At 36.8% G+C, this 60509-nt stretch overlaps 1 protein-coding gene across 1 annotated transcript; it reads left to right on the top strand.

Annotated features, from left to right (window-relative positions):
* Positions 1-29766: 29766 nt before the first annotated feature.
* On the top strand, positions 29767-50714 carry LOC139740943 (uncharacterized). Its single transcript, XM_071651528.1, has 5 exons — positions 29767-29850; positions 30088-30131; positions 31065-31130; positions 32143-32203; positions 49629-50714. The coding sequence occupies exons 1-5, from the start codon at positions 29770-29772 to the stop codon at positions 50712-50714; spliced, it is 1338 nt and encodes a 445-aa protein (XP_071507629.1). The 5' UTR covers positions 29767-29769.
* The last annotated feature ends 9795 nt before the right edge of the window (positions 50715-60509 follow it).

Here is a 60509-nt window from a genome sequence, read left to right as displayed (position 1 = left end):
TTGCAAAACCTTGTTTCAGAATACGTCCCTGGCAGAAATCTCCGTTCATGTAATAGTAAACAATTAACAGTTAAAAGAACAATCTCGACTCTCGGAGAAAAAGCCTTTGTTTCTGCAGCCCCATCTCTCTGGAACGCTCTTCCACTGAGGATCCGATCAGCAGAGACCATTGAAACATTTAAAAAGCTTTTGAAATCACATATGTTCGCATCTTGTTTCGATTGAATTTTCAACGAATTGTTCATTGGTGTGTATATCTCTACCTATCTCTTTCTTCTTTTTCAACCTTCTTATGTACAATTATGACTATGATGTATGCTATTCTTTTCATAATCACGTCCCTCTGCGCCTCAGAATAGGATACTAGATCGAAGGCGCATTACAAATGCTGTACTTATTATTATTATTATTATTGATTGAGATTGTGGGATTGCAGTGAAAATATATATGAAACAATGCGAGAATCAACTATGGATAATCATTTTCCCGTATGAGCATGGCATAATGGCAGTCACAAAACATGTTATGCCAGTGGAAAAAGGAACATGGAGGTACTGAAGGTAATTGCAAGACAATGATTCATTGAAATGAATAGATTGAATTTTGTCCGCAGCATGTCCTGACTTTGCGAAGATATGAATATAAAACTTCAAAATTACGAATTTCGTATTGCACTCACTGGTATTTATAGTCATTGCCTATAGGGAGAACTTAGTTATACTCACATTTTTTTTTATTTCATTTTTTCAATTAATTCCATCATTGTTTCGTTTTGCTGTTGTTAATTCATTATAGTCAAATAACATTAATTTCATCAAAGAGCATTCAGATGAAAAAAAAAATCAAAAAAACCCCCCACAATCTGTTCAGAATTATCAGAAACTTGTTCAAAGTGAAAGATTTGGTAAATAGAATATGGAAACACAAATCCGCTGCACCAATTATAAAGGAAACACAGTATGAACTGTGTTTATATTCTGCTACAGTTTTTTGTATTATAGTTATAATTTGTGCTTGACAATACCGCATTATTTGCGGTATAACAAATAAATACCGATTTATTTGTTTTATATTAGTATTGTCTGGGGCAAAGTATTTGATGTATAGGGACCCATTTTTTCTCTCTTTCTCTTCTTCCTTAAAAACAACAACAGCAATACCGCAGAAATATCTATACGTAAAGTAAAAACTAAAATCGTATACTATACATTCTGTCTGACAACCTATTAGTCTGACGTGTCTTATTTACAGGCAATAGCTCAATAGCATTCTACTTTTTGAAAAAAAAAACCAAGAAGAAGTTATGCATGTTTTGATGTAGTGCGTACAAATGAACATAATTCTCAAACAATGGTCTAGGGCAATTACCACCTGGGCAATTACCCCAGACCCTTCCCGTGACCCTAACCCTAATCCTAATCCTAATCCTGAACCTAATCCTAACCCCCTTACCCAAACTCTTACCCTAAACCTAACCCTAATCTTTACTCTAACCTTATCTCTATAAACGAGTATTTAGCCGGGGGCAATATAGTCGGGGGAGGGGGGGGGGGGGGGGGGTAATTGCCCTGTTACGCTCAAACATCAATTTCGGTCATCTCATCTTTGTGTTTTTCTCATCAAAATGTAATTTGAGATAATGTAATCACGATGAATTCATTCATCACTATGATACCAGGTCTGTCATTACCTAACCACAACTTCTGAATGAAACTGTAATTGTGATCTTAGAAATCCCGAATTTCGTGCAGTGAAAAACGTCCACTAACCTATCAAAATGTAAAATGTCGAAGAAAGTTTGCCAGAGAAAACTTGTCATCATCTTATTAAAATTGGAAGCTTTTAATTTTAAATGAAATTGGTTAAAATCAGAAAAATCTGTAGAAGATAACCCCCCCCCCCCAGAAAAAGAAGAAGAAAAGAACTCGGCCACATTTTGCAAATTTGAAAGAAAAGTAGAAACTTTATCATATTCTGTATTGCTTTGACAATTTGAAATGTCAAACTCGAAGCTTCGAAAATGGTACAACCAAAGCACAAGCGAGTATTTGAACGAAAGAGAGCTCAAATAGAGGAAAACTTTGCTTATTCGGTTACAGTTCGTTATTCCGAAGATTGAATTCTTTAATCCAAAAATGAAAAGAGTTTCTTTATTTCGAAGGTTCGTTAGTACAAAAATGAAGTTCGTTATTCTTAAGGTGAGTAACTCGTTAATGCGGAAAAGAAATAAGGTTAATAGTAATTGCGAAGATTTGTTGTAACGAACCTCTTTTCATTTTTGGATGAATGAATATCTGCGTATAATGATATAATCTGTGTGTTTCGGAATGACAAACCTACGGGGTTACAAACCTTATTTTATTTTCGGATTAACGAATAAATAATGAACAGTAACCGTTTATCCCTATATACTTTTAGATTTATGATGAATTTCAAAAATAATGAAAGAAAGAAACAGCACCAAACCGCAAATATGTTGTGTCTTGGTTGGTTGAAGAGATCAAATAGTTATACATAGCGTCTATTGCAAATCATGCACTGAATGTTATGATAGGAGGTCTAGACTGAATATTTTCTGGTGCACATGCAGATTAACAATTTTGGTAAGGGCTGTCCTGAATACGAATATTGTATGTGATTATGATACTCTGTGCTTGGGAATGCCTCATTAAAGGGGAAATCCAGTCCAAATATTTGTTTGATATCAGTCTGATAAAAAAATAAAGAGTAAAATCTATACGATCTCAATGGTAAAAAATTGACTGAAATCGGATGAAAGATAAGGAAGTTATGACATCTTGAAGTTTTGCTGATTTCTGTAAGACAATTCTTGTGCAGTGGATATGAATAATTTATGCAAATGAGTGAGCTAACCATGTCACCTACCTTCACAATTTTGCATTGATCGTGTACAAAAAAGACGAAAATTCAGTGTTTCTCCCATTGAAGTTTAAAACATGATGTTATTCCTAGTTGAATAACTTCAGAATAGTGATCAATTAGATACACGAGGACTTGAGCCTCGGGCATAATTGCGTTTGAATGAAAAACTTGAAATGTTAAAATTTAATGTACAAACTATCATGGCAAGTTCTGAGGGGATGACATGCTCACTTTGCTATTTGCATATGACCGTTCAAGAACTGTTTTCTGAAAATATAGCGAAACTTCAAAATGTCATAACTTCCTTATTTTTCATCCGATTTCGATCAAAGTTTAAATAGTGGTGTACTGTATTGCTGGAATGTAATTAACCTGTATATGAGTACTTTTTTGTGAACATGACATCTTTGTTCCACTTTTTCTTATTTTTATTTGCTCTATTTTTGTATTTTTGGAGGTCCCTTATTCTTTGAGTAAACCCAGGATTCCAGCTTTATAGCTTTTAGTACATTCTACTGGAAATTAATAAACAAAAATGTACTGTTTAATCGAATATAGACACATCGAATAATATGGTTTTATATACCCTCCTCCCCCCTGTCTTACCCGTATGGGTGCACGTCACAACATCAAAGCTATATTCACCACAAAGTTACACATTTCTTGGTCCATTGTTTCTTTTGATGTTGTTGTTTTTTCACCATTACCATGATTTCTATTAATTGTCTTCTTTTTGTTGTTGTTGTTGTTGTTTCAATGTAGCTTGTGCTCTGTATAGCTCTGTATATTATGTGGTAGGTTATGAGATGTGGAAAATGTTTATGGAAATTAATGACCTCCCCGTCCCACTTATGAAGAACATTAAAAAAGAAAAATGGGGGAGGGGAATGAAACAAAGAGCATATATTAATGACGGTGCTGATCCAAGGCCAACGCATGGTTTAGCCTCCCTTTCGTTGCCCTTTGTCCCCAGTTTGAGCGCATGCGCAGTGGGCATTGTTCTCAAATCCTAACCCTGACCTTTGTTACCCATTGAGTAGGCCTACTCAAAATACGAGATAAACGCCGATCATGCCGAATGCGTTATGTGAAATTTTGACGTTGCATTGAGGATCTCGAACGGGGTCAGATATTTTTAGCTAAAAATAATGTGTTCTGCACTCTGTCAATTTGAACGACAGTTACCAACCTTTTTATGAATAATATGCTGGCAGCTATTACACATTATATTATACACACACTCAAGGGCACATGCTTACGCTTGCACTTACATAGGGTTTAACTGCGTCTTACAGCTACTGTCTTAGCTATGGATAAATTGAAAAATATATATATTCCTGTATTCAATTTCAATTTCAATTTCAATTTCAATTTCAATTTATTTTCATACTTCTCAATGAAGGAATGTACAGCAAATATAATAAAAACATAGTGAATCATAATATCCGGCTTGGATGTACAGTAAATTAATGTAAGAATATAAAACATATAGTGGTCAATCATCGTACGTTTGGTTCTATGTATAACGCTAAAGAAATATGACGGAACCTACTTAAAAGCGAGCTTGTTAAGCGTAGGTCCCAAATTCTGAACAGAGTGTAAAGATGAGGAGCACGGATGCAACGTAGGACCAAAATAAAGAGAAACAAAAATGAAAGGCAAAAATACCTGGTGCACTAACAGAATCTTCTCAATACATTACTAGTGATATACAGACAACCACATTCTGCAGATGTAAGGACAGTTGATTTAACAATGTTGACAATAGTGTAGTAGTATGATTTGAATAACGGTGAAAAGAGAACAACTCGACATGCGAGTCCTCGGAGGAGATACGGGAAACCTAAAGAGTGAACATACAAGTACTAACATTCAAAGAAAATTTGGAATTAATCAGAATTACCAGCCAGTATAGCACTAAGGGGAATACAACAAGCCAGCTGTTCACGCGTTCCGAAGTCTTAGGGTATCAAAAGGGGTACTGGTGTGAAGGAATTTAAGAGCGCAAACAGAGAGGCTTAGCTGATTTGAATAACAACAACCAACACAGCAGGTAAAGGCACATAAACAAGAAAGAAGGAAATTTCAATGGACTTACGCAATGTAATTATTCAATAAATTATGTCTTAATTTGTATTTGAAGGTCGACAAAGACAAACAACCTGCGAGTTCTATTAGTCCATGGGCCAAGACCGGAAAAATGGGTTGTTGGTACCATCTGAGGTGGCACAACCTTTTTGGTGTCAGTTTGTTTGTCGGGCATAGATATGCTTATCAAGCTATGATAGCATTTCCAAATGAGTAGCTTAGTCATAATAAATGAATTTTTAATCAATTTGGTCTCGTTTTTATATCCCTATACTTCTGAATCGAAACTAAATCGCTATACAAAGAAGAGCACTGCCTTCTGTATGTCCACAGGTGTTCTGTTGTAAACGCGGTGTGCTTAGTCTTTAGTCAAGGCAGCGAAGGGAATATCCAAAGGGTTATGATGTCCACAGCTGTTACGCGGTGTGCTTAGTCTTTATCTAGACCAATGTACCGTAATCATATCTAAAGTTCTTCATAAAGGGGATTATCTATGCTGTTTTTATACTACCCCATCAACAAATACATCAGATTGAAACAAAAATCACTCTATTCATTTACAATATCATTCATTATAATGTATCGTAGTGTACCGGTACATTGTTTTTGCATTATCTTATATTGTTGGAGGGAAATAAAGCGACATTGGCGTGGTATCAGCGTTTTCACCGTAGCGTTTTCGCCGGAAAATGATAAATAATTGAAAGATACGGTAAAATTCACGAGGAATTGCTTTTGTTGTTGTCGTTGTTTTTAGATAAAAGGATACACACTGTATCATACGCTTTGGATATTCCCTTCGCCGTCTAGAATAAAGACTAAGCGCTGTGGACATCATAACCTTTGGATATTCCCTTCGCTGCCTTGAATAAAGACTAAGCGCACCGCGTTTACAACAGAACACCTGTGAACATACCATAGAGCTGCATTTTACAGCTCTATGGAACATACAGAAGACAGTGCTCTTCTTTGTATAGCGGTTAGTTTCGATTCAGAAGTATAGGGATATAACAACGAGACCAAATTGGTTAAAAATTCATTTACTATGACTAAGCTACTCATTTGGAAATGCTATCATAGATTTATAAGCATATCTATGCCCAACAAACAAAATGACACCAAAAAGGTTTTGCCACCTCAGATGGTACCAATATCTGGCCTGGCCCATGGACTATATGGGGAGATCGTTCCAGTACTTCGGCCCTGCATACATAATTGTTTTTTTTTTCGCAAAAATGGTTCGGGTACGTGGTAGGTGATAATCGTCACGTTGACGGGTGGGATAGTTATGAATAGAGTAATTTCTTTTAAACATATGCAAAAAAATATCAGGAAGATCATTTTTGGATAATTTGTACATGAATATCCCTAAATTGTAATAAAACAAATCTGACAATTTCAAAATTTTGTTCTTATGGAAAAATTCATCTGTATGAGATAGATACCCAGTCTTATTAATTATTCTAATAGCGCGCTTTTGTAAGAGAAAGAGCGAGTCAAGCAAAGACTGGGTCGTGTTACCCCATGCCAATATTCCGTAGTTGAGGTAAGGGGAAATCATAGTCGAGTATATAATTTGCAATATATTGGTGGGGAAGTAATCTTTCAGTTTATTTAGAATTCCTGCATTCCTAGATAAAACTTTGGTTAAAAAGTTGATGTGATATTCGATAGCTATGCTGATATTGATCAGTGATAGATGATCTCCATGCGCTTTGGTATTCACAATTCTATTGTTTAGGCCAAGCTTTGTATCGCTAACCCGTCGTGTCTGAGCAAATGCAAAGCGCCGAGGAAAAACACTGTGAGACAGGTTAATACATGTATTGCTAATGGACGATGATGATTATTATTTTTTAATGAGTATGCAGTTGTTCTGCAGAAATTCATGACACCAAATCGATTGATTCACGACTATTGCGCATGCCGTCTAAAGCCCGAGCTGTTCAGAGCTCAGATTGCTGATGCATTCAAAGGTTTATTGGTTTGGTTTGTGTGTATAATGTATGTCTGTGTGTACATTGTGTGTGTGTGTGGGGGGGGGGGGGGGGGGGGCTGTTCTAGGCCAGTTTACTGATGTATTACAATATTCATCGACATTACTCTTCTCTTATCTGGACGGAGTAATAAGCCGTTCAATCCATCAGTAAACACTAAACGATTTCAATATTTGCATATTCAAAATGCCAACTGTAAGTAACGTCCAGTAATGTGTACTACATCATAAATCGATGTTTTGTTTTTTGTTTTTTGTTTTTTGTGGTTTTTGTTTTTGTTTTTTTTTTCTCGTGGTCACTTTCTGCTTGTCTCTGGTCGAAACGAACCAAAATTATCAACGATTATATTGTTTCTGCAGCAATAATGCCACTAATGATTGATTAGTCGATATTTTTACAATAATTGTATTCATTGGCATTGATTTTATTCCATAACTTGAACATTTGAACATCCGTGCAAACAAAATAATCTGATTCCATGTATCCGTATATTTATGACAGTGTTTGCAGGTCAACTATATTTATATGAAATCAAATGAGAAAAAAACAAGGACGAAAAATTTTTTTTTCGTTATTGCTTAAGGATTTTGTGGAACTTAGTACGAAATTTTATGTCCATAAAATGATTAACCTGAAAACATGGAGGTCTGGTGGCCCGAGGCCACTAAAAATGTATGTAGGGCCACTACGTTTCTTTTTTTGGACCACCAAAATTTCAGATTTAACCAGAGGAAAAAAGTAGCGTAGAGCCCAACGTACACAATATATACATATATATATATATATATATATATATATATATATATATATATATATATATATATATACATAGGCGTACCTGTGTTTTCGTGCCTTGTCTGCTACCGGCGGTTTCACGCTGTGGCGATCCTCAGGCAGACTGACAAAGTGGTGTGTTTCTGTGCTCATGTGGCGCGGTGGATCGGTTTGACGCATGGATGATTTTTCTTCTTTTCCGGTGTCTGCATTTGGATATAAGCTCTGACCTTTTATTGAGTGCGTTTTTGTTTCGGATGATGATGGCCTTCTCATCGAGGCAGAGGTTGCACAGGCCACTCCTTCTTAGAGTTAAGTTTGACTTTTTTTGGATGTCCCATGTCAGTGTGAACTTCACGCGTTTTTCTTTCAGGCTCCAGATGTATTTTGAGAGTTGGGTTTCGTTTTTGTATTTCTCATTCTTGATGGATTTAACATGATTCCTATATCTGTCTTTGAAGGTACCCCCCGCCAGCCCGTAGTAGCACTTTTCCTCGTTGTCATGCTTGACGGTTGCCTTATACACAAGAGCCGTTTCCATGCATCTTCCTCTCAACGGGCATTGATCTTTTTGGCGGCAGTTGCATTTGGGTTTGGGTTCGGTGTCACGTGACTTGGATTGTTTGATGACTCTTTGGTTGTGGGATTTTATGACTGCATCCATGTTTTTCATGCAGCTGTAGCTCACTTTTACCGTATTCTTATTGAATATTGGGTTCAGCTTGTGCCCTTTGGGAAAGTGTTTGTTGATGAGCTTCAGAAATCTACCCCCCACGTTTGTCTTGGTCGCTGCATTGTAAGGTGGGTTGAACCATGTGATATTCCTGCTCCTGTTTTTCCTTTTTCTTCTCTTTCCCTCTTCACTCGTTTTGGAGTACTTGATGTTTTTCTCGTAGCCGCTTTTTTTCAGGGCTTCGTTGTACAGTGGCGCTGCGTTGTGGAATATGTCTTCGTTTGAAGATAATGTCGATATGCGTTTTTCAACTGCTAAGGGTATTTGTGTTAGTGTAGGGGGCGGGTGGTTGGAGTCCCTATTGACGTAGAGGGGGGTGTCGTTTGGTTTCCTGTACGGTTGGAAGGTGCCAGTGTCTAGGTTAAGTGTGACATCTAGGTAGTCCACTACCTTGAGGTTGGTTTGGACGGTGATGCGCAGACCTAGCTCATCAAAGACTTTAATGAGGTCTTTTCGCGCCCTATCGGCTCTACTCCCAGAGGCTCTCCTGAGCACTGCAAGGCCATCGTCCCTGTATAATCCTACGCTGTATGTGTTCAGTTTTTTGTTCAAGAGTGAGAGTGCATGTAATCCAACTAGTTCGCATATCTCGGCTCCATCAAAAGCCCCCATAGAAACATCGAACTGTTTTCGTCCCTTTTGTTTTTCCCATGCTTTGTTGTTGTTGTCAAACAGGAGTGTCCTCCTCGCGTGCATTATGGTTTCTATCTCATCCTCTTCTATGGTGGTGAATTTCTTGGCCCAGTTCAGGCCTGTGGACAACAGTTCAATTGAGATGGAGGGGTAGAAGTCCACTATGTCAAATACAATGAAGGTCAGGGACTCTTTGTCCGGGAGTTTGTTGAACCAATTGAGCACGTCGGTTGTGTTGGTCCACTGGTTTGGGTTGATTTTGTCTCTTATTTGTTTGTTAATGCGATCGAGCATTATTTTGCTAACGCGGCCTAATTCTGGCTTTGTGGGGTTGATTAGTCTGGCCTGGGGCTTGTTGTTGAAATTGTCCGTGTGGTCTTTCAGTGTAACAAAGGCGGGTTTTTCCATAGTGCCGTCCATCCTGTCACTGATGTGTAACTTTTTTGCGATTAACTCAGATTCCTTTTCAATGTCTGCTATTACTTCTTCCTGTGCAACCTTATATTTTCCGGTTATATTCTCATTCAGAAGTTTCTCATAACTGTTGGGGTTCATCGCATACACATTCCTGGTTTTATCGGCGTGGACAAGCACTTTTTCCGAATTGTTTATGCGTTTCACGTCGTCGTGGAGTTTTCTTTGGAATTTGTCATTTACCTGCCTGAATTCCAAGTCATCTACAATGGCCAGCAGGTCATTTTCGAAGACTGTCATCTCTTCTATTTGGGGTGGTGAGCGTTTGGATTGGAATCCAAATTTCTCCCTGGTTTCAAATTGATCATTTTCACTTTCACTTTGACCCGCGCAATCGCTCGCTCCGAGGAAAAAAAGGGCTCATGTGGATTATTCCGGGAAAAACATACCAATCCCACCGAGGACAGATTACATCAAATGCCTAATTGAGAAAATTGAAAGTGTCATAAAAAGTCAACCCAAACCAGTGGACCAACACAACCGACGTGCTCAATTGGTTCAACAAACTCCCGGACAAAGAGTCCCTGACCTTCATTGTATTTGACATAGTGGACTTCTACCCCTCCATCTCAATTGAGCTGTTGTCCACATGCCTGAACTGGGCCAAGAAATTCACCACCATAGAAGAGGATGAGATAGAAACCATAATGCACGCGAGGAGGACACTCCTGTTTGACAACAACAACAAAGCATGGGAAAAACAAAAGGGACGAAAACAGTTCGATGTTTCTATGGGGGCTTTTGATGGAGCCGAGATATGCGAACTAGTTGGATTACATGCACTCTCACTCTTGAACAAAAAACTGAACACATACAGCGTAGGATTATACAGGGACGATGGCCTTGCAGTGCTCAGGAGAGCCTCTGGGAGTAGAGCCGATAGGGCGCGAAAAGACCTCATTAAAGTCTTTGATGAGCTAGGTCTGCGCATCACCGTCCAAACCAACCTCAAGGTAGTGGACTACCTAGATGTCACACTTAACCTAGACACTGGCACCTTCCAACCGTACAGGAAACCAAACGACACCCCCCTCTACGTCAATAGGGACTCCAACCACCCGCCCCCTACACTAACACAAATACCCTTAGCAGTTGAAAACGCATATCGACATTGTCTTCAAACGAAGACATATTCCACAACGCAGCGCCACTGTACAACGAAGCCCTGAAAAAAAGCGGCTACGAGAAAAACATCAAGTACTCCAAAACGAGTGAAGAGGGAAAGAGAAGAAAAAGGAAAAACAGGAGCAGGAATATCACATGGTTCAACCCACCTTACAATGCAGCGACCAAGACAAACGTGGGGGTAGATTTCTGAAGCTCATCAACAAACACTTTCCCAAAGGGCACAAGCTGAACCCAATATTCAATAAGAATACGGTAAAAGTGAGCTACAGCTGCATGAAAAACATGGATGCAGTCATAAAATCCCACAACCAAAGAGTCATCAAACAATCCAAGTCACGTGACACCGAACCCAAACCCAAATGCAACTGCCGCCAAAAAGATCAATGCCCGTTGAGAGGAAGATGCATGGAAACGGCTCTTGTGTATAAGGCAACCGTCAAGCATTACAACGAGGAAAAGTGCTACTACGGGCTGGCGGGGGGTACCTTCAAAGACAGATATAGGAATCATGTTAAATCCATCAAGAATGAGAAATACAAAAACGAAACCCAACTCTCAAAATACATCTGGAGCCTGAAAGAAAAACGCGTGAAGTTCACACTGACATGGGACATCCAAAAAAAGTCAAACTTAACTCTAAGAAGGAGTGGCCTGTGCAACCTCTGCCTCGATGAGAAGGCCATCATCATCCGAAACAAAAACGCACTCAATAAAAGGTCAGAGCTTATATCCAAATGCAGACACCGGAAAAGAAGAAAAATCATCCATGCGTCAAACCGATCCACCGCGCCACATGAGCACAGAAACACACCATTTTGTCAGTCTGCCTGAGGATCGCGACAGCGTGAAACCGCCGGTAGCAGACAAGGCACCAAAACACAGGTACGCCTAATATGCTCTGCTTTACAGCATTGAGCACGTTTCAATCCTCAACAAACTACATATTCCCGACGGATATATACCAAACGGATATATATATATATATATATATATATATATATATATATATATATAGAGAGAGAGAGAGAGAGAGAGAGAGAGAGAGAGAGAGAGAGAGAGATAGTGAGAGATTGCGAGAAGGGATCCAGATCGTGTACAGAACCAGTGTAGCTCCTATATAATATATATATATATATATATACATATATATGTTACAATCTTACGACATTTTTCATTTCATCCAAAACTTCATAATATCATATTGTTGCTTTTCAAAGTAGCTATGAATAGGTCTTCAGAACAGCAATGGTTTTGGAGCTTACAGAAAAACACAAACACACAACCAATAATAAATTTGTGAGCTCTTCTCTTTTGACTCAGTGCACTTACATTATTCATAACCTGACATTGTATTGATAGCTACTTTTCTCATTTTATGGATTTCAGCATTGTTGACAAGAGTAGAGAAAAATCTTTATGTGTGCTTGCTCGCGTGATTTTGTCTCCTTTTCGGTAAGTCGTTTCGTCGATTCGTTTGCGCAATTTATGTAGAAGGAATACTTCTGATCAGTCGATGTCTTTCACGAAGCTCCCTGCAATTGAGCAATGAGGGACTGTTACAGCTGTTGTCTGCAGACTCCCGAATTCCAAGAATGTAACAAATTTTGATGAATCTTCGTCTAGACATTTTTCAAAGGAGCTTTTATTCCCCTGTAGATTTATTCATTCATAACAACAAACCCTTCTACTGCACAGCACATGTGTTTTTGGAAACTAGCTCCGCGTATATACGCTATACTTGTAGCTCATTCTTTCCAGAGTTGCTTCGGCAAATACACAATTGTTTCATTGTTTGCCACGTTCAGCATCATTTAACCTCTTGTGATGGTTCATGTGCAAAGAACAATGTGGTGAGACAAACATGGATTCTTTCTTTCTTTGGATTGTTCAGTGCATAAGAGTTTCCTACTGGAGACTTAAAACCGTCTGTCTCGTAGTTTCTTTCTTTGATATGTTGCAAAGTCATAAAGAAAAAAATTATATCGCAGCAGAAAAGAAAAATGAAATGAATCCTGACTCAATGCAGCAACGTTGTCACGCCTTCTTTCAGTATTGAATAAAATAGTTCATCTTATAGGGATTCAGGTTTTAACTTTTTTGCGAGAAAATGGAAATCGTGTATATGAAATATTTATTACAGATCATGCAATTCTAAGAGGAAATAAAAGTTAATTTGATGAAAATCGGATTTAAAATGGCTGAGATATTATCCAAAAACAAAGTAAAACAAAGTGATTCTATATAGAGGGTGGACATTACTTATTTTTAAGACAACTTTGTTTTTAGATATCTCACTAAGCCATTTTCAGATCTATTTTAAAAACCGAATTATAAGTTTGTTAATTTTGATGAAAATCGGTTTAAAATGGCTTAGTGAGATATCCAAAAACAAAGTTGTCCTAATGATAGGTAGTTTCCATTTTTCATTAGGGCCACTTTCTTTTATTGTTGTTGTTGCTTTGTTTTTTGTTTTTTTTTTTCGATTTCTCTGCCTCTTAACAACGATTGTCCTCAATAAACTTAAAACTTCTAATTCCGCTTAGAACCGTATGTTCTTCAATATTTCATATGCATGGTTTCTATTATCTCGCAAAAAAGTTAAAACCTGATCCCCCATCTCAACCAAAACTCTACCATCCCTTTAAGGTTTTTTTGTAGTGGACCAGTGGTCAACACAGGCACACACACGCATGTAATTATTATGATTCATATCTAATGTTTACATGAGTCTACTCTTTGTAAATCTAAATAAATGCATTTAAGCATGATTGTGTGCCAGGGGTAAAACACTAAGCTTGTTTCCAAAGATTTTTACCCCAAACATTTCTGAAACATGTCTGCATGAAGACAGGGAACCGCGGCAAGATTACAATTTATCCTTCTTGACGTTTGGATCATTGCACATTATGCGGATATGGTAAGTGCAGTGGAATTTGCGTGCAGGAATCTCAATGAAATTTAATTTTCCAAATGTGCTTTCGATTCGATCATCCTGATCCACATTTCAAAAGAGCAGCGATTTAACTCCCTGCGTGCAACTTTCCTTTCATGTCCATAGTTTGTGTGTGAAGTTTGTACACATTTCACTCATTGGCACAGAAACGGTTAAGAATAGAAAAATAAAATAAAATAAATGAAATGAAATGAAATGAAATGAAGTGAAAGTCTTTCCTTGCCCTGAATACAACCCGAACTTAGGTAGAGGCCCTATGTCACCTGCACTGCAATGTCAAGATAACTTCTAAATAGGGGACCTACACATTATGAAAATTGTGGGAGTGTGTGTGTGTGTGTGTGTCTGTCTGTCTGTCTGTCTGTCTGTCGCTGTCTGTGATAATCGTATTCCATTGCTTTTCATTCATTCATTTCTTTTATTTCATTTCCAACAATGCAAAACATTGCTTTTGTTCAGGTGCACGATCATTCGATCGATGTGAACATTGAGTTCTTCCATGAAAACATATGATCAATGTGAAGACTGGCATCTACTAGTATTCCATTGTATATTACTATGACAAATAATGTGTAATCTGTCATTCAACATAACATAATATGGCCCACATGCACGTAAGGAGAAATATAAATAGTTACGTTCAGCATGCTTCGTTCAGCCTTGTTTCACAGCGGTCGAGACCGAGATGAATGAAGCTGTGCTTGAGCGAATTATGCATTGGGAGTACATGTAATTCAATGCAATTCATTCGAGACCGTGCGCGATTTATGCTTGTATATTAAACTGTCGTACTTTCAGCAGTATTCTTTTCACCTTTTTCGTATAATGGACAGTGGCGTATCGTGGGTCAAGACATTGGGGGGGGGGGGGCACCTCGTGGAAAAGTAATTTTGAGGGTGTGAATGCGTGTGCGTGCGTGCGCGTGTATGTGTGTGTGCGCGCGTCAGCCTGCAAACTTAATGGAGACTGCAATAAATAACGGAATGTGATACATTCCACAGTGCAGTCATTGAGCAACATCGCCGGCAATTACTGGCAACAACATCAGGAGAATTGCATAACAATTAAATCCGAGCAAGCTTGAACATTTTGACATTTTAAAGTCCCAAAACTGCCGTTTGTAGCTATATATATATATTTTTTTCGCTTTGGAAATTAAGGGGGGAGATCCGGGCGCCCCTCCCTCAGATCCGCTGCTGGTAGTCAAGGGTGTCGGTTCATGTTCATGATTGGGGGAGGTATGACCAGTGAGGGGGCGTCGAAGTGACAAGCGGGGGAAGGATGTTCACAATCTGCACTTAAGAGCATCCCCTAATTGTTTGTGTTTGTGTGTGTGTGTGTGTGTGTGTGTGTGTGTGTGTGTGTGTGTTTTTTATATACATGGAAAAGTTAGGAAATAGCAAGTCTTATCATTGGCAATGCAAGGCATTTTAATATAGACTAGTATATTAATATGTAAAGCAACAATGCAAAATCAATGATTGCTTTGATATAACGAAGCGTAAGGTACATTCTACATCACATTGCGCAACATTGCAGCGACTCTCTGTGCCGTTCGGATGTTCTGAGTACACTGCGCACATCCTGCTTATATTCAGAATGCCAACCAGGAATCACGCTGAATCACAATCTTTTGTCGGCTCCGGGCTTTTTGAACAATGTTTCACACGATATACCTCTTTAATTATTGTTTAAAAAAAAATCTTAGAAAAATATCTTATTTCTTGATCACCCTTTCATGTCGATGTCAAAAGCTGTTGAATAACCCTTGAATTACCATTTTAGTAAGTTTTTTTTTTTTAACCCAGCGGATTGAGGGGGGGGGGGGCACGTGCCCCCCGTGCCCCCCCCCCCCCCCCGTAGTTACGCCACTGATAATGGACACATCAAAATGAATTCAGCTGTTACTATTCGAAACGCTTGTCACACTGCCTGTGTCTCTTCTCTCTCTCCCCCACAAATCCATGTCTTAGAAATTTAGGAAATGTGTAGTGTGATTACAAGTCAATCATTATGATCTGTTCAAATTAATGTCTGCCCATGCCCAATAAATGTTGCACACCGGAGTATATTTCACAAACAGTTGTGAAGAATGGCAGAATTTCATTCCCATTCGGACATGAAAATTTAAAAAAAAAAGTTATGCAATTCAACGATCCCACACGAAATAGTGATCTCATTATTTTGTGCAAGCGTGGATGTAAGTTTAATTAGGCGATGACAATATATCATCGACTCTTGTCTTCCTACAGTTTGCTCATGAAAAGTACCACAGAAATCATGCATGTGGTCGATTATAGCTATAGTCAAACGAATGCTCCAAAACTTTCTCTTTGCTATTTTATTACATGTCCATTTTCAAGAATACTGATATCTATTTGTTTTATACTAATTCCAAAAGTGAAATGAATTATTTTGATGACTGGTGAACACATCATTGAAAAACTTGTTAGCCCGTGATGTAAAGGTATGTAATTTTGACCAATGTTTGAGTAAAAGCAAGAAGCGTTTGTGTCCGAATATAATTAAGCTTATAGTTATTGCTCTATCTATTTGATTGTCGGATTTCCTACGTGTACGTAACCTTGAACACAGAGCGTTGTTGATCTTTAGATCAAGCGATTACATTATGGGAAAGTACACAAAGTATTATATTCTGAGATAGGTATTAAAGAAAAAAATCCAAGAATAAGCACCGAATTAATCTGTGTTAAATAGAAGCCATGATAAATCATTAATATAATCATATCATTTATATAATAACACTGCTAAAAGTCCGGTGTTAAATAGCGAACACCAAGGTGGTGTTAAATTTTCGGTGCTCATTTATGGTGTTAAATTAACACCTACGGGTGTCATTTCCAAATTTTAAACTGTTTTTTGAAGAGTTTCTTAGTAACTGCACTTCTTGTTGATTTTTAATTTAAACAAGACGATCAAGAATTTTACATTAAAATACTACATTTTTGAAAAAGTGAGAAAATGAATTTACACCAAAGTAATACCAGCTGGTGTGGTCCCTTATTGAAGCTGGACGGGTGTTAAATCATTGATATTAACACCAGCAAATATCAAATCAACACCATGTGGTGTTACTTTTGAATTAACACCAGTACAATGTCAAAATAACACCAGGTACAGTGTCAAATTAACACCACGAAGTGTCAGGTGAACACTTTTCAACACCATCACAGTGCATTTTTAACACCTGTGGGTGTGGTCCTTTATTGAAGTTTGATCAGTGTTAGATTTAACACCCGTGGTGTTAAATCTAACACCGATGTTTTTACAGTGAATGATTATCATTTTTTTTAATTTGATTTTCTTATGATTACATATGGCAATGATTCTGGGTCTCTGCCACGTATATTCATGTAAATCAAAATGACAGCTATAATCGATGCGTAAAAACAAATATAAAACAAAAGCAAAACATAAACATAAATAGACAGGAGAAATTACTGCCTGGCATTTAATCATCTCAGGCGTTGCATTGATCTAGAAATGAAGTTTTGTAAAACAAATGGTTATTGCTAAACGAGGCGCAACAGTTACCAAAGAAAAAAAAAGATGTTAAAATCAACAACTGTATGATGATGGCATCGTCGCCTAATCTTATGCATGTATGTTTGGCTGATTCCAACACATTTTTTACAAACGTGAGAAATTAAACTTCGATACTAATCGTCTCTTCTCATTTACATTGATTTAAATAAGTTCTCGCTCTTCTTTTACTTTGTAATGTCTCTTATCAAAAAAGAAAGAAAGAAGAAACCCGTCTTAATTGAACATGAATCCTTGGCTTTTTTCCCCTTGTGATGTCATAACATATTCATAGCCATTCATTTATCTGTTCTGATGATTTACTTTCTCATTTTCAGATTGATGAAAATTGAGAATCAAAATGTAATTCAGAATATTGCTTAAACTTATATCCCATTTCGAAAGAACGCTGCAGGTTTATCCGAAATTAGACCGTCCTCTTCAAAAGTCACTGATCAAAATATACATGAATCAATCAATCAATCAACATATTGAGGATTATATACCGGTATATATACATATATACATATATATATATATATATATATATATATATATATAATTACTATTATTGATATTACTATTATCATTATCATTATCCTTTGAAAATCACAAGCTCAACAGAAATGAGCTTTTAGTAAGACGTCATTTCCCTGTGTCTCTTTGATCATGATGCCGATGTGGATGATTGTGTATTCGGAATGTCGATCTGTTTGTAAACGATATAAGTTATTAAAAAAAACACTATCTCTGTTATCCCCTCTCCTGGGACTCATCTTTGCCGAACGCATGAAGTATCGCGTCATTTCATCCTGATCACGTTAAGAATACATTTCTTGGCCGAGGTCATCTTCTTTTTACTGCTGGGATGCACTTATTGGTCATAAAGACAACAAACGCAATGAAAGAAATGCACTGTATGAGAATCACATCTATTCGTGTGGCAGAGAATGGTTGTCGACACTCTTTTTCGAAAATTCGGAAAGCTAGCATGCCAATGTCGATTCCTTTTTGGTCATTGCGGAGTAAATTTCCAGGAATTCGCCAACGAGTCTGCTCGTTACCGGGAAATGACAGATTTGCGCAGACGGTTGATCGTGATGTCTTTGGCGGGGGATCGCTTCTGGCGGGAATCCCCTATACTATTTCGTTATGTTTGGAGCCGTGACAAGCTCACTTTATGTACATGTCTTCAGCACGGTCAATCATTTGTAATGCGTGAGCATGAAAACAAATTCATAATTCATTATTCATAATTGCTATGTGAATATATCAATGATAAAAGAAGGAATACACCTACGCCATTGATAATTAGGTGTCTATACCTTTTGGGTATTTTTTTTAAAGATGAGGAACAAATTAGCCAAGGAAAAGATTGTGTAGAATATGTATATATAATACATATATTATATATATATACATATATATATATATACGTTCATACTTTCCGCAACCAGCAATCTCTCATCGTCAAAAAAAAAATGAGAATCTAAAAACTCACTTTCTTCATTAATGATCCAATAATACAGCGCATTTCAACATGTACGTCTATGCAAAATGTGCTATATAAATATATTACTATTATATTATGTAAAAATGTATGTTTTTATATGATTATGTCCCATAATCTGGGTGCGGGTATTAAAAAGAACTTAAAAAATTACACAGAACTTTATATAGGTGAAAAATCAATGAAGCACAATTTTCATCCAAATTCGCTTAATTTTCATTCCTTCGTTTGAAAGGACGAAGAGTTTTATCCGACTGGGAAATGTTGCTCATTATCGTCAATGTTACATTTACAACGGGTCATAATAATATGTTTGTATGTATATCACATAGGTATATTGTATACAATTAGGCTCGATATTGGTTGTGGTCTCCATCGAGGGGTCGGGACCACCAAAAATAGAAGTCGGGCCACCTGAAATTTGTGAGCCTGTACATTGTTTTAATGTGTTATTGTTATCCAGAAAAAATAGTCTCAGTGTTACATACCTGCGTGTATTTCAGCTAGCTGCCCCGACCGCGGTACAAGAATACAGTCTTCACGGCCGAGCTCAGCATATTTTACGGCCAAATTCGGACAAACCATTTTCTTGCTGTCTTTCCTCTAAATCTTATTTATCCGATAACAGAAGTAGGTATAACCATTTTACTATAATACAGATCTTTTATGAATATACGGAGTCATTGAAATTTGTGTTTATGTCTCTATTGAATATCAAATATGAACGTAGTTATCACAACGTGGCATTTTGAAGCCCTTAACCTGGAGGGTGCCAGGTAAAAATGTCAGAGGTAGAAATGTCAGAAGTAAAAATGTCAGAAGTAAAAATGTCAGAGGTAAAAATGTCTGAGGTAAAAATATCAGAGGTACAAATGTCAGAGGTAAAAATGTCAGAGGTAAAAATGTCAGTGGCAAAAATGTCAGAGGCAAAAATGTCAGAAGTAAAAATGTCAGAAGTAACAATCTCGAGGTAAAAATCTCAGAGGAAGAAATATTAGCAAGTAAAAATGTCAGAAGTAAAAAAAATGCTTTTTCAGGAGAAGGCACGGGAAGCGAGTGTTGCGAGAAGGGTGTCAGAAACATGAAAAAACATTCTCTGGCACCCTTACCTCGGCTCTTACATTTCTGCGCCTAAACTTTTACCTGTGACATTTTTATCTCTGGCATTTTGACCACTGACATTTTTACCTCTGACATTTTTACTTCTGACATTTTTACCTCTGACATTTTTACTTCTGACATTTTTGCCTCTGTCATTTTTACTCTGACATTTTTACCTCTGACATTTTTACCTCTGTCATTTTTACTCTGACATTTTTACCTCTGACATTTTTACCTCTGACATTTCTACTTCTGACGTTTTTACCTCTGACATTTTTACCTCTGACATATTCACCTCTGACATTTTTACCTCTGACATTTTTACCTCTGACATTTTTACCTCTGACATTTTTACTTCTGACATTTCTACCTCTGACATTTTTACCTCTGACATTATTACACCGAACCTAGCGGAGTACACCTGCCAATGTTCACATACTAACTATGAAGGTTTATGATCATTTTGATGCTTTATCAAATCATTTCGATTTTCTAATATATTACTCTCTTAATTTTTAGTCACGTTACACACATGGTAAATGACGAAATTTGCAATGAGTTATTGCGTTATTTTCATGTTTGGTCATATCATTTCACAGTTTTAATTCTTTTTCAGGCCACCAAAGAATGTAATTTGACGTTTTTTGGTGGCACGAAAGGGGCACGAAGAGAAATTTGAGTTAATGTCGAGCCTTAATGCACATGTACCTGTGCATATCACAGTGTCTTTTCTATTTTGCTATGCAGCAATCATAGCAATCATAATATCATGTTTTAGACCAGAGAAATACACACACAAAGTTCTGGAGTTATTTATCTACGTTACAATCCCTAAAATTCTAAATCAGCGTAAAGGTGCAATCACACATCGCCGGTTTAGATGGCGGTTCATGGCGGTTCAGCAAATCGCCGTGCTCCGCCAAAGACAGTGTTTACACCGTACAGAAACCGTGGTCATCCGTCACCCATCCGCCATGAACCCCGAGAACCGCGGGGAACCGCCAGAAAAATTAAACATGTTTAATTTTTCGTGGCGGTCTTGGCGGTTTGAAATGGACCGTGTTCACATCGCCGTTCATCGTGTTAAGAACGGCATCCTCCGTGTTTGCACCGCAAGATCCGTGATAATACATTATTAACACCGCCATAATTTTCAAGCGAAAAGAAATAATGAACTTAAAAGAGAATAATGGCTCCGGCGACACTTCGTGGCGGAGCAATAAAAAAAGGAGAAAAAAAGCAAAGATGAACCCATAATGCAAGATCGGGCAAATATACTGAATGCTACAGTTTCCTTACTTCTTTAACACATATCAGTAACAAATAAAGTTTAATGTTCAAAAAGTTGTTAGGTGCGATGTTGAATAGTACATCATTTACATTAAAAGGTAAGTTCATAATCTTATCAAAGCTTAACAGCTTTTAAGATGGCCAGCAACGTGTTACACACAGAAGACTTATGTAAATATGTTGGGTTCTGCTTTCGTGATTATGTATGCCATTTTTGTAAGACTGCATGTTGATACAGATAATTGTTGAAACTTAAGAGAGTAGAGGGAAAAGCAATGTTGAAACTTGAAAAAAAAAACCATCATTGTTATGTTACATGAACCTGTAAGTAAAGAGGAAACTATGCACATGATACTATATATGTTTCTTTGATAATGTATAATGTACATAATATGTTTTTTTTTATTGACTGTTGTTAAAGATATTATTATCATATTATCATCATTACCGTTCTTATATAGCGCATAATACCTTTGGCAAGGTCTCTATGCGCTTTAGAGGGGGAACAAAAAGATAAACAGGAAAAGGTAATTTCAGAAACAGTAACATGCTCCTTTAATCATCATCTACAAACACTATGTTACTATTTTAACAGTTAAGTATTTAAAAACATTTTGGACTTATTGATGGAACTTGCATGTTCTATCACTTGGGATGCTGTTCCACAGTTCTGGGACGGCATAAACCATGCACGTTTGCCATAGTAGTTTGTCGTAATGGATCGAGGGTATCACATACAGATTCCCCTCTCCTAGGTTCTATTTCACAAGAAGCTGTGAAAGATAAGAAGGAGCAATTTTGTGAAACCATCGATAAACAAGCAACAAGATCTTAAATTCAACACGCGAAATAATTATGTGAAAACTTAATTAAGAAAGAATTTAAAAAAAGAGAGATGTTGAAACAAGCAAGTACTTGTACATCACTTGATAAATAAAGCTACAAATGAATAGGAAACTTTGAAAACTATTTTAGATTCTGCTTTAATATGTATGTCTTTTTGATGACAGTTAATACGGATATTTTAAAAATTCAAAGAGAAAGAGAAAAGTCACGTTGAAACTTGAAGATAATCGCTTGTTGCATCACTTATATCAATCTGTAAAACACAGGGGATTACAACGTTTCATAATTTCTTTAAAATTGTGTTTACCTAACAAAGCAAAACGTTCCTTGTTGAAACCCATTGAAGACAAGTGAAAGGGCTCTGATTGCATCCAACTACATGGGCTTGGTATGGACTCCTCCACCTTCCGGGACGATACGTGTTACTACCGCGTCAATCCGCGTTTGCTCCGTGTTCAAAACGTGTTGAGAACGTAGTCAAAGTGCTTTCCGCCATCATTGGGACACGGTTCACGGCGGTTTGAGAACCGCCATGAACCGCCATCTAAACCGGCGATGTGTGATCACACCTTAAGAATCGTAAGTCATGCCGATGATGTTTTGGGCGAACAATATGTTATGTCACCACTCTGTTACGCGGAAATTTCACAATTTCAAAGCAGGTTATAATGTACATGTATAATCTACGATCTATAATTATGTACAAGACCGTATGCATTAGTCTGAATGCGCCTGTATACAACACAGCTGTGTGTGAGAACTATGTCGCCTGACAGATTCACCTTTCTTTATTGTTTGTTTTAATATCTGCATGTACACCGTGCTTTCGCTGTTTACGCCTTCGTGGCTTAGATTGTTGCCATAGAAACAGACACGCCGAGTGAACTTGTCTCATCAATTTTAAATGAGCCGTTGGGAGTTGAAGTTATTGTCAAGGGCGGCTTTACACAAGTGGCTCACGGTAACCAGGCGTAGCTTAATTATCTCTATGTATACTATAGGGATCAGCCATTTCTCGAAGGCAACGGATTAAAGAGTTTATACACCAGAAATACATAATTATTAGAGGGGAGATTTTATACATAACATAGATATATAGACTGCTATTTTCGTGTCATAATCAAGCCTTATCAGTTATGTTAGTAGAACTTAAGTATTACTGTGAGTAGATGATAGGAAGATTTAGTTAGATTCATTCTTGTTGATTTGAGATATTGGCGATTAAAGCTGCTGAAAACAAGGATAAAGAAGTATAGGATATTCTTAATAACAATTTCAAGAATATTCTCTGTTTATGTTTAACATGAGGTATCACTGAACAAGTTAGATTCGGCTCTGTCTGATGGCGGCCTCACTTTGAAATATTTAAAAATGGTACCTGGCCCATTTTGCGATCATACTCTTATATCTTGGACGTAAACTGAGACTATGCATGCAGGGGCCTGGGTCACAACAGGTATTAGATGGTCGCTGTGATTAACATCAACTTTTTACTAACGTCGTGAGGGGGACACGTAAAGTCGTGTCAAAATCTTGACTTCACAGGATCATATTTCGTTTTTGTTTTCTTTCTTTTGTTTATTTTTTGTAGCTCTAACATTTCGTTGTGAACTCGTGGATGGCATGGTATCGTGGAAACAAAACGTACATAACAGGACTTACCATTCTGATTCCTATATGTTGTGTCTCACGTTTTAAGTTGTCTTTCGATGCCTTTATCAAGGAGGTAAAGCCTATCAACTCCGTGCTTTTGTAGAGGGCAAAGTGGAAACAGCAACAGAACAAACTTGACAATACGACAGTAAAGATAAAAGCGATAAGATTTATCAATGTTTTTACACACTTCGTGATCTGGACACTATCTTTGACTATGACGGATACGTATATTGTATTATGTACTATGATTGTGTATGCCTGAAATCTATGGAATGTCGATCACCATATTGAACTCACAGACTGACGCGTCTCGCCCATGTCATCACGCCGTCCTCAGTCATACTCAGTAATCATTACTGATAGGCATGGTCATTGACAAGTATGGCTGCCATTACAGTATCAAGCAGTGTATCGCGCTCAAGCAGGTTCATACATTTTCCCCCTTTTCTCTCCTAAACGGGAAATAAGTGTATTGCTGACTGTTTTATTCAATTACATTTGTTCAAGTAATTTAATGATCATCGAGGTTGTTAGGCTGCATATTGTTATGTACCGTTGATTATGTTTGATTTTCGTGGAAAGTTCAGAAGGAAAATCAAACTAAACCTGAAAAGTAATTAAGACTGAAAGTGAAACTTAAACTACGATTGACAGGACAGAGTCGACCAGAACAAGGTATATACAGCATTAAACCATGATTAGAAAGTTACTTCCTCCTTGTAAAGGGAGTAATAAAAATAATGATATAATGCGGTATATTCAAAAGTGGAACTGTATTGAATGTTTAAGTTAACTTTATTCAAATTAGTAAAATCACACAAATGCACAAAATAATAAAGCATTGGTAATTTCATCAAAGTAGGAAGAAAATAAATCTAAAATTCTGTGAAATTGAATTGTTGGATGTGCTAATGCTTCCAAAGTGAAATAGGGATCTCGGGTCACATAAATACGGAAACATAGATGCTGATGACGTTACCCCCCCCCCCCCCTCCTCCATGCACAAGTTTGCCAATATTTACTTGATGTTTTCCTCTTTCTTTTTCTTCTTCCATATTATTATCTTTTGATACTATGGAGTTCAGACCCCGAAAACATTTTGATTTCGTTTTAATTTCATTTATTTTCTGTATCCAACTAATGCAAAAGTATAAGTACAAAGTAACAATATTAATTTGCTAGAACAGATCAAAAGTCATATACAGATGATACATTGAAGTAAGCCGCAAGAAAAAGATACATAAAATAAATGTCAAATTACCTCAATAATTTATGTGCACAATATGCATGTTTGAATTATTATGGAAGTTGTTATCAAGTTATCTTGATCTCACACTATTAAATGCATAAAGGTTACTCTTACTTCTTCCGCATTCCAAGCTGATATCGTATTCATGAAATTAAGAAGTAAAGCGGAATAATGATTTACATCAATAATTGAATTAATATAGGAGTACAGCGATGATAGATCTTCCCTCCCTCTCTCTCACTCTCTCTGTCTGTCTGTCCATCCGTCTGTACTTACATGTATACATACACAAAGGCTTACAATATGAATAGAGGGAGAGAGAGGGAGAGAAAGAGAGAGACAAGTAAGAAAAGAGAGAATAAAATATGCAGTGATTATTAACACACAAGTTTACAGAGCAATTATGTGCACACTAAGTGTATAGGATTATAGATATTATATTTCAGAGTGAGCGCATACATATAAATCATGTACATGCAATTTAGTTTACATCTTCCCTTTAAGCTTTGCTTTTATCTACACAGCATATTAAAGAATACAGTATGTACTTTAAGATACGATAATGTTCGTGTATAAATATATAACACATTGTACATATTCTTTTTAGGTACTCTTAAAGTTTTTATTCATATTTTGATAAAAACACTGATAACTTGTCGTTATTAGTAATTGGCTGGAAACTTTTCTTTTTCGACATAACTCACTTCATTAAATTGACTAGAACATGGAATGGTATTATCCCCTACATAGAATGATACTACTTTTAAACAGTTCAACGTATGACGTTACCCTTAGAGAGTAACAGAAAGAGGTGAAGTTCACATTCAAAAATTAAGCAGATCACCTAACGAACCGTCTTGATAGGAAATTGGATCTTATCAATCATTTTAGACTAAAAATGGATAAACACGCACGTCATGATAATATCAATTGAAGAATTGAGTTCAAATGATTATTACTATAAAAAAAAAACATTTTGTCTCTCTTTGGACACGGAAAAATAATAAAAAAACGTATATTCTGATAACATATACAGTAAATAAGTAAGTGATCATAAGAACCAAAGTGGGGGACCCTAAATCGAAAGCACAACTTGCATTATTAACGCCCCTGCAAATTGAATACTAGTAACATCATAGTGAGACAATCAAAAACATTAAAATAACAGAGTATATACCAGAATGGCATAAAAAAGCATCAACAGCAACAACTGAAACTGAAGCACTGGGCCGCCATTATGAGAATTCACCAAAGAGCTGGGAAGAGAAGATAAGAATAGAGGGAATAGATAAGACGAGTTGAGATGAGAGGGAAAAGAATATAAATGATATAATTTCAAACATAGTAATTTTGTAGTAATCCCTGATATATTCTTGACATGTCTCTTAAAGGTAATCAAGGTAGATATTTCTTTTAAAAATGTATCAATCCAATGAATTTCAGAGTAGAGATCCTGTATATGTATATATTTTGTTAGCAGAGAACGTTCTATTTCAGAGGTTAATACTATGAGTTTGACTGCCTTGTTGTGTAATTGTTAACAAATCTATTTTTGTTAAATTATTTCAGATAATATTATTGGAAGATCATTATAATTGAATTTATGCATGACCTGTCCTAAATGAAAAATCAGACACATCATGAATTGATAATTTTATGATCATGAAACAAAGGATTGGTGTGTGAATAAGATTCGGTGTAACAAATAATACGGAGTAGCTCTTTTTTTCAATAAATTAGTTCTATCAATCAAAAGTTTTCCTAGGTTGTCTCAGGTCAAAAGTCCGTATAATGTTAATGATGAAGAATTTGAAGTGCGATAAAGATTGCAAAGAAGAGAACGAGGAAAATACTTTTTTAGTTTATAATGACTCCAGAATTTCTGGATATAATTTTACAAATAATTATGCTGTACGCAAGGAACTCAAACATGCATTATACACATACCAGCTGGTCTCAGAGTGATATCCTAACGTTCTTCAAATACGTAAATAATATTGCCATATCAAAAGAAACCAAATTCCAAACCAATGGAGTGAGAAAAGAAGTTATTTTCCCCTTCATTTAACGTTTCTAAATGGCAAAGACTACTTTTTGGCTTCGTCTGTAACAATGATAATTCTCTTAGAATTCTCATTTTAGTATCTAATCAGCACATTTTTTTTTACAGTTGTTCATACATTTTCCTATTTTATAGCTCAAGCCCTCAATTTAGACAATTTCTCATTAATACTTTATAATACAATATACCACAAGAAAAAAAAAAGATATCGTAATAAAATCAGTCCGGATATATAACAGTTACAGTGTATAATCTCCGATTTAGATTTCTGTGGCATCCAGTGCAAATTGAATGATGATAATGATAATCATATAATGAAATGGTTTTGAACATTATATTTACAAAACAAATCATTGTCAAATATATCTTTAAATCAAACCTAAAACTATACGTTATCATCATGCAGCACATGATAACGATAATGATAATTTACGTTTTTACCACACTTAAACAGAGTTTCTAAACACCTTTATATACCATCATAAATCATACCACATTATACACATAATCTCACAGTATTAAACATAACTACAATGATTTACTTTACTCAATGTACTTGAATAAAAACAAAATTACAGCATCAAATACCAGACAATCATAATCTCATACAGAATAGCACATTAAAGTTTTTTTTAATAAATGATCAGTGTCTTATTGTATAATCACATGAAATTCGTCATGTAAAGTGAAAAACGATTGTTTTGTTGTTTGTCTTCCTTTTCCATAAATTTCCACCAGTAACAATATTTATTCTTAACAGAAGAGAGTAATCTATTGCTGTTATTATTTGATACAACTCTGATGGCTTCGAATATTTCCGCCTTCTTTTTCTTCCCAATTATCTTTATGAGAACATTGCAAATTTTATTTCAGCTTCGCTGTCTTATTCATTTCGTTTATTTCGTTTCTTTTAGTTTTGTTTCTTACTGATATCATGGTTGTATTTGCACTATTCTGCAGATAGCATCACAACCAGACTGCTAGAATTGATATTGGTTGGGATGCTACCGTTATCGATATGGTAACAATAATTGTATCTACTAGTGTTTTCTTGTTTTATAGAAAACTATATACTGTGTACTCAAATCTCGGTCTTTGTATCGTCGTAATAAGAATTGTAATAAGAAAGCTGTTTGCAGAGCCCCATGATAGGTACCCTACACATTTCACTTGACTATGCAATGATTATGAGCGATGGGGCAAGTAACATTTTTTTAAAAGATACCGTTATCTTGGAAATGTGATTTGAAACCTTATAGAACAATATTTTGATTATTGTGTGCTCTCTTCGAGGAATCATGATCAGACTATTGAATCTCTGCATATACAAGCATGTATACAAGTAAGCCTATATTATGAGTTTGAGTTTGAGTGTATTAACGACAAAACATGATTTACATGAGAATATGGATACACAAGGTTCATACATTTGCATGAACATGTGTGTATGATACATTATGAATGCAATAAACAAAAATATAATATATACAGGGACTGTACATGCATAGGCCTACATAATACCTTGATTAGTTAGAGAAAAAAGAAGTTATTGTGAATCCACACAGGAAACTCTCAAACTTCAGGGCCCCATGCATGGAAGACCATGTTTATTTCGTAAATGACTTCCCTGACGAAGGATTTGAAATAGACAAATACCGTGGCAATGAATAGGCCTAAATAAATTTCAGACATGACCCTGCTTCGGAGTCTGGTTACAGCAAGGAAGAAACCATGAGTTCACGGACAAAATGTGAACGGTATATATAATTAATAGTAAATGGATGATTCATATACGATGGGACTAACATTCTAAAATCCCATTAACTATTTGCTGATTAGAAACTCTTTAAATATGAAATGATAAATCGACAGTTGTGGATCTGCGTTGATAGGCCTATACCTTAGGCACGGAGTAACAGTCCTTATAAATAACACAATTAGTGCATCACATCATGTCGTATCGAATATGTCTTCCTTCATCAACGTTCATATTCATTAGCATGGTTTTCGTTTGTATGACAGTAAGGTAGGCCTACATAGTGGTTGTCATAAGTGTGACATAAGTACGTTTCCCTGAACACCATCGTACATGAAATACAATTTCTCATTCAGCTCGTCAGCCAAAACCTGAAACGAATACATGTATGTACTCTGATGCCCACCAACCCCCGGGCTAAGTTAAATTGTCTTCATTCACCGCGTAAGAAATCGTTAACATGACATGCATGCATAAAACATGTGACGAATATTTAACTATTATAGATTTGCCTCAGTTCTGCTGCATTCTTTATAATCATGGTTGCCGATAACACACAACGCAGGCCAACCAGCCAACTCGAGCTCGCAGCTTTGTAAATGCCCTTTAGGACGTGACGTCACTGTGTGTTTATTATGGGATATGCTCATGAGCGGCGTACAGGCACACACACAGCGTGCTGTATGCAGTGATGAAAGCAAAAGCCGTGTGGTGTGTGTTATGTGTATTCAAGTGCGCAGCAGCAGAGCAGCCGGCGAACACGAGCCAGCAATAATACAGAAAAGAAAGCACGGGGTCCCCGTTCAAACCAGAGAACTCCGCATTGGTTTGTGTGTGTGTTCTATGAGTTCCGTATATGAAAACCCAGAGCCAAAAGGCTTCGACGTGTGACACTATTGTAATTATATAGAACTCATTCGTAGCGACAACGAGCAGGAGCTCGCAAAAAGATTACCGAGCCCACAGACAGCTTGCGGTGTGGTTGTCTGGCCGTAGTTCAACCAGGGATTAACGTTGGGTTTGCCCCTAGCCAACGAGCACGAAGTAGTTTTGGAAGGGGAGGATCTCAGTGGCGGTCTTAGATATCGGAGCAATGGACGAGGAGGAGCAGATAGACCAGGACGACCAGCAGGTTTACGCAGCTGAAGAGTTGAAACAGAAGAGAATGAGGAAGGTAAAAAGAAACAGGGGCAGTGAAACTCATCGCCTATTCTTACTCCTACCACACAACTTCAACACGTGGGATCCTGATTCAACATACCGTTCATCCATGTATACTTCCATCCCGTTCACACGTTAATTCATTCCGTGTAACATCCCTCTTCCCCCGTGGGAAGGTGTTACGCAATTAACCCCCTTTTCTAATCTCGTTCCATTCTCTCTTCCTCTCTCTCCCTCTCTTTCTCTGCAGGGAAGGGTGGAGTATCTGGTCAAATGGAAGGATTGGTCGGATAAGTAAGTTTCTTTCAGAGTAGCGTCTTTATAACTTTTGCATCTTTACCTTTTTTATATCTGTACCAAAACTTTCATTGCATTATATGATAGTAGGCCTAATGATTATAATTATGATTATAATTATAATTATATTTTCGTTTATGAATATGAAATTGTGTCTAGTTTCATTGAATTCGGAAAAAAAGAAATTATGAAACGTCATCCCGATCGAAGAGGAAGTTGTCACAGTAACTATTATAATACATGTACTTGTGCGAATTTGAAGAGAAGATTGAATGACGTGGCCTTTAGATCTTCCATTACTTACGAATCTTTTAGGCCTACTAAATTTCTTTTCTTTTTTCTTTTTCCCTTTTCGTTGACATTCATAGGTTCAAGAAAACGTCATTTACATCTTAGACTCTTTTCTTTTTGCAGATATATTAAAACGATTTGTATAAATGACTTTTAATGGTAATGATATATGTATGCGATTCCATGTGCCCAATCATTTTCTCATGACAACCTCTGCCATAATTATATAAAACTTCCATTTTTTTTTTTACTCTCTTACGAGTGAAAATATTCACTCTTGAAGGAGTGAATACAAAAAAGAGTGAATTTAGAGTGAAATTGGAGTGAATTTTGAGTGAAAATGTTCTTTTTCACTCATTTTGGAGTGACCTCAATGATCACTCGAAGATTTTGGAGTGATCCCTGAGGTCACTCTAAAACGAGTGAAAATGAACATTTTCACTCAAAATTCACTCCAATTTCACTCTAAATTCACTCTTTTTTGTATTCACTCCTTTAAGAGTGAATATTTTCACTCGATTTTTTTAGAGAGTAGATTTAACTTTTTATTTGCATCACTTTTAATCTTCTTACAACTGGCAAAGTTGACATTCAAATTTTTTAAAATCCCTTTTCCTTTCCGTCTTTTTTTTTTTTAAGACATAACACGTGGGAACCGGAAGACAACATTCTAGATTCGCGCCTGGTCGAGCTTTTTGAAGCGAGGTATGGCGTAAAACCAATTTTGTACATTTCATTATTACCATTATTAATACTTCTACTACTGTGGTTGTTATTAATAGGGACCTATACAATAATTATTTATTAGGGTTGAGGGGAGCCATAAATCAAGAGTTATAGGAGGACATAAACAAAATCGACATGAGATTTTAATAAGTATTAATGATTATATTTCAAATACTTCACCATTATACGGGCTATCGATGCATGTATGGTGCGCTTATACATCAAAACAGTTGCAGTCAGTTCTGATATAACAATACCATATCCAAAAGCAAACCGAAAAACAAATCCACCTGGGCCCTTTTTTTTTTTTTTTTTTATGAAGGGTAATAATTGATTATAATTATAGGCCCTAGTTGATTTCTATGATAAGTCTGTGGCAGCCTGTGTAGTAAGGAAATTCCTAATCGATTATATCTTTTGATAAAACGGGACCCAGATATTTATGAATAATGTCATACTATGTCAATACGAAATACCTCTGGCGATTGTTGAGTGTACATGGATGCTAGCAAAATGAGTAATATATCCATTGGTGATTATATCTAATGTTTACCTGATAATATGCAAGTGGCAGAAAATTCGAAAACCAGAACAGACACATTAAAATGTTAATCAGTTTTTGTGTATATGGCTACTTTTTCAAGAAAAAAAAAATCGGTCTGTTTTAAGTGCATATTGCGGTTTATGACTAATTGTGGAATTTTTTTTTTTTTTTGGTCTTCACTATTCGAAGGGCGCGGAGTGGAAATACGTTTCCAAGTTTTTGGTTGTACATTAATGTAAATGTATGTTATTACCCTATGGATATATCATAATGTCTATAATTTTGTTTGTTCATAGTATTTCGCTGTATCATCTTGTAAAACGCACGTGTATTATGGAACGATACAACTTCCTGTGTTGCGCGCTGATAAGCTTGAAGTATTTATAATTATTATAATCTTATTGACTTGCATAAATTATGAAGACGTGTAATTATGTTCTTATACAGACTTGCCAAGGAAGGTCCAACACATCTTATTTCAAGACGTGGACGAAGGGGTCGTAGGAAGGTGAGATTCTTTCCACTTATGCGTAGAAGTGTTCCCATTTTATGTGATCATTACCTTATGCAGTCAGCATAACAAAATTTTGATGCCAAATGAAAATGCTAAATTAGGGTATACGCATTTACGCTCCTCCAAATCCCATAGATATAACCAATATTAACAGATTCACTGTAGACCTAAATTCCTTGCGATTGGATGAGATGGACTTGCATATTTCTGAAACTTATTCTAGGTATATGATGACTGATTAATTTGATGATATATAATATTAAAAATTAAAAAAACACACACACAAGGCAGCTACACGTCTAAGTATCCCACAGACTTTACAAATATACTATATTCTAGAGTGAACTTGTTTTGATTAGATTATATTGGTGGGCTGTGTTCTCATGCATACTGCACGGTGATTTTTTTTTATTATTATTTTAATGGGATAACGGTATATCGCGTATAATCATACCAATAAGAAAATTTTTACTCGAAGGCTTGTCGTACTGGTAATGACAAGAGACCATCCTTTATTATTTCATCTAGTGTTTGTGGTTGACGAGGGTTTCGTTCTTTTTCAGAGGTTTCAGTTTTCGTCATCCCATGTTTAATACAAGTGACCTTTGTGTATCAAAATTGATACTTTTGTGTATAGAAAAACGTGTAAAAACGTGTAAAAAAACGATCATATGCTCTTAGCCAACAAAATGCTTTATGACATGGTCCTTAACTTGAATACGAAATATCCTCACCTCAAGGGCAATATTATTATGCAAGCCAAGTCTTTACTACACATTCAATTGTAACTTTTTTTTAAACTTAAAAATGAGCGACTATTACGTTTTAAGCAGTATGAGTAAACATAATATTCGCGTATGTTGATTATTATGATTTATATTTCTCGAAGAGACTCATGTTCCAATTGTGATACCTTAGGTCCTTAACAGTATTAGCCTATATTCTGACATGAGCACTATTATCATAAAGATATTGTAAATATTATGAAAATTGATATTTTCAGAAGATATGACATTTTCATTTGTTATTATCATAAAGGGTTTCAAATAATGGGAAAATAATAGGAAAATATAATGAGAATGAGAATAAAGTATTGTATACATTTCCATATTGCTTTCATCTTGCGACTGCACTCAATTAATGTGACTTTTTTTTTTTTGCTGATGTTTGTCTGATTGTGGAGAATATAACCGAGCCCTTGAATTCAACCAGATTCCCTGCGAATTACACCGAAAAATAACTTCAGTTGACCGTTGTATATTAAGTCGTTCACACTCGCTTAATTTTAAAATGTTCTTATATCAAAATGCAGTGACTTCACAAAATATTAGCATATGAAATCAAGTATTTGTCTGCTGTGAGCTTAAGGGCAGGTGTTCAGAAGGTGTAGACTTTTATTTCTCAGAGAAAAGAACTTGAATGGAGAAATGTGCCTAAGGAAGGTTCGATACCTTCCCAACAACTTGCGTATTATGATAAGGCGAAGTTGCACACGTTCAGCGCGGGCATGCATTGTATACACACCCATGGCAGTCGTATTGTACTTTATAACTGATGTGTTTTCGTTTATGTTCTCGTCTCTCGGTTTAATGACACAGGCACACACAAGACACACACGTACTCATACATGCATACATTTATAAATATACATCATCTTGTATCATTATGTGTAATGTGTAGAATTATTCGAATCCCTTTGGAAATCCATTTTCTTCGCTCAGCTTTTCAGTTATTATCATTCGATACGTAAATGAAAAATTATCATCAGAGCACCAATTTACAATAATCAACCTACAGAGGGGATAATGAACACTTTTTATTTCAGATATGTTTACCGATTAGTTCTAAGCGATGGTTTCCTTTATTTCCAGTGGCGACCATTTCTTTATTTTCAAAGTATCTCTCTTGGGCTTGCTAACTTTAAATATATATATATATATATATATATATATATATATATAATATTCCTTGTTCTATTCATTTCAAAACCTCGATTTGCTGAGCTGTTTTTTTTTTTTCTCTCTCTCTCTGTATTCATGTAAAACACTTTCCGAAAAAGGGCCCAATTATTGTTGCCTCATTTTCGCTCGTATTGCACATACACTTTCCACAATCTTGCATTACCCCTAGCAGGCCGGGCTTTTTGGCTTGTTCTGTGGCCGGGGGAGATCTCGGTCGTCGATCGCGCAATCGCCCTGAAAAGTGGCACATAAATTACATCGCGTAATCTACCAAACTATAAAAGAAAAAAAAATGAATTTTTCATTTTTTATATTAATTAATATGATTGAAATCATAAATTTTGCTCTCATTCAGAAAATAAAGCTAATGGCATCCTAATTTTTGGTGACATTATTCAATGTAGCATTCCTAACAATGTACTTGAAAAAAAAAAACTGGTATTAAGTTAATTTCTTATGTATTCTATTGATGAATTTCTTATTTATTTCTTTGACCTTTGGGGGGGGGGGGGTTTCACAAAATTTATTACAGTAAAATAATTATGTATTAATTGATTTCAGCGAGTGAAAATAATCATATCTTTTTGAATAAGCTATTTGCATAGACTTTGTACACAAAAACGTTTTTGAGCCAACAAGCATGTATAAAAGCTCGTGCGCGGCAATTTTCGAAAATGGTGTCATGAATATAGACAGACAGATGTGGGAGACTTGAGAGTCAGCGAGCGGCGCGGTCAAAAAAAAAAAATTCGCGCGGCAGAATGGTCGCAGAAAATGTCGAATTCAACCCCGGCCCTATAGGGTTTAGAAAATAAAAAATACACAAACAGAATTGCAGGGTAATTTCCACCGTGTGAGATGGTACAGAATCGATCGAGTCTCGGACTGCATGCGTGCCAGAGTATAAATCTGAGCATGCGCAAAATCGAACTTAATGCATTGTGGAGTCATCACAGGCAAAGTATATAAAGCGATGTAATTTTTCATGTTTGTTTTATTGATTTGTTTTCTCTTTTTTTTTTGGGGGGGGAGGAGGCATTTAGAGGAGAATTAGTGGGGCTTGGCAATATCATGTTGAAGGTCACTTTACATGCAATCTGTGTATAATAGACAAGCTTTAATACTAATTTGTATAATATGCAATTGTTCATAGAGATGCAGATAATAGTTAAACTGAAATTCTTTTCAAAATTATTTGAAGTACGTCCGGGTGTTCTGAATTTTTTTGGCTCCGTTGGTGTGCGGTACACCAGGAAGATACCTGTCTTGGATAAGTGTTGTCGTGGAAAGGACCAAGCAAGTCCCTAGAAGTGACGGTTGCTATTATCATCGTCACCATCATCACTGTCATTACTATTACCAGTTTTACAATAAATTGAAATGATAAGGAATAATACTCTCATATAAGCTGATTTCAGATTGCCGTGTGCAGTCAGCATACAGAATGATGACACAATTTGATGGCCAGCAAACTTGCATATTACAATGTATGTCCAAGCTTGCTGATACTGAGATTCAGGCGAGAAGCAGGGACTAGTGTATTTACAAAGCGGAAACAGTCACAATAATAAATCTCTGTATGCCTACCTGTTGTATTTTTTTACTTAGTAACACTTTATGGATATCTAACCGTTGATCAATGTAATATTAAAGGCATTATTTGTCGTTTTATTTTGCAGATGAAACAAAAACCCAGCTTTGGTGATTCAAAATAGTTCTAAAATGTGAGTTGGGGATAGAAAAACTAATGAAATTTTGATAAGGATAATCAGTGTTACGTTTATATTGTTAAATGATATACAAAATGTGAACAAAAGATATAATATTGTTTCAGTAAAACCGTCTACAGTTATGGTTTATTGAGAAAAATGGCATATATCAGCTCCTAATATTTTAGACTTTAGATTATTGCGAAATTTTTATATGGTACACAGGATGTCTTGTGATACAACTGACCTTCACTTTATATGCATCAGAATGATTGTAACAACTAGAACGTTTTTCAAAGTCACTGCTCCCAATGGTATAAAACAGTACCTTCCACCTTCCTGCTTTAACCAAAATTAAAGTTGACGTCCAGATGACTTTCAGATTTTTACATTTGAACAACTATAAATTAGTTATACTGAGGACAGAGTTTCATAATTTGTGACAATTGGGATGAAGGATAAAAATATTTTCAACTTTTAGAACAAATTGCAATGAACAAGGATGATGACATGGCAGAGTCACCATAAGAATGCACGAGTTGGAACTCAAGGAAGCAGAACAAAAGAAGAAGGCATGCATAAATCATACACAGGTGAACTCGCAAGTAAGCGGTATTGTAACGGTATTTAGTGGAACACTGTTTTCCATCATTGTGATTATTTACTATTTTTGTTGCCATGGTAAAGTGCATTGTTTCTTTTTTTTATGACATCATTCGTGCATATACTTTATAGTGTACATGTATTTGAAAAAAAAAAAAAACCTTTATCAGACGAGTGTAAGAAAAAATGAAAAAATTGTATCACTTTGGATTATGTCAACTTTTTCTTTTCTTTTTGTTGATGGAAACAAATACACTATTGAATTGAATTGAATTGAATAATGGAATTACACTGCAACATTTCTGAAATATGTGAACCTCCTATGTCATCATCCTTGTTCAGTGTAATTTGTTTAAGGTTTTTCATAGTATTGTTTTTCTACTCAAGAACAACAATAAATTCCACATATCTATACATGTAGCCTTTGATTTAAAATGTACTGCATGATGTGAAATTATAAAAATCGTCTGGAATGTCCCTTTAACGTTTGTAACCATTCACTCGTATTCACAGTCGTCATGCTGCATGGTACTTTAGTATATGATGGAGGGTTGGATATAAGATGATCTCGTAAGACGTCAGAGATACAGTTAATGACGTATTCCATTTCATGAACAAGTGACCTTCTGATCCCCTATCACTCGCAATACATTCAACTTGAAAATTATTGTGGACTTTCATGATTGTGATATTGCAATTATATATACATGTATATATATATATATATATATATATATATATATATAGTTGGTGATCTTTCTTTCATCGAGCGAAAGTACATCATGATTCTTTTGTGGCGGCGGACAAGTTGACTGGCGATATTCGCCGGAGGAATTACCGTGTGAGAGAAGGTCCGTTTGAAATAAAGTTTGTATATATTAACAAGGAATACGATCAATGACTATTTCGGGCTAAAAATATGCTATACCTATTTTGAGAGCTGTGACTATCTTGGTAGTACTACCAGACTACGGCCTTCTGCGATGGTTTGGTATAGCGGTCTTTATCAATCACCTCACTCTGGCATGTAGATCCATCATCTGAAATTTAATACACGAGTTATTGTTTCATGGCACCGAGATTACGTTTCCTTGATGGAAGAAGTTGTACATTATGATTTGTCTCTTTACTGCAATAATGAAATGTAAATTAGGTACATGTTTTAAGAATAATGATTGTGTGTTACCAGCTAAGTCTTATCTCTACCCTTAAGGTGACTCAAGGTGACTCAAGGTGATCGATCTCCACCTGCTTACATGGAAGACCAAGTGTTATATTATTTCGCAAAGTCTGTAGAGTGGCAACAAATAAAAAAAGAAAGAAAGAAAGATAGAGAGAGAGAGATTAAAAATAAGTATTGTGCGACACAATATATCGTATCTTTTGATTCGTATTATGGCACTCCAACATAGCCGGTCTGAGGAATGTCATTGTATTTGTGTTACTTTCGAGACTACGTGTCATGTTCTTGTGTATAATTCACAATTAACATGCTATTAAAACGGGCGCTGTTATTGTAGCGCGCGTGGCTGTTGAGTATAGATAGAGACAGGCTTTGCTATACCAATGTCAATTAGCGCACACACGGTCATGCATGGCGGGCTGCTGACATTATGAGAAAGTTCCCTGAATGGTAAATTTGTATGTTTTGTGACGTGTTTGGATGTGTTTACGCCCCCCCCCCCCTCCTTCTCTTTTCTATCTATCAATCCATCTCTCTCTATCTATCTCTGTATTACATTTATAGGTTTCGTTTCATCCACATAATTCGTATTACTTTTATAATCATTTCCCAAATCCAGTCATTCAACGGCAGAGGATATATGTCTATAATAAAAACTGCATCAACAACTCGTTTGTTCTTTTTCACAGAATATACCTCCAAACAGTTCGTGAAAAATACTCCTTCGCCAATGTATGATCCCAAGCTGCAGTTATATTTTGTTCGAAATGAAATTGTATGTGCTATGAATATTAGGTCTAACATCATCACGTTTGATCTCATATTAATCTTGATTTCTGAATCGATTTTATGCCATCATTTCACTGAGGGAATACCCAAATCAGATGAAATAGACTTTGCAAGAAACACACACATAATAATGCCTAATCACTATAAGGGTGACACATTTCCCATATCAGGCAACTTACGCAAGCTATTATTGACGTCGGCAACGAGATCATCAAAAGTCAGAACCTCCATGATTATTATACGATTTTCATATCAAATCTGCGTGTAAGGTAAAGGAGAAATCCATTATGTGTAAGCCAGTTTGGAGTTGTATAGGCCATGTGCACATTTTGTATAAATGAGCTTTCTTTTTTTTTGTGTCAGTTGGTATGGGCACTTCACTCGTTTTTCAATGTGACATAATGCTTTAAAAAGCTTGCCTGATGTGCCAATTCATGGAATTCATCAATCATGTTCAAACTATGTAAGAATGAACTTCCATTGTATTATGGACTTAGGTGCATGACCAGAATGGTTGGTCGATATTGAAGGCATAATTTACCATTTACAGATGAAACAAAAACCCAGCATTAGTGCTTTGAAATAGTTCTAAAATGTGAGTTAGGGATAGAAACAACCACTGTAAAAATTTGAATTGGTAAAATCGATGTTAAAGGACAAGTTCACCTTCATAAACATAAGGATTGAGAGAATGTAGCAATATTAGTAGAACACATCATTGAAAGTTTGAGGAAAATCGGACAATCCGTTCAAAAGTTATGAATTTTTGAAGTTTTTGTGCAGTAACCGCTGGATGAGAAGACTACTGCAGTGTGTGAATAACTTAGATGTCACATGCGTACAACAATATAAGGAAAATATAAAGAGAATTTCACAAAATTTCATCTTTTGAAAAAAGTACACATTCCTCCGACTCGTTACCGACAAATGTTATGGGTAATGTTATTCCCCCTGCCTTTAGAAAGAGGCAATTCAAGTGCTCTATTATTATGCGAAAAAAAGTGAAAATATGTTGAATTTTCTTTACATTTTCTTTATACTGTTGTACGCATGTGCTGATGACTCACAAGCTGTAGTAGTCTCCTCATCCAGCGGTTCCAACACAAAAATTTTAAAAATTCATAACTTTTGCATCGATTGCCCAATTTTCCTCAAACTTTCACTGATGTGTTCCACTAATATTGTTGCATTCTCTCAATCCTTATGTTTATGAAGGTGAACTTGTCCTTTAAGTATTGTAAAAATACAAAATGTGAACATTAATTATAATAAAAATGTTTCCAGACTAAACCCTCTACGGTTACGGTTTATTGAGAAAAATACAGATATCTCCATATTATATTTTAGGCTTTTTCGCGAAAATGGTGTATGATAAGATGTTTTGTGGTATAGTAGACCTACACATTATGCATTAAATATATCTTGAATTTTTTAAATCACTGTACCCAAAGGTAAACAGGACCTTTAACACTTCGAGAAGCATCCATTTCATTATTTGCGTTAATTGAAGCGTTAACAAACTTTTTTTTTCCTAACATCGCCAAATACCAGACTTGCTGTCAGGTAGATGTGATGGCGATAGCACCATTTATAAGGACTAAAAAAAAAAAAGAAAGAAAGAAAGCGCAGTGATATTAATTTAATAGAATATTTAGTGAGTTTAAAGATGACTTCTTCCTCCGGAGCGTGAGAATGATTTCATGGTTTTAAATTTTCATAGTTTTCATATTTTTCCAGTCTGCGTATGAGCTTAAGTGGCAATTTGTACTCTGCGCAGCGATACTATAGTAAACTATTTCAATGGGTTTGAAAGCGACATATTTCTTGGGAGTCGGAGAATGAATGTAGTTCATTGTATTTTGTGTATAGTGGAGTATTTGAAATAAATTGTTAGTCATTGTTAAAAAAAGAAACACACCAATAATATTATCTCAGGTGACTAAGACGCCTAATATTGAAACCCTGATAATGGTTAGCTGACGTCGCGTCACAGATGACAATCATGCTGTCATTATCGTTTTGATTATGCTGTCATGAGTTTGTAAAGAGAAGAAACTACATGTATTTCATACAACAACCATGCTGTGAAAATTCTTCTCTACCACTTTCCATGATATGCTGTTTTCAAATCATCATTGTTATTTTTTTTCTCTTTTGCATCCTGGTCTATTGTAAACTTCCTCATACAACGACTCAGGATCGTGTATAATCATACACAATCCTGGCATGAGAATTAAAAAGTTGTACTCGATTACCAGCATACAGTACTAGTATATAGTATATAGCACTAGCAGTACCATTACAAGTATAGTAGTACAATAACAGCGTGATGACTGAGCATCCATGCGTCATGCTCTTGCATGTATGACTTGACTGTGAAGTAGGTAGTGTATGATAGAGTGCATTAGTCCCTTATACTGTGTCTTGTGTTTCTTGTCTTTTATTTCTCAGAGGGTGTTATTGTTGTGATGTTAAGTTTATCATGTTTCCTGTGGCCCAACGGCATCATCTTGTAATTCTTCCTGGTTCGAGTTTGGCTGCTGCTGCTGCTGTTGTTGTTGTTGTTGGGTTGTTGTTGTTGTTGTTGCCGCAGTATATGTCTTATACCCTGTCTTGTACCCTGATCTCAGCGCCGAACTTCATACCATATAGCGTGTATAACCTACATACAACACTCAGAGTAATAATTATACGCCAATTTATAGGCCTACGGTAACATGCTTCTTCGCAGTTTGAGAAATTTGAGCTGCCTTGGTCTTTACACAGGAGTATAAAACCAGGAATATCGTGCAAATGTTGAGCTTTACAATATCAAAAGAAAGAAAACTAAGAGCAAGATAATATATAAGCAAAAAAGTGAAACTTTGTCGTGACCGGAATCACCGTACTCAACAATTCCCATAGACATTAATGTAGAATAAACCATTCAATGAACGGCCTTTTGGCGTGATTATTTGTTCATAGATCTCTCGATAGTAACATCATATAATGCTTAATAATTATGTAGTTGCTCCTTTTTCACCATATGAACAGCTCGTTGGCATGCTTTTGACTATTTCTGAAATTGAAACACAATATTATACAAAGTCTGTAAATAATATCGTTGCGACCGAGTCATGTCATGTCATTAGATGCATAATTGCATTTGTACATTGACAGGTGTGCAGTGTAAAGCCGAAACAGAATTATGGTTCGTGAGGAAAGGTGCTGAGATTCCATGGTAACCAGTAGACTCCGCCCACGTGTGTGCTTTGGTTATTACCTTTGTAGGATAGCATTGCACCCACTGTGGTACACGTGTAACTGTTTTCGTCTCGGTGAGAACAGGGAAACTTTACATTTTCACCTCCGAGGCTGATCCATCCAAATGTTGATCATCTCAGAGTCCAAGCAATACAAAGCCCACAAAGATCCAATTAATATCTTGCATGTTGCCGAGTTATTGCTCCTTTCTGGAGATCTGTATCTTTTTTTTCCGTGGTCGTTGGATATCTTTATGAACTTCAGGGCGAGAGCGTAGATGAAAGTTTGCGAGAAGCAGAAAATAACGTCGAATCGTAATTTCCTGTTTTTTCCCCCTGTACATTCTTTTTTCAAGTGTTTGAAACAACGAACAAACATCAACACGTACCAACGGTATTAAAATCACGAGTGGCCATTAAAGAGGAAATCCAGTCCAAATATAAGTTAATCTGATTAAAAAAAAAAAAGTTCAACGGTAAAAATATGACTGAAATCGGATGAAAAATAAGGAAGTTATGACATTTTAAAGTTTTGCTAATTTCTGCAAAACAGTTCTTGTACAGTGGATATGAATATGCCAATGAGTGAGCTAACCATGTCAAAACCTCACAATTTCCCATTGATCATGTTCAAAAAAATGACGAAAATTCAATGTTTCTGTCATTGAAGTCTGAAACATGGTGTTATTCCTGGTTGAATAACTTGAGAATCGTGATCAGTTAGATATGCGAGGATTTGAGCCTCGGGCATAATTGCGTTTGAATAAAAAACTGGAAATTTCAAAATTTAATGGACAAACTACATATTTATCATGGTAAGTTGTGAGGGGATAACATGCTCACTTTGCCATTTGCATATTCATATTGACCGTTCAAGAACTGTTTCCTGAAAAAATAGCGAAACTTCAAAATGTCATAACTTATTTTTCATCCGATTTCGATCAAAATTATACTGTTGAACTCGTAATATTTTACTCTTTCTTATCAGACTAACTTATATTTGGACTGGATTGCCCCTTTAAATGGGATTAGTTTGGCTGGTATTAGCTCCGATTGGATTGCCACTTTGTTAGGAGTAGTCCAAGGGGGATGAGTTGGTTTTAGTTTAATGTCTCGAAGAATATCATAGTCGAAGAGTACCATGAAAACAGTTGTCACTTCCTCGGAAGTACAATACCTTTCTGTTTCACCTTGTCTTCTATTATATGTATTTATAACAGGAATAAGAGAGAAGTATGTTTCTTAAACTAATGTCATGCGTATGATTGCACTATTGGTCTGACTTGAGACTTGCTTCTCTTTTTACAATCTGCTCATTTCGTACCATTCCGTTTTGTTCAGTGTTTGTGTCCTCTGAATTAGTTTCGCACTCACATCATGCAGTTGTCGAAGGTGGTTGAAAGTTTCAGATATTCCCTATAATTAGGGCTGCCACTGAGATGATGGCTTAGTGGACAGGGATGTGGACACCCAATCAGGGATTCAGGGGATCGAATCCTCTGCAGTGAGAACATCTCTAAACGAAATGCTGTACTCGCTATGTCCCTCCTCAATTGGGTATGGGGTATGATATAGATATGTGCATGGCAATATTTGGGTATAATAATGATGACGTGTCATTCCGGGACAAGAATGCTGATACTGACGAAGCTTAACACAAATTTACCATTAAAGTTATTAGGCTCTTTCACTCTTTCTATGGAAGTAGTGTACGAAATCGAAGTTGTATGAAGTAATTTCTTGCGAAAGGATACCAAATGATATAGGAAGTCATTCACTTATTGCACTTATTTATTGCACTATTATATTACTTATTGCACTATATACTATACTATAACAGCCAACTTGTAATAGATCCCTCAGTTATGTTCAATCTTCCATAACAATAATGGTTGCCCATGACAACTTCAGAATATTTCCGTCGGCTTGCCTGTCCTAGCAACTATCTGTCGTAATATTTAGTAGGGACACGGTGTTCACAAGTTTGCAGTGTGTGCGTTATAGAATCCATATAGTGACTGCCCGAGGATGAAATTTCCATACATTTCAATACATTTGGAAAGTCGTCTGCAGCGGTAGAGAATTCATCGCGTGTTTCTGCTTGATTCTTCGTTTTGAGGCGGGAGGATTAAAGTAGGCCGAGGCAGGAAATTCCTGCGTTGGCGATTGCACGAATTGAATTGTAGATTTTATGTGAAACAGATTCTGATCATGTAGATATCATCTGTTCGCTTCCTCCCGCGCCAAAAAAGAAAAAGAAACAATAAATAAATAAAATAAGATAGAACAAAAGAAAAGAAATCAACAACAACACTATAAAACAAGACCAAAAAAAAAAATCAAACACATCTACCCCCCCCCCCCCAACAAATTCATTATTCGGTGTGTATAGATTGATGCGCATTTACGTGCCGTATACAAATAGTATATGGACGCGGATGACAAAGTCGTGATGGCATGAGCAATATGCTGGCTTTTCAATTTATTCAAATAAATGGATATTTATCCCCTAGGACCTAGCAACTCGCTCTTCAATTCACCTGTCTCTGCTAAATGCATATATTTCCATACTTGTAATTCAGTTTACGCCATTAGATGTCGTTATGTCGTGGACGAGGCCCATGCGAGTTTGATTGGCCATAACAAGTCTTTTATCATCTGAAAGTATAGATGCTCGCAATTTGAAAAATGTTGGGGAAATGGTCGATTGTAATGGAATCGAGTGTGCAAGAGAGTGATATTAGGCGTTTTCACATCAACGCGATGTTTCGAAATAGCGCGCTATTTTCTGACTTGGGAAATAGGAAAATATCTCGAGCTTGGATTTTTATCGGGCTGATGTGAAAACGCCTATTGACCATGGCATGTAAATCGCGCAGATAGCTCTTTCTCAAATATGCATATAATCCTTGCAGAGTATAGGATTTTGGTAGGTTTGCTTTGCCTTGCGTAGCAGCAAACTGACGTATCTAAATCCAAATTTGTGACAACCACAAAGCTTGCCCGAGGTTTGTCCAACATGATACTGATATATTCTTTTGAGTTTGTGGAGGCGGAAAGAAATGTTTGTTATACATTGGTCGTCAGAGGAGAACTTTTCATAATTACTATAAAATTTAAAGGAGACCTACGGATGATTTTCAGACTTTTACATATGGACAACGATAAATTGGTTATACTTGGTACAGAGTTTCAGAATTGGGATTGGGATGAAGAATAAGAATGTTTTCAAAATTTATAACAAATCACAATGAACAAGGATGATGACATGCAGCCTCACTACAAGAATGTATGATTTGGGGCTCAAGGAAGCAGGACAAAAGAAGGAAGCATGCATAAATTTTACACAGGTGAACTTGTTAAGCACATGGTATTGTAATGGTATTCCACTGCTACATTTCTGAAATATGTGAGGCTCTATGTCATCAACACTGTTCAGTGTAATTTGTTTCAGATTTTTAGAATATTGATTTCTCTGCTCAAGGACCACAATAAATTCCACAAATCTATACGTGGAACTGTATGGATTTATGTACTCCATGATGTAAAATTATGAAAATTGTCTGGAATGCCCCTTTAACACATTAGTACACCATGGTAGTCTGACCAAAACATAAGCTGTGTTCAGACGGAGGCAGTTTTGATGGGAGTAACCTCGGAGGAAGGGTCGGAGGAAGCTTGGTCGGAGTAACTTCGGAGGAAAGGTCGGAGTAGTGCCCGTCTGAACAAGCTCGTGGTAACTTCCTCCGATCGGAGGAACTTACAACGACCTCTTCCTCCGAACGAGATACTCCTGAGTTTTCTCAGGAGTATCTCGCTACCACGACTAGCCGGTCGGAGTAAATTGCCCGTGCGGACAAGCCCTCGGAGTATCTATGAACTTACATACCTTACGACCTATAGGTAAAACTTCCTGGGTCAAATCGCAATGTTGACATTTTGCGAGCACACGTGCGCGTGTAGTGCAATTCTAACCTAGTCGATTGCGACGAAGAAGCTAGGTATAGAGCTCATGCAGAAATTTCCATCAACAAGAATGGAGAAGACAAATGCCACTGGTAAAACACAATCGCATGGTCGACGTGCGCGGCGCTACCACTTCCGGAAGTTACACCGACCCTCGCACATAAATTGGTCGGAGTTTCTTCCCACGACCGTCGTGTGGACACAAGGGTCGTGGTAAGATATGCATTAATTTGAATTTTAATTGCCGTGCCATAAATTTTTACTCCGACTAGAAATACGTCTGAACATGGCTATAGAAAGATAAACGACACCAGGTGCAAAGAATAGAACAGTCGTCGCATTAAGACCCGGAACAAAAACTAGAAACATGGAAGACCTTATTTCTCTTTGCCGTAAAAGTAATAATGTCAGAATGTAAACAAGATGTGCTTGTAAATGCACGTGATTTAGAAGGTGACTTTGCGACCCTTTCGCGCACGTGCATTTGGCATTTAAAAAAAAAAAAAATCATTTTCGTTTCTGATTAAAAAAAAAATAGAATTGCAACATACCTTGTGATGCTGGTAGATTCATTAGAAGCAGCTGTTCATAGTAACAGCCTCATGCATGTTAATGGAAACTCAAAATTTCGAGGCGACTTCCGAACTCAATATTAAAATATAATGAACAAAAGAAGATACTGAATGGAACAAATTCACGTAAGGGTTCTTGGAGGTTAATTGACAAAACTAAAGGGGAAAAGAGGTTCACATCTAGGCCAGAATAATAAATCATACTTTAGTGATTTGTTGCTGAAGCGGGTGTTATATCGAATGTAAGGAATGTAGATCTAAATTCTCAACTAAATATAACCTAGTTTGTGGGCCTACATTTCGATTAAGCTCCTATGATAGTGTGGACTAAATATCATTGTGTGCTCTGAATATGATTGTAAATTCTTTATTCAGTTTATTTATAAACAATTTATGTGAGACTTTTTTTTTTCAAATCTAAAAATTAATTGAAACAAAAAAAATGTGATCTACCATCAATTTCAAAAGGATGGGTTCTATGTAAAAGCAAGCAGCTTGGTGATCTATAGGCAAGGGCGATGAAATTCAAGCACTGGAACACGCAATAGCATAGAAAGAACATGACCATGACAAAAGCACTAACATGAAAAAATAAAAACAAGTGTGAAATAGATTTTTTTAAATCCTTTTTATTTCAGCTTTGGTAGGCCTATGTCGTGGAAACACTGGATTATGTATGCTGACCAAACTTGTCTTTTCTTAATCTCGCAGGAGAGTTAGGAAGTTATTGGAAGAAACAAAGAAGTAGATTGAAGATATGACATCGAAAGTGTGGAAACGTGCGTATTTTGTTTGTCTTTTTCTACGTGCATTCTGTCTCAGAATGTTGGACCGAGAAGGGGCAAGTGAGGGCGTGTCGAGTTTCATAAAAGTGACGCGACACCACGTCCCCATGAGGGGGCATGATTGCCGTTCAACATTGTGGTACTGGATTCGTTGTTGTATTTTTTTTTTTTAATCACAGATGCTTACTATTTTTCGATGAATTTAAACACGAACATGCCTGTAATCTCAAGTGACATTTTCTGGCTCATGCTCAAAGCGGAACTACGAGCTGGCCTATATAATCCGAACCCCACCGATTATGTATTGTATAATAGGGCTTGCTATCCAGGTTCCCGTAATAGGTAATGGGTTAAAGGGATGGTATTGTATTGGTGGAGACAAAGATTGAGTTTTTAACTTTTTGCGAGATAATAAGAAATCACATGTGAAATGTTATAGAGCATACCAATCTGAGAGGAATTTAAAGTTTATTTGATGAAAATCGGTTTTTAAATGGCTGAGATATGAAAAAACAAAGCAAGACAAAGCAATCTTAAAGTGGGTCTCACCTTTAATTAGTGTCTTTTTGTTTTTGGTATCTCAGCCATGTCAAAACCGATTTTCATCAAATAGACGTTGAATTCTTCTTGGAAGTTCATCTTGTTGTTTTTTATTGTACAAGAGGTTTCTCATTATGTCACAAAAAAGAAAAGGAAAAAAGGTAGAAACCTGAAGTCAGGTCTCAACCAAAACAATACCATCCCTTTAAGTAAACTGACAGATGAAGAGCGATGATCTATCAGGAGTATGATGTCCAGTCTCGCAGTTTCGCTGCTTTTAGACTTTCGTTAGCTTTAACCATTCGGGTCTTTATTCATAAGCTACAGCATAATATGCTGTGGATGTATTTGAATGGCATTAATGTCGAAGCGAATAAAGAATTCTATTTTTTTTTTAAAGTCTATTAGTGATGTGTACTCTTAAGCAGTACTAGCTTCATTTCCCCTTGACATCCGCACATGATTTTCAAAACAGAAATAACAATAATCATAGGTCTGCATAGCAAAGCATTCAGTCTTCTAAATTGTGCATTTTATTTTCATTTACGTCATCTGGTCGCCATAGCACATAATACACCCCATACACAGGGAAAAAATTAATGATTTAAGCCGTGAATGTACTCTTCTGATATACAACACATCAAGAAAAGTCTGATAAGTATTCATGTGACAAGTCCATCGTAAAAAACAAGCTTGCATAATCAGGTGCCACATAAATGAAGCTGAAGATGGAGCTGGATTATACGTGTATTAATCTTGCGTAGACAATGTGCCGCCCAGGATACGCTATGCATGGGGACCATGCATGAATGTCGCATACCGTTCAATTCGACCAATTAAGGTTGTCATCTTGATCTCCCGAAAGAAATAAAAAAGGAATCAAACCCGATTCACATCTTCTCATTTCAACTTCACATTGTCCAGTTACTTAGAGGGGCATGTGTGATTACGCTAATTCTCAAATTCCCTCGCCATCCATAATAATCTGATAATTTTCCCATTTAAAAAAAAAAAAATTGATTGGTAATTTTCACGTAATCATCCTGTCTTACGTTCATGCTAAAAGCGATTGCAACTGCCAGTTTGTTTGTGCTAACAGCTTTAACTTCCCACAGCAATCACACACAGTATGAGAGGGTGTATCATGCTGTTTTTCTAAGGATACAACGTACTGACAATATTGATGAATTTTGATTAATCATTGTTACTATCACATAATGCAGCGATGCCACAGTCTTGGCGACACTAAGCGTGCTGTCCATAGGTATTTTACTTTTCATTATGGGACAAACAATCCAGATGGTGTTCGCAGGATATTTAGTTTAGTAAGAGTACCCGCTTAACGATGACATTCTTGTTTCCTTATTATCGCATGACTGAAAACGGTACCTTCAGAATTTCATCATACTTGTACAGGTTATAAAGTCAATGGTTTAATTTCAGGAATATGTCCTTGAGTCAAAGTGAAGTGAAATTTCCGTATGTTTACTGTCTCTGCAGCGAAGCGAAGAAATACTCGAGATGATTTCGTCAAAGCAGGAAAGGATTCGAAATGATTTAGGTTTGAGGCTTAGAATAGACCTCCGGATGATTTCAAACATTTAAATAACTATAATTTGGTTGTACTGGGTTCAGAGTTTCAGAATTTACAGTGATTTGGGGATGAGGAATAAGATTTTGTTTTTCAAAATTCATAACAAAATTATGATGAACAGGGGTGATGAAATAATTTAGCCTCACCACAGGAATGCATGGGTGGGGGCTGAGAGAAGCAAAACAAAAGCGAAAAAACATTCATAAATTCTACGTATTTTTGAATGGAATTACATTGCTACTTTTCTCCTGTGATGTGAGCCTCATTTGTCATCATCATTGTTCAGTGTTATTTGTTTTTCAGAGTATTTGTTTCTCTGCTCAAAGACCACAATGACGTCCACAAATCTTTACACGGAGCTGTCGAGTTATGTACTACATGATGTGAAATTATGAAAATCGTCTCGAGGTCAAGGGTGATAAAATCAAAGACAGATCTAATGATTTGCCGTTTTCTTTTTTCTTTGTCTTATCAGTCCACTACAGATGTCATCGAGATACTTAACTTCTCCAAGCCAGTGGGGCAGCCGCCATTGATCCGTGGGCGAGGACGTGGTCGGGGTCGAGGATCCGAGCGTGCAAGGGGTCGGGGAAGCAGCATCGGACGTGGTCAGAGCAGCACCCTGGGTCGTGGCCGTGGCAGCATATTCGGCCGTGGTCGTGGCAGTGACCTTGGCAGGGTCAGAGGTCGTGGAAGGGGACGAGGTCGTGGCCGAGGTCGTGGTCGAGGCCTAATTAGGCTCAACAGAGCAGAGAGTATGCCCGAAGGGGTATCGTCCTTGCCTATGGTGGGCCAGAGTCCCCTGGACGTCAACTCGAACTCCACAATCTTCTTTAAAGACGAACTCGTAGAGAATGACGATGAGGAGCGCGAGCCCAAGGACAGGGTGATGTTCGAAGCGGTAGCTGAGGATGAACACGAAGACGCAGATGGGATGACCGTTGATGATGAAGTGTCTGTGAATGTCAGTGCAACGGATTTTGAAAGCGAGTCGCAGCAACCGGCAGTGGCACCATCGACGAGCGCAACGGCGATGGCAAAGGCGGCGAAAGGGAAAACGAAGGAGGCCAAGTCGGCTGGTCCGGGCAGAAAGCCCAGAGATGTTAAGAAGCAGGATCAGGGAGTGAATTTGAGCGAGACGGCGGCCAAGCCAAGCCCTCCGCCGCTCCCACCGTCGGCCAGCCTTTGGAAGCCGCGCCAATCCTTGCTACCAGCTGGAGAGGTTCTCATTACGGACGTTACAAGTCAAGACGTTACTTTCACCGTGAGGGAGTGCTGCACCAGTCGCGGATTCTTCAGAGAGTTGAAGCAGGAAGTGCACGGGACGTCGACCCCCGTCACGAGCGCCTCCATGAACTCCGATCCTGATGACCAAGCAAGGTCGTCACAGGTTCCCTCATCGACATCGTCCTCTTCGTCGTCGACGTCAGCTCAGGAAGTGACGGTGAACGGGAAGGACAAAACGAGCGTGGGTGAAAGGTCGCCTGCCGTCAATGCACATGAAGATGGGGAGGAGCAGACTCCCAAGGTCGAGCTGGTAGAGCAATCGTCTACTGAGTAGCCGCTATTCTAGTTGCATGACACACAGGGAATGCAAGTAACTTGTTCCACGCCTTCACTCCCTGTAGGATGCAAGAGATATTACTGCTGTATTTTACATTACTTTTCCACTTGTCTGTGATTGTGGCAACATTCTGGAGTCCCAACATTTTACAGGGATACAGACGTACGAATACGTCAAGATTTTTTCAGCACGTGAGAGATGAAAGCTCCCTGCGGAAAGTTCGCTTCTTGTTTCAAGCGGGAGCGCGGTGGAATATTGCTAAAGACTCGACAGATACACGTGCATTTTCTTATTTAGGATAGCTGGCTTTCAAAGAAAGATAAATCATTGATAGGAAAACTGTTCAGCTTTCATTTTGCGATTCCTCTTGGGCCACAGCACCGCATGTGAAAAGTTCAATAATCGTATGTAATTTGGCTGGCGTCCTTACATGCGTTTAGTTCGATCAATTAGATATCAAGATAAACAATACTATGTTACAAACCGCTTTTATCGATAAATCGAGCACTGGTACCTGGCATGCCCTGTTGATTTCCAAATCCCTACCACTGTGTTAAATGTTTTTCGTGGATATTGGGAGCTTTTATAGCTAATCTGGAAAATCATTATGTTGTGACAATTTCGTTTTGTAAGCTCCAAAATATATTGTGAGTGACAAAGGAAATTGTGAACGTATCCATGCAGCTGTCCATATACCACTTAGTGTTTCAATGTAATGCAACAATATTGCTGTAAGAATTAATCACTAATTAGCGATTTTCACTAACGTAAGTCACAAAGATTTTCCAAGTCATATAGTACATTATAATTATGGATTTTGAGGAGTATTGTTTAATTTTGTAGGGAGTCCACGTAATGGTGCGTATTCAATGATGACTGCACCAATTTGATTTGAAGTTCATCATGTCACCGTGAATTTATTGTAATTATCATTATTTGTCATCGCGGATATACCGTGCTATCTTATTGTGGTCCGAAGTACTGTTGATCTGCTGTGTAAGCAAGACACGGATCCATTTCAATGTAAAACCAGCACGTGATATTATGCCCAGGGATGAGCTTTTTTTTTTATCCAAGACAATCTCAGATGTGGTCGAGCCCCTGGAAATAAGGACTGTCGTGAATAATAGAGGGACACCTTCCAACTCAACAATGTAATCAAGAACGTAGCTAACGAACACATTCCCAACTTATTTATCTTTGTCGCGGAATTGTAGTTGTGCGCTGCCTCCCTGTAAGAAGAGATGAGGCAAACAGTAAAATATGATAAACAATTTTTATGGTTGAAGGCGGTCGTAATGGTACAACTGTTGCCACTAAATGTAGTTTCATACAACTGAATAGTTTATCACGTCTCTTACATCACTTTCCTAGAAGCGTAAAAATGGAAAGATTATTATGAAACAGAATGTAGCAGGACGTATTGCCAGCGATTACGTGCAACATACAGCGATCTGCATAGGTTTGATGTGTGATCATAAATCTATCCGCAGTTTTTGGATATGTTTATGATTTTAATTTTCCTATCCAATGGGTTAAGAAATCCAAGTCATCGTCAGATGATCTGTCAGTACGATTCGCCAAAATTTGTTTTGCGTCGAGATGAAAGGATTCACTCCATACGGCGCACTTTCAAGTCAGTTTGCGTTTAATGGCATGTGACGGCGAACAAGAGTATAGTTTGTGTTATTTTGTGAAGTACTTAAAAACGGAAAGTGAAATGTTATCCTGTGGTGAACCTCATGTCTTAGTTTGGACATGCGATTGAATTGGCATGGGATAACCTAGCGTGTTAAAGGAGCAGAATCACCCATCAGTAATCTCGGGAAATCGTTTTTTGTGTAATCTGTTTGCTTGTGGAATTTTGGCAATTTTATATTTTTAGGAGCTAAATATGAATATGTATTAGTGCTTTCATCATAGTTCCTTGATAATCACATTTCTAAAATTCAGGTTAAGGGTTACTGATTGTTTAAGTAAGATTAATTATCAATTGTTTGAATTATGTAGAAGGTACATGGTACTGAACATGGCGCAAAGTGATTGTAAATCGCTGTCGACTGTGTAAATGAGATCAAAATAGAAAATAAAGAGGAAACGCGCCCGGAAATTAATACAAGAAAGTCACAGAAAGGTGACTTAAAGACCCGTTAGCGTGGGGGAAGAGAAGGGTGTCCCGATGGAATCGATCTCCATTCGCTGCCCACCACGATTAGTGCTTGGGCAGGTCTGCTAGCTATAGCATACAATATTGCACGTCCGTCAGCGAATTTGTGCATCGAAGCGTACGCTCATCGGCGACATTCGGTTCTAGTCGAGATTCTTCGGCTGTGTGTGTACTCTCATAGAGATCAGCGATAAAGCTGTACACAATTCGTTACGGGGATTCTCGAATATATCCGAATCGGGCCAGCCTTCCCACTGTATGGTATCCCGACACTACCGGGTCTCCAAATTGCCTAACGTCGTATACAATGTAGTACAATATTGTGTACTAGAGTATGTCACTTGTGATTGGGATGAAGTCAAAGGAGATGATTGTCGTGCACTAATCTTGTGACTGAACAATTAGAATTTGAGATTTTGCGTTCATTCACCCTGTTATTATTAAAGGGCGGAGTTCATTGATGATATTTCTGTTCCTCTTACGTCAGCATGTTGAGGGGCACCCCCTTTGGATCAGCCGTTTACCAATTTCTTTCTGGGATGTGTATTGGTTTTAAAAAGGATCTACTCATTCCACGCTTTGATCAGTGTGATGGTCGATTTCCGTCGGGAATCACGATAAGAGTATCGCAGAATGCGAAATTTAGTGAAATGATCTGTCATAAATTTATACATATACACACATACAAATAATATGTATGACGTATAAATATATTCAGACGATTTAGACGCTCGTCGTAATATCCTCCATACATTGTGCATGATTTCGGTAATTATTTCTTCTAGCATTTCCAGTGTATGGACAAGATCACAAGAACGGGAAATCAAAACCTGTCCTTTAAAATTTAGGACTAGTCCTCTTATCGTCACATGGACTTTTTGCAAATTGTCATTGATGTAGAGCACCCTTCGAGGCAAATTGGTCACGAGAAACCATTTATGGATACCCAATTATTATTTCTTCAGTAATGTTAATAATCGGTATTGTGTCTCTTTTTCTTGTCTTTATCTCACAAACCGTAATCAAATTAGAGGTGTTTTTTTTTTTTTTTTTTTTTGACAGATGTTGATCGCCTCGAAACAGCTGTATCCAAATCACATGTTGATGCATATTCAGCTTTCGTATGAAAGTTTTTTTTCACATTTCTTTCACATTTGGGTCATGTTTTTTGAGGATGTTCGTTCTACGCAAAAGAAAAAATAATTATTATTATCATTGTTAAATAAAATAATGAATAAAGAAGGAAAGAAATGAATAGATAAAATAGTAAATAACACAGAATACCCGATTTCAGGATAATCGTGATGCATTTCTCAGTAAATGTGTCATCAGAGACCTATGATTTATTTGTTTTGTTTTGTCAACTTCATTATTGATGATTGCTGAAAACTGCGTCAAGGTTTTTGACTTTTACTGCTGAATTTTCCCTACATTGGGCATGAGCACGTTCGTTTTCAGCTTTGGTGTTTTCTTCCACACACAAGGTTCGATGGCTTAAATGGAAATGTTCGTATTCAATGATTGTGAATGGTCACGGTAATTTCATTTTGACCGTCATATTGAGTACTTTACAATTATTGTTAAACCTTCTATTTTTGTATGGATGGATTGATGTATATTGACCACCCGCCTCGTGGAAATTAGAGCATTGTTTGCTTGCAAATACGCCTTACAATAAAGATTATATTCTCGTCATTGATGTACTACCAAACCCTGATGTTTGACTTCGTATCCCGTGTTTCTGCGTTTATTTTGTTTAAGCTGTTTGTTGTTGCTGCTGCTGATTTGTTTTGGTTTTGGTTTTGTGTGTGTTTGTGTGTCTGTGTGTCTAAATGTGTATGTATTTGATATGAGTGTGTCTGTGTGTTTCGTAACAGCGTGGGCGTCGTATGGAAGAAAGACAAATGCAACACGCTGTAGACTTGGTAGAGCTTTTTCTGCACGTGGTCTCTGAGAATCATTCGGGCTGTCGGCGTAGGTGACTGTCAGAGCGCTCAAGGTGGCGCTATTCTATACCGGGAAACGCCGCACATGGACTATACATTTATTATGAGATACGAAGTACGTAAATGTACGATGTACTAAATAAGATAAAGGTATACAACCACGCCAATACACTGTAGAACACGAACGACTAATATCATGCTTGGATTAGCGTGTCCAAGGTGAACCTACTAATATACATAATTATATATTACATACGTGATATGGGAGAAACAGAGGGAGGGGGAGCTGTATCATATAAATATGTGCCAAACTGGATCTGCCTCACAGATAGGAAAACAATGAATGAATTCATGTCTTAATGCAAATTGGCCAGCCTCTATCTAAGGAAAATGATGATTATATTATGGTGGTGGTTACTTTTTGCCATCCCCATACTTATTAAAGATGAGCTGCTGTAGATAATGGTATAAAGACACCGGGGTGCGCAAATTGAAATTGCGCAAATGTTGTTGAAATAAAAACGAGAATAACTCAACTGTGACAAGTCTGGACACAAATTTGACATATTGATTTATAATGAACTATACTCTTAAGATCATACCATATCAGCTTAATTGAAAAGGTGATAAAATCTTCTTTCCAGGAGGACCCAGTTCCAAACACATTCACAAGATACAGCTCAGATTTACTCTTTGTATTAAATTCTGGACGGGGTTGAGTTTTGTGTTGTCATCAGGTGAAGTTTTATTTCACAATATACCCCGACATTATGCTGGCGTTGAAAGTGAATCTTCAGATTAGAGAAAGAACCCCGATCATCAAAAGGCACATAATGTAATGTACCTGTGTATTTTGAGCATGCATGGATAACTCACATCTCTTAGTTCAATGATTCTAAGTTTTTAATTTGTTTAAATTGGTGTGTAATGTATTGCAGACATGCATGGGTATTCGTACCCCCCCCCCCCTTTTTTTGGCACCCTATATAGACACAAGACATGTACGTTGTTTTAATTTGTCTGAATAAACACAATACAATACAATACAATACAATACAATACAATACAATACAATACAATACAATACAATACAATATAATACATACAAAACAATACAATACACAAGCGTCAAGTCGAAAATCACATTACACACCGGCAGTGTGAATTCCAGTTCCCAAGCGATTGTGTTATAGGTGAATAAAACTGGAGTGACTCTGTGAAGTACCTGTATGTGAACAGTGTTCGTGGCCATTGCACCTATTTAATCATTTGAGAGACACTCGCGTAATGGGGTTATAGTATAGTCTGTAGTATTCGCTGGAAATTGTAGTATAATGCATTTTATCACTGCTTGAAAGCGAATCTCAAAATAAACAAGTCTGTAGTGCTTCTTAGCAGTTATTTTCAATACCAGATGTCTTTCCTCAAGAGAGAAAAAATGAAAAAGAAAATGCCTTACTTAATTTTGTTACCTTGGGGGTAATTAAAGAAGCCAATATTGATCAAGATAATCATAAATGACAGGAATACAATAGATATTATTAGGCACTCCTTAAAACACTGTTGAGGCTCCTGTCTTTGCTTAGACATAAAGAAAGAAAGAAAAAGAAAGAAAGAAAGAAAGAAAGAAAAACGAGAATTTTTGTTTTGTGTAGAAATGTTATGGTCTCTTGTAGTGAAGCTTGCCAGGTAGAAGTACCGAATCTAGCTACGTCAGACCATGAACCCTATTGTAGGGTCTATGGTCAGATATGGTGGTTATAGTTATAGCGCCATCTACTCGAGAAATCGTGACTGTAGCTGGGCAAGGCAGTTCGAGCTTCGTGTACTTCCGAGAGATCAGATGTTGAATTACACTGTACACAGCACTGACACCGAGGGGTTTTCTGCTGAATTCCTGCCATATAATGGACATCCTTCACCCCAGTTAATTACAATGTATGCAAACTGGATCCCAAGTATACGCTGTTAATATTGAATAAGTGTTTTTAAGGACCAGGTTAAAAGAGTAGCTCGTTGCTATAAGACGTCAGGAAATTGGAATATGTTAGTAAACCGGTGAATCTATGATGTATGCATGCACAAACATATACATAATGTATAATTATGAGTATATACACACATTTTGCGTGAACGCATGGATTGCGTTTAATGGTATGAGAGTTGACATGTGCATTTAGTTAACTCTTGGTGTATGAAGATGAATACATGTAGAATGTTTGAGAGAATATCTCCTTTTCACACAGACCGTCAGCTCTCGGGCTTTTTTTTTTCTCTCTCTCTCTTTCTCTCTCTCTCTCTCGCGATATATATATATATATATATATATATATATATATATATATATATATATATATAAGTCCACGTGTTGGTACAATAATTTACAAAACAGAAGACAGCTCAAGAAATGTAGCATGCTGTCAATGTGTTCTTCAAATAAACTGTTGGGATTGACACCATGATACATTTCTTGAGTTATGTTCTATTATATATATATATATATATATATATACATATACAACATTTTTGCATATATATATATATACACATATATATGGATATATATACCTATGTATATTATGAATAATTATTTCAATGAAAACAATGAGCAAACGGGCAATCCTTTGAAAATTCAAAAGTATTATTTTATTTACTCTACTTTCATTCCGTTCAGCATTTTGCAGATAATAATGATTATTCCCTTTCAAGCACAGCAGGTCATGAAGTGCAATGAAACATTACGCTATACAGGAAAAACTTATAAATGAATTAATTTCAAACAAACAGAATGTTAGAGATTCGTGAAAATCGGACCTACTAGGTCAGGTAGCGTAGTAAATTAAAAAGTTTTTCAAGTGCTTCGTGAAATAGTTACATTAGTAAAGACCACTTTTTGTCCATTACATGGTATTGTCTCTCATTAACCAATCCAATATCTTGACTTATCACTCTCTTTATACTTGACAATATTACTTCGACGTATATGCTTGTCTAATCAAATTTCACTACTGTAGTGTTAATGCAATAACCGAGTAATGGTGAATTTTAGGGACGAGGATGGCAGTATCTGGAGTATTATTGTATAAATTTTTATTGAAGGATTTTTTTTTCAGTGCCAAAATCAAAGGAATATACCCGTGTGCTGATGATTTTTATCATCACGTCCACTAATTTGCTCTGATTGTTGATGTGACTTATATCACTTTTCAGCGAAAACATGCGACACTTTTAGATAACATTACTTTCACCCCTTTTTTAAATTTAATGAAACTCTTACTATTCTGTTGTCTAACATGGCGTGGAAAAGCACTTGAATATCTCTCACACAAGAGCGCGCGCGCACCTACCCCCCACACACACTCACACACACACACACACACACACCCACACACACACACACACACACATAATTGCAGTAGTCGATTCCAGTTAAACCAGCTGATACATTTTGTTCCTTAATTGGAATGTCTGGATTTTATGCCATCCTTTCTTTTCTGAAATCAGCCCATTAACACTCAACGAGTGCAGTCATGTCTCATTATGTAGTAATTACCTTTCAAATCGAGAACAATTACCGGCAATATGCGTATGGTTCTCTAGTTTTCGACAATAGACATATTGAAGTCAAGCACTTCCATTATCATTCGTCACATTGAGTGCTCATCAAACATGGCGGATAAATCTCTGCGTGCTGCATTGATTACCTGTTAATAGGTTTGTGTGCGAAATTTGTACACAGTTGACTCTTCGGCTCAAAAAGGGTTAAATCAATGTTTGTTCAGACGAGTCAAGTATCAAACTCAAGTCTTAAGCCGCATCTTAAGAGTAATGTATGGCGATTATTCACTTTATTACACCGAATTGATATTCAGGCTGAAAGGGAAGTTGAGCAATCTAATGGTCACGACACGTGTAGTCTTGGCGTAGCTACAAAACTCCCTGAGAAGAACATCATACATGGAACCATGTACAGGGGCGGATCCAGGAATTCTGTAAAAGGGAGGGGGGGGGGCGCAACTAATATTTCTGGTGCCACTTCCGGGTTTCATTTCATATTTTGTTCTTTTTATTTCTTTTGTTTTTAACGAAAAATAAAAGGGGGCGTGCGCCGGTTGCGCCCCCCTCTGGATCCGCCACTGATATATGGGATGGGAGGGGGTATGATTCTGTAAAGGGGAAAAAGACAATGAACATCATACTTATAATGTCATTCATCGTACAGGGTGACCCAGCATGGGCTCTTCTTTAAATTTACACGACAGTGGGTAAGTAGGAGGCGATGTGTATTATACTCGGTGATTGCCTGGAACTCACCTGCCCTGGTGTCTCTGCTTAAAGGCATAATTTACCATTTGCAGATGAAACAAAAACCCAGCATTAGTGCTTTAAAATAGTTCTAACATGTGAGTTAGGGATAGAAACAACCACTGTAAAAATTTGAATCCGTATTATCGATGTTTATAAGTATTGTTGAATACACAAAATGTGAACAATAGTTATGATAAAATGTTTCCAGACTAAACCATCTACAGTTATGGTTTATTAAGAAAAATACTGATGTCTCCTTATATCTTAGGCTTTATTGAGAAAATTTTATATGGTAGGATGTCTTGTGATACAACAGACCTACACATATGCATCAAATGTGATATCTTGATTTTTTTTTTTAATCACTGCTCCCAAAGGTAAACTGGCCCTTTCAAACCCCACAGGGTTGTTCCACATGATTTACATGTACTGAATATTGATTGTGATGTGCATAACATGAATATCCAAGAGAGGTACAATTACTATTTAAATGGGTTCAATAAGGAGAGTTTAGATACAATAGAGAAAGAATGTGACATATGCAAATGTCATTAGGTGAAGTGAACAAATAAAATGGAGAACTGTGTGTGTGTGTGTGTGTATGTGTGTGTGTATGTGTGTGTGTGTGTATAGCACATTTCTATATTATACTTCATACAAACATAACTCATTAAAGGTCCTGTTTACGTGTGGGAGCAGTAATTTTAAAAATGTTCAAGATATCACATTTGATGCATATGTGTAGGTCAGTTGTATCACAAAACATCCTACCATATGATATTTTTGCAATAAAGCCTAATATATCAGGAGATATCACTATTTTTCTCATTAAACCATAACTGTAGACGGTTTAGTCTGGAAAAATTGTTTACTATAACTATTGTTCATGTTTTGTTTAGTTAACAATACTTAACATCGATTATACTAATTTAAAATTTTACATTGGTTGTTTGTATCCCTAACTCACATTTTAGAACTACAGTTGAACCTCTCTTATCCGGCCTCCCTTTATCCGGATCTCTCTATTATACGGACACAATCTCGCCGTGATTTTTTTTTAATAATTACGGGAGGAAAGGGGGATTCCCAACTCCTTGAGAACTCCTACACAAACACACATGAATTACATATTACTTCCAACATGATTACCATACATTACATCAAATTTCCTTCCAAATTGCTTACCTTCAGACATTTTAACATCCCCAAACATCCCCAAATGTAACAATGAAAGGGTTGCAGTATACACATTACTACATGTGGTCCTACAATGGGCTACATCAGTACATGTGTATGTATAATCAATGTACATGTATAAAGCATTGAGTCTCCCGTATCCGGCCAAATCCCTTATCCCGATGAGCCCCGGTC

The sequence above is a fragment of the Diadema antillarum genome, unplaced genomic scaffold, assembly GCF_040938485.1.
Source record: "Diadema antillarum isolate AM-2024a unplaced genomic scaffold, OU_Dant_1.0 seq00000891_RagTag, whole genome shotgun sequence".
NCBI lineage: Eukaryota > Metazoa > Echinodermata > Echinoidea > Diadematoida > Diadematidae > Diadema > Diadema antillarum.
The sequence above is the reverse complement of the archived record's forward strand: the minus strand, read 5'-3'. Positions and strand labels throughout refer to the sequence as shown.

Excerpts from the sequence above, each read along its gene's own strand:
- LOC139740943 (XM_071651528.1), top strand. The coding sequence starts at position 29,770 with ATGGACGAGGAGGAGCAGATAGACCAGGACGACCAGCAGGTTTACGCA. Across the intron at positions 30,132-31,064 it reads TGGAAGGATTGGTCGGATAA|ACATAACACGTGGGAACCGG; the intron begins GTAAGTTTCTTT and ends TTTTTTTTTAAG. Across the intron at positions 32,204-49,628 it reads GACGAAGGGGTCGTAGGAAG|TCCACTACAGATGTCATCGA; the intron begins GTGAGATTCTTT and ends TTGTCTTATCAG.